The sequence below is a fragment of the Sander vitreus genome, chromosome 19 (assembly GCF_031162955.1).
Source record: "Sander vitreus isolate 19-12246 chromosome 19, sanVit1, whole genome shotgun sequence".
NCBI lineage: Eukaryota > Metazoa > Chordata > Actinopteri > Perciformes > Percidae > Sander > Sander vitreus.
The window spans coordinates 4475648-4536058 of record NC_135873.1 but is presented as its reverse complement, the minus strand read 5'-3'; the positions used below and the strand labels follow the sequence as shown (position 1 = coordinate 4536058).

The window sequence follows — 60411 nt, the reverse complement described above, 5'->3', positions numbered from 1 at the left end:
AGTAGCAGCTGAGCTGGGAACACTATTGAAATCGCTCAGGTTTTTATTAGGGGTCCAAGCCTGAGGGGGCTGGGGTCCGTGTTTGCAAGGCTACGCAGTATATGCAAAATCACGATATATATGCAAAATCGCGATATATGCAAACCTAGTTTTTCTAACTCCTCCCAGATCAAAAGTCCTATCTGCATGAAGATTTGCATGTAGAATCAATGGACCTTCGTGACAAAACATAATCAAAGGAATGTTGTATGGAAGTTATAGTAAAAAGACTTCCTGTAGGTTGCAGTCAAAACAGTGTTGCATAACTTGTGAATAATTAATCAGATTTCCTGCATCTGCAAAATACATCCTGTCTATGGGCATGCAGATCCGTCTTGCATTATCTCCAAGGTCTGCCGGGGGCAACTTGTGCCAGGGGGCTTGGACCCCGTTCACAACTGCTTGCAGTTCTAGTTATTATTCTTCCTTTAATAAAAGTCATACTACAGCCTACACCGTCCAAGTTACGCAAGTGAAACTTTCAGGGGTGGTACAGACTGACATGTAACTCAGACACCAAATATTACACATCTACCAGCAGAGGGCGCTATAACATTGCATCGCACATTTAAAAACCTTATATCCACGGATCTCCTGATATAGGCCACGGCCATTTCCGCCTAGATTGTTATTACAGTAAAATCGCAATTTATCGTAAACCTCTTTTTTGAACCCCTCCTAGTCCGTGCACCGATCTGCGCGAAACTTGGCGCGTAGCATCTCCAGATGAAGCTGACAAATATATATCAAACTAATTTTTATAGCTATATTTGTAGCTAGCGACCATAACGCAAACTTTTACATATCTCGGCCAAATTAAATGCTATCAACATTCATTTCATTTATTATACAGGAAAATTTAAGAGCAACAATTAAGTTACAATAAACGGGCCTGACTCAGTTTAAAAACTGGTTTACAGCAGGTTCCGGTTCTGCAGCAACATAGAACAATGAACACAATTTCGGCACATTTATACAGGACATTATTATTGACTAAACAGATGCAAACAAATAAAACATTAAATACGGAAAAACAAGACTAAAAACAATACATGAACAATCAGTGTGTGCAAGTATGACTTTCAAAAAGAAGACTTTTTGAAATATGTGATGGATGATAGTGTTCGAATGTGATGGGGAATGTCATTCCAAATTTTTGTGTAAATATAGAAAAGGGATTTCTGACCGTAGTTGTTTTTGTATGGGGGAACTGGAATGAGTGCCTTAAGATCCTTATTTGACATGATCCTCAAATGCACTAGTGAACGTGTCCAATTTTTCTGAAATTTAGAGAGTGAGAGAGAGAGAGAGATACAGGGCTTTGTGACCGGAGCGTGGATATACGCGTCTGGTTTAAATGGCCAGGTGCGATCAGGCACGTATCTATGCTTTGCGGGCTATACGCTCTGTTACGCGCCCGGTGTGTTTTTGCTGTAATAGCTCTTAGAGGCAGTGATGGAAGATAACACCATGTAGTTACTTGCATCACTATATCGTCTTCAGGATACTCTATATTGACGACGTTTCATGCCGCCGGATGTTCCGTCAATGTCCCTCATTTTTGGCTGGATGTCCTTCACTTTCCACTTTCATTGTGTTGGCATTCTAAACTGGTCGATTTCTGAGGACTATGGTTAACCACTCCTCAGATCTTTGCAGGGTAAATCAAGACAGCTAGCTAGAATCGGTCCAATCTGAGTTTTCTGTTGCACGACTAAAACAACTTTTGAACGAACATGTTCCACCAAAACAAGTTCCTTCCCGAGGCTATTTTGCAGCGGCTCCGTTATTGCATCAGGTGCTTAGCAATTGTGATTGGTTTAAATAAATGCCAATAAACCAGAGCACATTTTCTCCTATCCCAGAGTCCTGTGTGGACAATGCTGTGGAGGAAGGTCTGGCAATGTGAGACTATCTTCTAATTTTAGTCAGCGCCCCTGGCCAAAGGCTGCCGGTAAAAGCAAAGACGCTACCCAGCCGGAGCATAACCTGGAACAAAAAATTATACAAGACGCACCAAGACCCAAACACTATTTTATGGGCGGACGCCTTATATTGGTGGAGAGTGATCCTGATTAATCAGAACAACATCTGGGAAGATGCCTTATATTACTGCAGAGAGCACCACCATGACCTGGTCTCCATCACCAACCTCAACCAGCAGAGATGGGTCCACGAGAGAGCCAAGAAGGCCGACAGTCCCTACGTCTAGCTAGGACTGCGCTACACCTGCACTCTGCAGTTCTGGTTCTGCGACAGTGACGAGTTGATCTGCTATAAGAACTGGGACTTGCATAAGACAGATAATGATTGTGACGTTCAAAAAGATTGACAATGAGGAGTTTAATTTGATCTGTTCTAAGTAAAAACCCTCTACTCACTGGTAGCTGGCATTTTAATTATTTTTCTCATTTTGTTTGCAGTGGTGTGACGTTGACACTAGTGAATGGCATTCTGGCAAATGTAGGACAACCTAAGGGGGAGAGATATGAAATTACTAACAGACTTTCTAACAGCAGATTTTAAATTGAGGGAAGATTACTGAGGATGTGATCCTGTAACAGGTTTTTCCATCTCCTGATTTGCCTAAATGATCACTAATTGTTATTTTCTGAGGTTGTTATATTTTTTCCATATGATTGAAAACTGGTAGTTTTCACCTATATTTATGGCAGGAAAAGGAATAAATGCACCAATCTACAGTATAGAGGTTTGATTTTGCTTTCCCATATTTAACATGGAACATTTTATTCTTATTTTTAACACGTTTCGGTGAATATCTGGTGATGTTGAGATTATGTAAAATTTGTGTATGCCATTTTAAAAGTTTAATGTAAACAAATAATTGCTGAATAAACTGTTAAACTACAAATTGGTTTTACTTAAGTGCTTATTTTAACCCAAATCCTACTTTCCCTACACCTAACCAAGGATTAACCATAGAGTTGTCTCATCATGAAACTGAGTTGTAGGGTACGGACCAGAGATGGGGACTTGAGACTGAGACTCGGACTCGAGTCGCACTTAAGTCACACAAACAGTGACTTTAGACTTGACTTGCGACTCGACCCAAAAGACTTCAGACTTTTATTGGCGCATAAACGTTGGGGAAACATATTGTGACGTAACACACGATTTTGAACAGCTCACCCAGAGACTGAAGGCAGGACACATTCAGAAACCGTATCTCACTCAAAATGGATTTTTTTCAAAGTTTGTATGCGTGTGGAAGCACCAGAGACACAAAAGAACACCCCAAATCCCAGAAAAAGAGATTTTTTCATAATATGGGCACTTTAAATGTTTAAATGTTTTCAGAAACACGTTTACCATAAAGTTATCCTACAACTGATTTTGATACTGTACTGTATTGATGGTAGCTACAGGACATGCTTTGAATTCATAAGATTTAACAATATAGTGTTAGGTACAGATCAGATGGCCAGAGACGAGACTTGACTTGGACTCGTTGCAAAAGACTTGAGACTTGACTTGAACTTGCCCCTCAAAGACTTGAGCCTGTTTTTATTTTTATTTTACAAGGTAAGGCCGAGCAGACACTGGATGTTCAGATTAGCAATTTGAAATGCTTTTAAATGCATGTGCAAGAAAATTAAGTATATGTAATGTATTCATTCATTTTATTTACTATCCACCTTTGTAGACTTAGATGAGTGGCTTCACTTGCTGTACTGCATTATTCCAGCAGAGAGTCCACACATTTGACCTCTGACACGACGACCAAACATTTTCATTGGTCTTTTAAAGTTTTTCTGCTCATGGAAAGTTTTCTGTTCCTGTATATAACAGAGAGTGCATGATCAGTGCACTTTAATATTCTGTTGTGTTCTGTAGAAACGGATGTATTGAGACTTAAACTGTTGATGTTTTAGGATTATTATTTTTCCTATTAGAAAGAAAAGCTTTGCATTCACTTTTCAGTCACAGAATACACTACAAGCTAAGTTTTCTAAACAGTTTGTGGCAAGAGTCTTCTGTTTAGCTCAAATTGACAAATGTCACAGCTATCACATTGGGATGTGATTATTGTCTGTAGTTCTCAGTTTTTCTACCCAGTTTGCAGAGTATCAGGGATTTGAACTTTACAGCTTTTGAGTTGTAACCATTTTGTCACAACAAGAAAAATGTTTTCCTTGTCTAAGGGTGAGTACAGGTTCGCTTCAATTATTGTTTTTACATTTATAGGAGGTTTTACTGGTTTATCTGCCAAAGCATGTGAGGCAACAAGAAAAGTGTCAACAATTGTCTTTTACTTTACTTACTTAATAAAAAAATAAAAAAAGATAAAGAATGAAAATATTGTCCTGGAAAATATTTGCTTTTATTGTATTTTCTAATTACAAATTGAGAAATAGAAGTCTTTGTACACTTAGGCTACTTAAAAACACTTTTCCTTTGGTGGCCTAGATAATATTTCTGACATGTTAGTGTGAATATTGGCGGTGGAGATGGACCTTTTTCACAGCCATTTTGACTTGTCATAGGAAAAGTTTCAGTGAGTCAGCATGCACAATACCAGGGTCTCTCCTAAGTGGAATCCAGCCATCATTAATGGTTTTGAATAGACCTGTGCTTTTCCTACTATGACATGTCAACATGTCTGCCATGAAAAAGGTCTATTAACAGCAGAGTTTGCATTTAACACAGCCACTCTGTGACCTGAGAGTGGTCTTGATGTTGCTCTGTGGACTTTTATAGATGCCTCTTTATGAAGGAAATATACTGCCCTCAAGTGGAAAGAACAGAGATTGGAGAGCATGGACAGGGTTTTTCTATGGAAATTAACTTAGACTAAGTGCTACGCTCACTTCTTTCCTCAATCTACCTTTAATGAAGAAAACAGATTCCTGTTGTGTGGGGCAAGAAACACAAGCATTTGTACAATCATTCAGACCTCACAAATTTGTTCGGTGAGTGCATTCTAAGTGATAGACATGACAAATGACAATAATAAGTTGTAATAAACAAATTATCATTTTATATTGCAGTGGGAGAGATATTACTCTCTTAAATGGAGAGCACACATGTTGCTAATTATTGATGATCAACGATCTAGTCTAATGTCCCAGTAAGCCCTGACAGTATGACAGTGAGCCAGTTTGCACAATACCAGGACCCTGAAAGGACATAAATGGAATTCATCATTAATTTTATTACAGTACCGTATTTATGTTCCTATGTGACATGTCAAAATGTCTTCTGTGAAAAAGCAACACCAGTGTCTTTATATAGCACTGCTGTAACTTAATCCTGTTCTCCTCATGTTGTCTTTGCTAGTTAGTGTACAGGCCTCTCTATCAGTATCAGAAACTTTCCCTTTGTGGTGTGAAAACATTCTGCAAATAACCTTTTTCCATGTCTGGCGTTACGTTAGTGACACAGCCTGTGTTGTAAAAATGAAAGTTCTCGTTTCCTGGAAAAACCGAAACTCCTCAAAACCCAAAAGCGCCTGGAAACCCTGGGCCGCTAGGAACATTTGGCACGCCTGCCTCGATCATCGTGTGCTCAAACCCACTTAGCAGGAGGAGGAAGAGCCTTCCTCTCAGTCACCATCGCTTAATTCGCTTGGTAGTTGGGGGAGTTGGCCTGCACCTTGAATCATCGACCCATTCTGCTCTCTTGTCCAGAGATTTGATTAGTACAAATTAACTCACCTGAGATTTGACACCCGTACATGAAACTTTCCCAAGGTTCATGTACAGGTTCTGGCATTTATCATACTATGATATCATATACTCAGCAGGGGCGCAACTACCCAGTGTCAGAGGGGTATGCAGCAACAATTTTGGCGCATGCTACCTTATATTTACCAGTTGTTATTTGACCTTAATAAAATTGAGATATGTCATGCATGGGATTGGTACCATAGGGTTTAACCAAAATCTAAATGTAGCTATCAGCAACATTGGTTTGGATTAAGTTAGCAAACACTAGCCAGTCTGTTAACATGGATATTTGCAAGCCTCCAAGTTTAGTAGCAAATCTATGAATGATTCCATGGTAAACCAGAGTTATTGCATTAGTTATGTTTTCCAGATTCTTGTCATTTATTGTACATGCTACCTTAGCAAACGCCAGCTAGTCTGTTAACATGAATATTTGCAAGCCTCCAAGCACAGACGTCACACTTTAAATCCTACCTGTTGCCTTTCACCATCCACTTATTGAACTGTTGTCACATCCCTTAACATGTCATCTCCTTTTCCCTCTTTCTTTTTTCTATTTTTACAGAACATTTTTACAGAACAGCTGCTTTGTTCTTTTTCTTTTCCCATACTACTCTACTTCACTACTCGTAATAATAATAATTAAAAAAATTTTTTTTTAAATAGTCCTATTTGTGGAAAAAAATATGTAATATTTGAGTTACATAAAAGCTTTTATTTGTTTTCTTCCTAATTGTCCTTGAAATAGTGGTCAAGAACCCCCCACCCCCAACACAAAAATGGTTTGGCCACTGATCAAAATTTGATGTTGTCATTTGTTTTGAAGTTCAGTACACTTAAAAAGTCTGGTCAGCACAAGTCCGGTGCTCAGAAAAGGAAAGAAAAGAGAAGAAGAGAATAATAAAATAGAGGCCTTAGAGATTTTCTAAACAAATATTTAAAAAAAGGTGGTGACGGTAAAGCTGGAACTAGTAAAGTCAACGTAGAGCAACGTAAAAAACTGCGCAGCCAACGTTTACGAGCCTTGTAACGTAACCTAACAGGCCAGCTCTAATGTTAACATCCATTAGCTTGTATAAAAGCCGAAGCTACCCCAAAATGTTCCTAAGCTACCCCAAATAATAATATAATTTTTTATTTATATTTAACAAACTGTCAGCTGGAAAAGGCAGAGACAGAGGCTCAACAAGCGCCGGCGTGCATACCTAACGATTGTGGACAAGCGAGGTAGAGAGTGACTGAAGAGAGAGAGCGCCTGGCGGCATTAAAACGAAGCAGTAAATCAAAGAAATAGCAGATTTCTCACTCGAAACGCAACTCTAGCAAGCATCTCACTATCCTTCACGTTATCCACATTCATATTTAGAAACAACACAAAAGTCGAAAGTTAGCTAAGTACAAAGAGTCGATGAATATGAAGATGATACACCGTCTTGTCTCGTCTCATTGGTGGGGGGGGCATCTAAGATTATCTCGTCCCGGGCCCAGGCAAGACTGTCAACTGGCCTGCTCGTACCTGCTTGCTCTGCGCTCACAGCGCCCACCCGCACCCCCCCCCCTTCCTCTTCTATGCCAACATTCTATGATGGAAACTTATGAGACAGGGCGCCTACTCTAGCCTGTTAGTCCTCTAAAATGTTATGTAATAACATTGAGGAAATGCAGAAATGATTTAGAAACGCACAACAGCAGCTACATATAGAAAATAACCAATGCTTTTACCATCCCCCCATGGTGCTACGCCCCTATGCGCCGCATATAGCGCATACCCACTTTTTGCGCCACTGCTCATCAGTCCATAACAGAGTACCTTTATGCCATGTTAATGGGGGGCTTGGCCCAGTGGACATACTGTAGGCCTCCCCATTAAGACTTTGTCCTGTAGTTGCATTAATTGCACTTTGAATAGAATACAGAACATTAGGCTATGCGTCAACCTATTTCGGGCCTGTTGTCATCATGGTTTCGTTCAACCTCTAGTAAACTTCACTCCTTCAACCTGACCTATAGGGACATGCAGCTTGCAAACTCCTATCCTTTGTTCAGCTGACAAGTGATTTTACAAAATATGTACAGTATATCGCTAACTGCAGGCATAGGCACAATAGTTTATGTGCATATAGTGGTGGTGTTTTACTGCTTCTCTACTAATTTTTTTGTAAGCATACAGTGTATCTATTTACTGCAGAGACTGGGTTGCTATTTAAAATGTCAGTGGCACATTTGGTATCTATTGACTTGTCTGCTCATTGGCTAAAAATGTAGATGGGTCTTATAGCATTTAAATCTAACTGGTCCGAGCAAATGTCGCTCGAGTACACGTGGGCTCACATCGTGTCAGAGGAGTCTTCAGCTTTCCATTGGTGTATCACAGGCAAACCTTTACCGATTGGCTTATACCAGGTATCCATTGGAAACCTTAGATCTCAGAGAATGACACATGACAATGACACCCACATCAAGTTGCTAGGAGCCTCAGGAGAGAAGCGAGCAGCGATACAATTACAGAAATGAAAAACTGTTTAGCGATTTTCCGTTGTGATTCAGCCAGAAACGTCAAGATTGTGAGGCGAACAGCTCGTTTTGGATATAATGACTTGGCTATTCCATTACCTTGGACTCTTGGGGATTTAAGAAAAAAAAGTTTTGGGCAAAAAATCCCTGCAGTGGCTAAAGGGACAAGGAAAAAGGTATGGATGCACTAGACACGGGCTGCGCTGTTTACGTTGTATTGTTTTATTTTCTATAACTTTGTAGCAGTTGTGTAACTGCTATAAATCATCTTATGCTTTGTGTGTGGGCTTAATGGAATCCTGAGAGTCTAAGCTTTCAATTGGTGTGTCGCATGGCTGTATATTTTGAAGATTACCTACCTATATTAACCTACTAGCTAGCTAGCTAGCTAGTAGGTTAGCCTGCAGTTTGGTGAACAGAGCTTCTCTTAATACATCCATGGCTTTAGCTCTCATCCATGCTACAGGCTTTACAGCATACAGCCCTCGGATGTATCGTAAGATAAGTGTTAAACCCTAAACCCACATCGGCTTTTAGGGATATATAAGATATTACGTTAACATTAGCTACCTAACTAGCTCCATTATTTAGCTTGACCTGCATTCTGCTTTTTTAGCTTTTGCAATAAACCACTAAACCAGGTCGAGTGATAGTGACACTGTATTTAAGTTACAAAAAACATGTTCCTTATTTTAAAACTAATTATCTTAATTTAAGATTAATACTGAAACTTTCACTCATTGTTTTGTTAAATTGCAATAACTTTTCTCTCTTTTTTTCACAGACAACTCCAACCTTGGGAGTGCAGTTATCATCTATTCATCCATCACCTATCTTCCAGCTGCATGACATCTATGAAAATATTTTATCTGGGATTCTTGTGTGCAATATACAATAACCTATACCTCAAAATGAGTTAAAATCCATGCATGTATTAAAAACCTTCTGTTGAAATTGTATGCATAATGTGTAATAACAATTTCAACTGCAACACAAAGTGATACTGATTGCTGTCTGATATTTCTTACCATTGTTGTGCATTAAATGTTTTAGGCCTGAAACCTAAGCACTGATTTTGTAGCTTATTTGTCTGATTTGGTGCCTGTTATAGAAACATGTTGTATCATTCATGATCAAATGTACCTCCAGTGTGTTAGAATCATTACTGACCCTACGGTCTCTTTCCAAATGTCCAGTTCTTCCAACACCTGTCTGTCTCTTATTTCTGGGTGTGTGTATATGTGTGTTCTCTGTGGATCCTGAGCTTTTGTGAGGAAAGGAGGATCTCTCCTTTTTGCATAATACACACTGCTTTTCATCAGCATGTCTGACCTGTGACTTCGTTGATTTAAAAATGTTGCTACATAAGGGATTAGGCAAATTCGTTAGGGTTGTACCAATAGTCAGTGGTGGAAGATATGGATGATGTATTTATTCATAATTAAAATTGAAAGTCCAAAGAGAAAGATTTTAACTAAAAATATTATTATTTTACTACGTTACTGGGAATAATCAGGCCATAATTTAACTTAAAATAGAAAAAGGAAACTGAAAAAGCAAAGTTGAAATGTAAAATGATAATTTAAAAAATGTAAAGTGACAATGTAAAAAGTAAAATGCAAAGCTTAAATATAAATGCTCAAACTGAAATCTTAGATTGAAAGATGACATTGAAAATCACAATGGAAATAAGAAAAGAGAAACATCAAAACTTGACAATGTGAAATAGAAAAGCTTAAATAGAAATACTTCAATTAAAATCTCAAATAGAAAAAGAAATAATTATTTTATTTTAGCCTTTGCAACTTATAAATTTCAATTTGAAATTTTATCTTTTTAATTTTACCTTTGACATTTTAAGATTCACCTTTTCCATTTCGATTTAACATTTGGCATTTAAAAAGTGTACAGTGTTTAACTGAGGAGGCGTGGCCCAGGGTTAGGGTTAGGCTGGTGGGAGGGTTTGAAACGGAAAGGGTGCAGAGGCACCTTATGGACAGCAGGGGGAGCTAAATGCTGGGGAGCACACTGTCTGCAACCTGAAAACGGTGACAACAGAGCAGGCTGAGGGAGAAGGGTTGTAGGGAGAAGTTATTATGGATCCCACGTAAGGTTAGGATAGCCGATTGGTCTGGAGATAGGACCTGAACAAATCGGGTTATGTTACCTTGTGTAAGTGTGGACGCCTAGTAGTGTGTGAATGCTATTGAAGGGCGGGTCTTGCCCAGAAGTTGCGTGGGTTCCATAATAATGCTGTAGGGAGGACTGTTATTTATAAGGCAATGGCTTCAACTTGGTTAAAGTTTTCTTACATGTCTGTCCATGTGGCCCACACACAAAATCACCAGAACTAAAAAGAAGCTTAAACAACTCCACTGCAGTTCCCTATCCCAACATTTCCTGATATCACATTAAAAGCATTTAAACAACAAAATAATGTGAATTTTGTGAAGAATTTAATGAAAATGAGTTTTCAGCCACTGCTTTAAAATTCAGAAATGGTATCACCGCCATGCTGCTCTCAACACAGAGGTTAAGCATGAAGTATAATCAGAAAAAGCTGAGTGTCTCTGATTTCCACAACTTCCACAGCTTATTTTACTGTGTGGATCTGTAATTTTCATTTTATAACAAAATACTGTTGGACTGGACTCCAACCTGCTGCTGACCTACCACTCGTCCATCGAGAGCCTGCTGACGTACTGTATCACAGTATGGTACGGCAGCTGCACCGTGGCAGACAGGGAGAGGCTTCAGAGAGTAGTAAAGGCAGCACAGAAGATCCATGGCTACCCTCCCTCATGGACATTTACATCTCCCGCTGCCTCAGCAGAGCAAAAAACATCCCCAAGGACAGCTCCCACCCTGGCTTTGATCTGTTTAACCTGTTGCCCTCAGGGAGGGCTCCAGGTGCATCAGAACAAGGACTAACAGATTCAAAAACAGTTTTTTTCCAAAGCCATAACCACTTTGAACCCACACATGCACTGACTTCACAGTCTAAACCCCCAACCACCGGACTTTCTTCTACCCACCTACTGTGCAATATTTAATATGTAATGCAATTGATAATATTGATTTAATACTGTGCAATTCCATGTGCAATATCTGTATACTGTGCAATATCATTACTCTCATTGTCCAATATCTATTACTCATTGAATATGATCACCACTATTAGGCAATATTCAAATAATGTGCAATAACCCACACTGCATATCACACTGTATATAAAACCATATTTTTTTTTATACTTATATAGCATCTCAGAACTGTGCACCTTACCCACCTTTTTTGCACTACTTATTTTATTCCATGTTATATTTATTTTACGTACATGTTGGCACTGGAAAAGAAGTTGCTTTTAATCTCATTGTACATGTGTACAGTATAGTGACAATAAAAGGCATTATATTCTATTCTGTTACATGCCCCATATAATACTGTGTTTCTCAAAAAAGTCACGTGATTGTCATGTGAAATAAAAGTTCCCAGTTCAGGACTCGTAGCGAGGGGACATCACTAAAGATCTGTGTGTTATGATGGAGCTGAGGCATGGTTTGGTTGAGTGATGAGCAAAGACGACCGTTGTCTGGGAGACCAGATTTTAAGAGGTGTGAACCTTTCATTGCCACAATAGTTTATTTAAGAACACTTATTTTAACATTTTGTCATAATTTGAAGCGTAATGAAAAAAACTGAACAGTATTGTTATGCCATATGTAATACAAATCATTTTTGATGCCTCAACAAATTCAGATTTTTCCACAGAAAAAAATAATTAACTACATAATCATAACTGAATTATACTAGTTACTGTTGGCAGCCAAAAAAGATAATATTGGACTGTATTGCTCCCCTATAGGATAAATTCAGGTGTCAAAGCAACAATTACAGATATGTTCAGTAGTAGGCAATATAAATATATAACAAGCAAAATAAAAAAGGTACAGAAATGAGATCATATAAAAATAACAATATGTACAAGCTAAAATAAAATACAAGACTTTAATGAAGTGGTGATGTGTTAGAGAGAGAGAGAAAGTCCTGAGTCTAGTGGTGTCCGTTGATCCAGTGGTTACAGAATCAGCTGTTTATCCAGCTTGTGATGTGACCCAGTGAGCACTTGTGGAAACTCTGCAGCAGGCCACTGATCCAAAGCTGTGACACCAAGAGCTCCTTAATGGTGACGTTCAGGTGAAACATCTTTCTGCAGAAAGGACAACTCAGTGCAACAGAAACACAGTCAACTTGTCTTAACGCTAGAGTGCGTAGTTTCTGTTGCCCTCATGAGGAATTCTAAGTAATGACAACAACACTGTCCGCGCACCCCCGCCCCTCCTCCATGCAGTTGCTAGTAGCCAAGGAGGACACAAAAACATGATGGAATCTTCAGAAGGGGTAATTATCTTCACTCGAGCTTCAGCGCGGAAAAGTCACCGGACGACACAATCATCTGAACACAGCCATCCTGAGAAATACAGAGAGAGTTGTGTGGAGCTGATAGCCTTAGTTAGCTTTGTAGCAACTCATTTGGCAATGGCTTGAATGTAACGGTGTTCATTAATATCAAAAAGTTACACACTAAAGTTTTAACCTCATACACTGCATTGCTTCAACAGTCTCACCCTGTATTATATCAGACCTATTACATTTTTAGACTTAAGTGTTTTGGGTAATGTCTGGGTGTTAAACAGATACACTGTTCAATCAGAGCAGCTATAATGCTAGCATCAAGCAAACACTAATGATGGAAGCTAAAAAGGTAATCTTAAAGTGCTCATATTATGCTCATTTTCGGGTTCATAATTGTATTTAGAGGTTGTACCAGAATAGGTTTATGTGGTTTAATTTTCAAAAAACACCATATATTTGTTGTACTGAACATTGCTGCAGCTCCTCTTTTCACCCTGTGTGTTGAGCTCTCTGTTTTAGCTACAGAGTTCTGTACCATCTTTGTTGGGAGTCGCACATGCGCAATAGGTACTGCTAGCTTGTCAGTTGCAGAGTATGAGGGCGTGCCATGCTAGCAGCTAGGCGAGCAATATAACGTGTGTTACAAAGTGACGCACGTTCATCACGGAAGTAAAGGCTGGACTACAATAGAGCTGTTTGGAGCAGTTGGTGAACAGTGTTTTCTGTTGGAGATGGTAAGTCCCTTTGGGGTGGACATTGGGCTTTTTCACTTTGTAAACCTATAACATGCACAAAAACATATATAACACAATAAAGGAAAGGGGAAAAGCCAAAAAGCACAATATGAGCACTTTAACACACTGCCATAAGTCACGACACAGAACTGAATCAGATGCAAGTTGAGTTACGTTAGCCGAATCAGCTGATCCGAACTTCTGCTTCTTACTTTTTGCATCTTTTCTAGCTCTTCTCTAGTCTGTCTAGCCCTTCCTGGCTTCCGCTATTGGCTTGAAATGAGATTTGGTGTTAAGGACACTGCAAGCTTGTGTCTGTGTCCCTGTTTGCTTGCTGCTATGAGATTTGCCTTTATGTTCTTCTTCTGTTGTGGACTGATGATTACCCACTTTACAGCATGCACATTAAAACATTAAAGCATGCACATTAAAACATTAAACACAGACATGCACATCCAAAAAAACACTGCTGTTTCATCAAAAGTCTCTTTTTCGGCATTTTGCATTTCTTAAAAATTTGTATTTCAGTGGTGGTGATTTGGAATTTAGGCTCACATTCCCAAAGGGCACAACAGCTTCCGTAGAGTCTTGACTTATATCAAAATGGCAATTTTTCAGCTACTTTAAAACGTCTTCTTTAAAGATATAATCTCACTACTGGCTCTTTGTGCCGACTCCAAGCTCAACCCTTAGTTGGCCCAGATAAACAATCAGCTCTCTCTCCGCTGTCTTTTCAAAGCACAACTGACCATACAAACAAGGACATCAAAAGTCATGTCACTTTTAACCATTACAAGGTAAGGCTCTGCTGCTCTTTTTCTCACCTATTGCTATTCATTTAGGTCAGACTTTTCTCGGGCCTTAGATGTTTTATAACCAAATTACAGTTTATACAGTTTCTTTTTGATTCTGTCAAAACTCAGACATAGGCAAAATAAAATGGGATTTACCAGTTCTGCAGTTTATTTTGGAATCCTTTTCGTTGACGCCAGTTGTTAAGGAAAAACTCAGGAACAGCACAACTCATTTTACATATTTACGATTTTGGAGATGTTGATGACTTACACAGGAGTATTTAATGACCACTCAATTGAGAAGAGAATTAAGCAGGCAGTTCAGTTTAACCACAATGTGTTTTTGTGCAGTGCCATCCCAACTCTCTGAAGTTCCTGTCTTCCTGAAGGTGTATTTAAACTCATGCTGAAGGGCGACACGTTTAACTGAACCTTTAAGGTAAACAACAATATTACAGGCACCGTAAACACTGATGTTAAAGCCTGTTCAGTCTCTCTCTCTCTCTCTCTCTCTCTCTCTCTCTCTCTCTCTCTCTCTCTCTCTCTCTCTCTCTCTCTCTCTCTCTCTCTCTCTCTCTCTCTCTCTCTCTCTGGAAAGTATGCACAGGTGTGGCAGGCCCACCGACTTTCAAAAGGAGACAATCCTGAGACAAAACATTCCCTTATCATGCAGCTCTCTACACTCCTTGAATCTATAGAGAGACAACCATAATTATAAATGAACAGGTTTAGTTATTAATGACCTGGCCGAATATTCTCGTGCCCCGGACCTGTGACCTACATGAATGACCTGATGTTATCTAAGCTTTCTCTTAGTCTCATCAAGGTATTTCTGGAAATTCCACCACAGAAATGTCCACAGGGATGCACATTGCACACAAACATGTAAACACTGGAAATATAGAAAAGAGAACAGCTCTTTGTTCTGAGAATCAGTAGAAGACAAGACAGCAAAGCACAGTGTTCTTTGTAGTGAAAGATGCAAATACAGCATTATCAAAAAGTATCGTAAAGAAAACTAAAAACGATTCATGATCAGTGCATAGACAATACAATTGTTTCCATTTTATTATACTACCATACCAATTTCATCCAATTTCTTCAGAACACTTAAATAAATAATTAGTTGTGTGAAACATGGTGAAAAGATGCTAAATGAGAACATAAAATGACAAAATAAGTTGATTGTCATGTCATGGCCTTTGGAAATGTACACTGTAAATCTTTGATGTAAATGTACAGCTAAAATCTCACAGTATCTTACTGTTTTCATGTTATACAGTATCATACTTTAAATGGCAATGCATTCTGGGAGAAAATAATAATATTACAGCACTATCTGTGAATGTTAAATATTACAGGTATTTACTGTTAATACCAATGCATCTTGGGAAAATAAAGGAAACACTACAACCAGTATTTTACTGTACATTGTCTATTTACAGGACATTTCTTAAACTTTAAAAGCAGTATGCATACTGTAAATAAACAGTAGTTTACTGGTGAAGCTGCTGCCAGTACTATGTTACTGTAAATGTAAGGTTAAAAATTTTACATTGTAAGGTGAGGGCAAAGTTTAAAAACAACTATGGGGTTAGGGTCTATATTTTCTCTTGTTGCTCTGTATGTACAGTATGTATGCACAGTATTTATCTGTCTACTACTTACATGGACTTCCTCTTGTCATTCCAGAGTGAGTTTTAAGTAATAAAAATTGTTTTCATATTCAAATGCTGACATTAAGGTGGCTGTTAGTAGAGCATATAATATGTCAATGAACGCAGTCTTCATCAGCACACCAAGGAGAGAAGAAATTACCAGATGTAAGTTGTGTCATTTCAGATTTTATGGTTGTCTGCATTTGTACTACTTTATTGAGTACAGCTATACAATAGTATTTACAATAAAACATTCAGTATTTTACAAGAAAGGGCACAGTAATAGGAGCAATCACATCTGGAATAAATTTGACCTGTGTGAAGCGTGCTCGTTTTTTGTTGACATGGATTCAAAAAGTGCCTTTTCAATTCATTATAATATTCAGGTTTGATTACATGACCATCTCTTTTATGTAACAGGATCTCTTCTTACATTTGTTTTTATTTTCACATAGTTTTTTGTTTGTTAGTTTAGTAGACATATGCCTGGATTACCCTGTAAGTTGCTTCTGTTGTTTTTGCCACCTGTAAATACAGAGTAGTAATATTACAAAGAGTATGACTATACTTTTTTTAGTTCTGGTATGATTATCAATTGCATATTTGCCATTATCCTTTATTGCTTGTCCTTATTAGACCGCTGTGGAAACTTTTGAGTTTTTTTTAACTGGGCATATGTTTTTGTGTATTTCATTAAAGTGAGAATCACTGTGTTTAAATTTGTTTTCATTCACCAAAATATTATAGTACAGGTTAAAACTTTGACCTGCTGGTGGCGCTTTCAGATTACCAAAGTCATTGGGGACCAGGAATGTCTGTACAAATGTCAATGTTTATCCATCCAGTTGTTATGTGATATTTCAGTCTGGGTCAATGTGGTGGACCAACAGACATTGTCGTCCATAGAGCCATGTCTAAAAATACGTGCTCAAAGGACATACGTGTACAGTATAAAATGATGCAAGTGTGTCTGTTTATTCCACAGAGAGCGATCAATCCAACAAATTCAATTTGAGAAGATAGTGGTGGTTGTAAAGAAAGAAGAATTGGCAAGATTCTCAAAACTACTGGGACCAACACACAGTTAGAAGATGAAGAACTGAGGAGAAAGATGAAGTCTGTACCGACCTGATATGATATGAAAACGATCTTTTTATATGTGGATGGAGGGATAAGTGTCCATCTTCTATTTTGTTATGTCCCCTTTATGTTGGAGATCCTGTGTTGGGCTACAGGGACGGGACGGAGAAATAAAAGTCGTCTTTGCATTTTACATTTAACCCGGCCAGAGACACACCACAACACTTAACATGAATTATGCTGTAAATCAAGATTTTATATCTTAAATAGCAATACGGTAAATAGAAATACAAATATGAAACATGTACAAAGTGATACAATATTATAACAATTCTTATAAAACATTTATTCTTATGTTATAACTGTTATTTACACTGTCCTGTGTTTGTGGCATCCCTGCCAAAGGCTGCTGGTGAAAGCAAAGAGAGCACCCCGCTGACGCTACCCGTTCAGATCCATAACCTAGAATAAAAAGTGATAAAAGACGCAGCCAAACCCAAACACTTTCATGTGTTTGTCTCCACTGAAACTCCATAATGTTATCCTGATCAATCGGAACCCAGAAGATCTGGGAGTACACCTTATATTACTGCAGAGAGCACTACCGTGACCTGGTCTCCATCACCAACCTCGACCAGCAGAGATGGGTCCAAGAGAGAACCAAGAAGGCCGACAGTCCCTACGTCTGGCTGGGACTACGTTACACCTGCACTCTGGATTTCTGGTTCTGGGTCAGTGACGAGTTGATCTGCTATAAGAACTGGGACTCACATAAGTTGGATAATGACTGTGACATGTCTGGAGCCGTGGACAGAGGAGGACAACATAAGTGGTTCAAAAAGATTGACAAAGAGGAGTTTAATTTCATCTGTTCTAAGTAAAATCCCTCTACTCACTGGTAGCAGGCGTTTCATTCATTTACTGACTTTGATTGCAGTGGTGTGACGTTGACACTATATATGTCCGCTGGGTTTATTAAATGGCATTCGGGGAAATGTAGGAATCACAACATGAGGGGGAGAGATATGAAATTACTAACAGACTTTCTAACAGCAGATTTTATGTAAGGGAAGATTACTGAGGATGTGATCCTGTAACAGGTTTTTTCCTTGTCCTGATTCAGATTCAGCTGAATGATCACTATTTGTTATTTTCTAAAGTTGTTATATTTTCTTTCTCTTGAAGTGTGGATCTTTTATTTATCCAGTATTGGTAAAACAATGTTGTTTATAGTCAACACTTCTGAAAGAGCTGTTGCCTCAACTCCGGACATTTAAAAATATGCATTATTATTTTTTGGAATAACACTAGTTTTGCAAGCATTTTTTTGAGTGCTAGAATAAGTGGAAATACAATATTTTGAACAGAAATCCCAGAGTCAATGATGCGTAAAACCCCCAACACATTATAAAAATGTTCATTTTTATGTCATCTTAGTGTTGAAGAGCTAAATAGGGAAATATTGGTGGTGGTGTTACTCTTTCATCTTGCTGTTTTTACTTGGGAAGATTTTTGTGCTAAACCATCATTAATGTGACATTTTTGCTGTGCACTTCCAAGAAAATCAAAGACAGGGTTGTACTTTGAGTTTACAGTACATAATACATACCTTTTTACTTTTTAAAATCTGTTCAGCTATGATGGAACCACCCACTTGCTCTTCTGTTTACTGCAAAACACTGCAGTGGAAAGCAAGAACATGCTTCCTGTCATTTATTTTCACAGAGAATACCAGAAACTAGATATGGCAAACAAAAAATATAATAAGTATGTAAATAAATAATAATGGCGTAGATTGGAAACAAATATTGTCAATTGGCACTGTGTTAAAATGTTATGCATTTTCACTCAAATGTAATCTTTATTCTCATATGTGAAAATAATAATGTAAAGATGAGTGTGTGAACCAATTACTTTTAAGACCAAAAGAATCTTTTTTTCAGAATAAATTGAGTTATTGGCTTTATTTCAAATATCTGAATTTTAGGCATACACTAATATCACATCACAAAGAGGCAAAATTATCTTTTATTAATTATTTTACATTCCTTTCAGTGTACACAATAATAAGGTATGTTTCCGCGAGGGTGAGGAAGCTGAGAAAGATGGGCGTGAGTGTCCGCTACCTTTGCGAAGGTATAAATACTAAGGGTGCCAGTGTAAAATGAAAGAGGGAACATATTCATCCATTGACAACAGCTTAATCATCTGGAATAAAAAAGAACCTGTGTGAGTATAGTTATGCCTTGTTTTTTTTTATTCTTCTCTAAATAGCAAAATGGACAATGGACAAATGTTTATATGGGTGGAAAGTATTGACAAGTACTGAAACTGGTGATGCCACAATTTCCCATTGCAGCCCATGTTCAGGGGAGACACTGCATCTGAATGGGGAAAATATTTTACCTAACAGATATCTCCATGAAACTTCCCCAGTTGATTATGTAAATTAGGACAACATTTTTTGTATTACAAGTTTTCTGAACTGTTTAATTATGCAAAAGACACATTATCTTATTAAATATGTGCTATAAATAAAGTTGTTTCTTAACCATACCCTTGCAGCCGGGTTCATGGCTGCTGGTTACAGTTTTCTCACTCAATACTGGACCACAGATTTTAAAAGATTTCAAGATTTTAAAGATCTTTTTCACATTAGTCACTTAGATGCATGTTGAAAATACCCAAACACCTTTATGCCAATTAGCAAACTTTTAATTAGATAATGTCTCTTTTGCTAAATTAAACATAAAAGTTCAGAAAACTTGTAATATCAAAAAATATTGTCTTAATGTAAATAATCAGCTGGGAAAGTTTCATGGTGATATCTGTTAGTTGAAATAGTTTCTATTCACCTAGTGTCTCGCCTCAACATGGGCTGCAATGGGTAATTGGCATCACCAATTTCCGTATTTTTCAATAATTTCCACCACTTGGATCTCTTAGGACTTTTTATGTTATAGAGGAGACTTTTATGAGACTAGATCAGTTGAAAGAGTTTCTGTTGCAATTTGTGTGAGGTCATGTTGCATAATGCCTGTACTACTGGCCGGTGGGGACACTGTTAAGGGTTGAACATATATGCAACCCTTTGTAACGATGTATTTTGGTTGATTAATGTATTGACTGATTGATTAAAATTAATTTAATGTAAAAGAAAACAGAAAAGATCATATAGAAAATAATGATATTACACAAAATAGAAAGCATAGAGATAAAAACAATTTTTTGGACATGTTCGAAAAAGAATAGGAAGAAGTATACACTTATTTAATCCCACGCCTTCTCTATTCATCCGTCATTATTGTTGATTAGTTAACAAGCTTCCTCAGTCATTTTTTTAAAACTCATCCAAATATTTAGCTTTACATACTTAAAAAATACAATTTGTCTCTCATGTATTATTATCAAATAATCACTTAAATGAATCAATCAAATATATTATAATTTCTTGAACATGTATTTAATTTACTCAAAGTATAAACTCATTAATGATCTATTTTAGTATCAAGTTGCCAAGAGCACTTCTGACTTTGGAGTCCATTGACCTACCAGTCTAGTCAGGATTGAACTAAAACCATCTTAGTAGGGTCCAAGTGAGGCTGCATGACTTGGTAACAGTTAGATACACACATTGTCACTGTTAGAGGACAGAAGTGGCATGTTTTAGGACACTTGCCAATCATTTCTGTAAAAACAAGCTTTTTTAAATAAATTGTTTGTCATCTTGTCAGCCCTTTTCCCATACTGCACAGGAGTCAGTAAAACGTGCCGATGGGGCAGTTAAAATCCAAACGGGGTGGGATGGACCCGGGCGTCCCCAACGTCCAATTCTCAACCAATGACGAAGGACCTCCCAGGTACTCTTCACACGGGATTCCTCCAACCATCGTCGTCTCAGACGTTGAGTCAAGGTTTGTGTTGTTAACTTCTAGTGTCCACTTTTACCTTACCAATCAACTGGTGTATCCTTTATTCCATATTGGTGATAGTTTAAGGGTTAACTGTAATTTCAGTAATACCTGGTTGTCTAACAATACAAAGTGATTATTTCATTTTTATTTGAGTCAAAGTAATTAATAACTTTTATATTTCATGATGTCCTGAGAAAGTCAAAGGTGCAATATGTAATACTGACAGCTAGTGTTTAAAATAGTTACTGCAGTACAAATTCAAAATACTGGAGAGAGTCGTCTCCTCCGCCCCCTCCTCCCCAGACTCGAAATTCATGTTGGTTGCCAGGCTGATACCGGAGCATCCACAACAATGTTGCCAACAATGTTAGATGCTGGCTATATTGACAGTCATAAAAGCCCATGCTCACGTGGAGCTCTGTACCCAACTGACAGACACACTTTTTCGGCTTAGAATTACCGTAGAAACTGCTAAAAATCCCACAACTTCGCCATCCTCTCCACACGCCTGACAGACACACTTCCTCGGCTTAGAATTACGATAGGAACCACTAAAAATACCACTACCTTGCCGTCCTTTTCCACCCGACTGAACACACTTTATTGGCTTAGAATTACAGCAACAATGGCTAAACACACTGCAAACTCAAGGTCCTCTCTTTCCGATTCACAGCCCCCCTCTCTTGGCATCAAATAACTCACCGTTGTCGGCTACAGCCGCTGAACAGGCTACACGTTGTAAACAGCGTGGCTGCTTGCCTGGTCATCCGGTAACGTTAGCAGTTAGCAGGGTTAGCATGGCAGCATTAGCCAGGACCAGTCGGGATCAATTCACTGGCTGTGTCTCAATTGTTTTTGCGAGTAACCAACTCAGGTCCATCCATCTTCCATCTTCGTCCGCTTATCCGGTATCGGGTCGCGGGGGTAGCAGCTCCAGCAGGGGACCCCAAACTTCCCTTTCCAGGACCACATCATCTGCAAAAAGCAGCGATGAGATCCCCAGCCCACCGAACTGCAACCCCGACTACGCCTCGATATCCTGTCCATAAATACTACAGACAGGATTGGTGATAAAGCGCAGCCCTGGTGGAGGCCAACTCTCACCTGAAACGAGTCCGACTTACTGCCAAGAACCCGGACACAGCTCTCGCTTTGGTCGTACAGAGATTGGATGGCCCTGAGAAGGGACCCCCTCACCCCATACTCCCGCAGCACCTCCCACAGTATCTCCCGGGGGACCCGGTCATATGCCTTCTCCAGATCCACAAAACACAGTAGACCGGTTGGGCATACTCCCAGGCTCCCTCCAGCATCCTTGGGAGAGTAAACCAACTTGGGTACTCTAGCTATATAATTCAATGTGAGTAGCTACACAAATGTTGAAATGACGTAAAATGCCCGTCCCTAGTAGCTGTGATAAATTAGCCTGAAGCTAATGCTTACCTGTTCAGGAGGAAATTAGCCAACTCTGCGTCCGTATGGGCTCTAAGCTGTCTCCATCTTTCAAATACATCTCCAATATTTACCCAGACAAGTTTGTTACGTCTCTGGTCACACAACTATTACAAACATGCCGTTTTTGTTGTCGGGTAAAATCAATCTCCGTTGATCCTGTTCGTTTGTTTGCTGCTTTTATGGCTGTACTAACCTCACAGCTGTAGCGTGCTGGTTTTACGTTTGTACAGCTATATCTGGCAACCCGGCCTGGCTGACAAACTGGGCAGTTGATAACAACAAACAGGCTAAAACACAAACAGAAATTCCGTCACGGAACGGAAATTTCAAAAGGAGAAAATACTGGCATTAGCATTGTTGTCAGAAAAGATAGTATTTCAACTTAGCATGTTTCCTTAATATCTGATGACGCATTGGGGTCGTTTTTGGATTTATTACAGTAAATATATTACATATTGGACCTTTAACCTAAAATCATATTGTTGCTTAGCCCATTGCTGTGGCATTGTTATGTCTATGTCATGATAGGTAGGCCTAAGTGGACCATTAAAGAAACTGCAGCTCATGACAATTACTAATAACCTTCAGCATTTACTGCAATATTTGCTCTAATTTTTGTTTAAAATAACACCTTTGCTTGGACTTCCTAATTAACAGTGCATCAGAGCGCCGCGGTTCGAGGGTGGAGCTGCGGAGATCTTCCGTCTACAGCACGTTAGACCTAGTGCCACAACTGGGGCATTACACCCGCACTCTGCACCAGCAGAAGGGGAGCCGACCATCTCTTGATGCTCTCCGCAAGGCATTTGAGGTAATTTGTTTTAGCCTTTGAGAAACACATTTCACAGCACCTTGCATCATTTAACTTGTGAATGATTTCTCATTCCCACCATCATTATCATTAAGCTATTTAAAATAGTTTTTCTTTGTAAAAACTGTTTTTTACTTAGGAGAAGGAGGCGGGTATAGAGGTCCCCACCACAGAATCAGGAGATAGCAATCTCCCAGACAGTGGAACTGAACCGTCAAAAGCTCCGCCAAAGAAAGCTCCTGCTAGATTTGGCTGGTTTATTGGAGTCATGGTAAGCAAAACGTCTGTGTATTTGAGTATACATACAGACTTCATATACTAATTATTTCAATTATGTTAACACTTGCAACACAGTCTCACTCCCTACTCGTCAAATGTATGACGCATGGTCAAGGCCCGGCGCCAGGGGGTACCCATTGCGTTATTTTTCGACGAGGGGGTCCGTCAGATAGACATTCATGTTAATCCCTCACCGTCGGATATAGACGAAAGAAAAAACACGCCCCCCCTTAACTCGAAATCTGTGACAGTTTTATTATTGGTATTTTTAGCTTAATACCAGTTGTTTTAATCAACAATATTAACGAGATATTATCATGGTTTATATGTATTTCTTTTAATATTATTTCGGCCTATTTCGGCCAGGGAAGCTGGGTTGCTTTTTTGTTTATTTATATTTTTAAAACTATAACGCTAGATCTATCAACATTTATTTAGATGTTATCATGGTATTCTTTTCTTTATTTTTATAATATTATTTCGGTCGTATTACTGGTGAAATATTACAGTATGCTGTAATACAGAACATTACGATATGATCCGAGCTAGACGCATTCAAAGCTGATATCCCACAATGCAATGCGGCCATTCATTCACAGAATCGGGCAGCGATCAGCGGGTCTTTAACGACAGTATCGCTTCAATATACATATATATATATACTCAGTGGTTTTATCACCAGCAACAACACGTTGCTCAGCTTTGTTACAGTAAGTTATACACCGTAATAAAACGTTTAAAAACATCCGCGGAAGTGACGTAGTAATTACCGCTCCTCGTCTGTGAAAGAATGTTGCACGTGAGAATTTACACAATAAAATACCAATAATGAAAAAAATAGTGTTTTATGCTAAGCACTTTGATTCGCCTTATATATACTATATAAAAAACCTACAGTTGAGTGTTTAGAAATACAGCCTAATGGCTTGTTTGACTAATTTGCATTTGTTTTGACTTTGACTATAAAACAATAAACTATATACAAAGAGAAGCATTTAATTTACATACATAGTTATAATTTTGCAGTTGATGACTATTAATAGCAAAGACTAAAGGGAAAAAAACATGAGCATATTTATGTGTGGGACTTAGTTTGATTTAATATCACACTGCATTATTAGTTGTTTTAAATAAATGACTTTTTTGAAATATCAATTTATGGTAGGCCTAACATATTAATTATTATATTCAGAAGATGATCCTCATATCAATCAATGTGGTTACAGCTTGTGGCCATCCTAACCTGTGTAGCCTTTACTGAGAGACTACCTTTTCAAAATTAAGAAGACTAGTTTTAGGAAGCATTTTTAGGAAATTAAAAAGATAATCAGATTGTTGCCGAGGTTTTTGTTTACAGAGTAAGATGTATATAGCTTTGTATGGGTATGTGTACATATACAACATGTGTTTTGGCATTTTTGGCACACTTCTACCTCAGCCTATATACTGCACACAGACACAACTCACACATCTAATTCAACCATTTCACAAGCTGAGGAAAGGGTCGTGACATGGGTCAGAAGGTATCAGAGGTTATAAATGATGAACCAATCCATCGGCTCTGCTGTGTTCACATGGACAGCACCTTTGACTGGAAGGCCCGTGTTCAAAGTGTGTGTTATCATTTAGCGCAGACACTCACGGTGAATCAGAGAGTTTATGTTATACTAGGCTGCATTACAGAGCATTTTAATATGACTGTCATGAAGGTTGTGGAGAGGAATAAAAACAAGTCTCTCCAGGCAAGCACAGAGAATATGGTCTGATCTATCTTTATTCTCCATGCCAAGTATGAGCTCTTATCCTCTGGCAGAAGATATGGGTAAACTTAACATTTCTAAACTATAGGCCTAATTTGGACCTACCTCAATTAAAACTTTAAATAATGTTGCTTGAGACTGCAGAGGATTGTTGCTGTGTGATGTGCAGTCTGACTACATATCACTTTGTTTACGTTGTTTTTTTATTGTAAGTCATCATCTGTATGATGAAACAATATGTCAAGTGTTATGTGTGAAGCATTTGAACTCAAGGCAGATATCCCTCTGGGGACAATAAAGTATCACCTGCAACATGGTCTCCATGATGTGTAAAAATTAAAATGTTGTTGTAGGACTATAGCAAACACATCGTTGGAAAGGTCTCAACCTGGACAGTAACATATGTCAGTCTGAAGAGGATACATTACTCCTGCTTTGAAATATTGACCTCTGAACCTTGAACCCAGTACATCTTTGAAGGCTTGTCATTTAGCCACAGGAGGTGCTACACACATAGGACCAGCTGTTATAGAACGCTCTGGACCTCAGCTGTCATGTAGATATGGTTTAAGTATAAGTTTACCCACTGTAAGCACTGTCAAATATGGTAATAAGCTATTTTCACTGATGACACCAGTGTGTTCCCCATCCCAAAAGACCCCAGGGTGTATCCAAAATTATACACTACCGACTTCTAATTATGAGAAATATACCAATATATTTAAAAACTACAACTCCCATAAGAGACGCCACAGAAGCTGTTACAGAGCTTGTGTATTTGTAGTTCTTACGGGGTGGGTGGGGGGAAATGTTCGACTCCTATATTTCTGCTGTTGGCCGTGAGTGGGCTCCGTTCCATTTCAGGTTGCCGCCGCCCGCCAGCCGGCCGAGCACACAGTACATGAGACAAATACATGAAACTGTATTTTATTATTATTAATATCTTCATTGTTTACATCCTCAAATACAACGTTAGACAAAAACATAAATATTACGAATATTATGTATTTCTATCTTCTTATTCACTGAGCAGGACGTACTGCGTCACTTCCGGAGTATTCCGCAGATGTTTTTAAACGTTATTACGGTGTATAACTTACTGGAACAAAGCTGAGCAACGTGTTGTTGCTGGTAATAAAACCACTGAGTATATATATGTATATTGAAGCAATACTGTCGTTAAAGACCCGCTGATCGCTGTCTGATTCTGTGAATGATAATAAATGTTAATTGTTAATAAATAAATGTTGATAGCTAGCGTTATAGTTTTAAAAATATAAATAAACAAAAAAGCAACCCAGCTTCCCTGGCCGAAATAGACCGAAATAATAACATTAAAAGAAATACATATAAACCATGATACTATCTCGTGAATAATGTTGATTACAACAGCTGTTATTGGGTTAAAAATACCAATAATAAAACTGTCACAGATTTCGAGTTAAGGGGGGAGTGTTTTTTCTTTCGTCTATATCCGACGGTGAGGGATTAACATGAATGTCTATCTGACGGACCCCCTCGTCAAAAAATAACGCAACGGGTACCTGGCGTTGAAAATTAACGCCAGGGGTCCTTGACCGTGCGTCATACATTTGACGAGTAGGGAGTGAGACTGTGTTGACACTTGATATGAAACAATCTTACAAACATCTTGCTGAGCTGTTTTTATTGAACTTTTGTCACAGATGCGTTGCATGCTGAATATTTGGGGAGTCATCCTGTTTCTGCGCGTAACGGTGATCACTTCTCAGGCAGGCATTGGTGAGTTCATTCATCCCTCCATACCATACATTAGTCCCTTTCATTCCTCTGTTTTGTGGCGTGTAACACTCCATTGCATCACTCTCGCCCTCTGATGTAGGACTTCACATTTGCTTACATTCGATTTACCTTTACATTATTATATTTACATTATGTTGCATGAGAATAGTATGTACAGATGCACATTGCTGACAGCTCTACCTCAGATGCCGGTGCTTTATATACTTGCTGTTTTTGATAACTTCTAGTGCTCCATGTTATACAATATCCAAAGCATGTATGATTAAGAAGAAATATACATCTACGTTGCATCCCTGTGGTCATGTAGAGGCAAATATTTGCAGAAATATACTTTTCTCTCACAAAGATGGAGAGACAGGCCTTGAAACCAAAACATCAATACCAATGTAGTAGTCTATGTCTACTATGTCTGTAGTATCATGAATTTTCATTTAATTTCATTTTTCTCATCAGTATTGATGTGGGTTATTATCGGGTTGTCTGTTATGGTGACCACAATAACTGGCCTCTCCATTTCTGCCATCGCCACCAACGGGAGAGTGATCTCAGGTCAGTCACTTCCTGTGTCTCAAAATGGATGAAAAATCAGGTGTAGCCCACATATACCCAATTTATTTAGGGAAGGGCCTTGAGTTTGTTAATTCAATTCACATAATTAATGTTAAAGTAATGTTATCGTGTTTCCCTTGTACCTTTTTCTTAATATTTTTTTTTTATTTAACCTTTATTTAACCACGTAGGACATTGAGAACAGGTTCTCATTTGCAACGGCGACCTGGCCAAGAAAAGCATAAGCGTGCAAGACAACATACAGTTTCACATTCAATACAATACAAGAATATAGAATACAATAGGCTACATAAAGTGCATATTAAGTAGGCATTACAAAGATGGCGCAAAGCAAAGTGAGGTGTAAGTAAGTCGATGTATATGCAAAAGTGATATGGTAATAACACAATAAACATGAACAGACAGTATATATCACTGCTGAGATGTAGTAAAGAGTCAAAATACAGTTAGTGCAAATTGTGGTCTAGTTAGTGAAGTAGATCAGTTTACAGTATATAGCCTACACTTTTAAACTTCTTGAGTTCCTTTAGTCACTGCTAATCAACAGTAACCACTATTATTAGGCTATGTTTACTTCACCCCTCTTCAATCAATTAATTGTTATCACATTTAAGGAGTCAGCATATTGTAATGAAATAAGTGTATCTCCTATTTAACATTATATAAAAACTTATGCACATTGGCTTGGATACCTCTCAGGGAATAATCAAACATTACACTGGAATCAGTTTAAATGACAATTACCGTCTAATATTTACTTTGGAATGACATAATAAATAAAATGAAAGAAAATTAGCCTCCTTTAAGCTTCGCTTTTTTCTTTCCCTTCAATAACTAGAGTTACAGCAAAACAATAATAATTATCTTCAACTGGAAACAATTACTGCATAATAATGTGTTCCCTTTAACTGGAAACACACACCGACTTAATTCGTTACCTTAAATTCCAGTTCACACTTAACTCAGTGGGCCCACACTCATCAAGCACACACACACAGACACAAACAAGATGGCAGATATTAGAATAACAAACCCCGTTGCAGGCCTGATGCAACACTGGGTTAGGGTTAGGGTTTTTGTCCGCTTCACTCAACAGAGCAATAAAGTAAAGTGTGGTACCTTGGTGAAAAGTTCAAAATCCAATCTTCAGCTTTGACCAGTCTCTTCGTCTCCGAAGAGTAAAGAAGTAAAGAACGAGATGGCAAGCAGATGTCCGAAGACGGCGTCTCTCCCTGATATTCTAATGCGTTTCCTCAGGTTTTCTACGTTTCAAAAACGCTGGAGGCAATAGCGTTAGCTGGGTTAGCTACGGTGGCTAAGAGTGCATTCCTTTTCCTAATGAATGCTAACAAAATACACTCAAAGGAAATATAGATAAATAAATATGTAAATGTATGACTTTATAATTCATTGCTTTGTGCTTAATTTGCCCCTGCTCAAAACTACAGATCTACATTCTATGATAACAACCTTGTCTCTGTTCCCAAACATTTTCAGGGGGAGCATATTTCATGATCTCCCGCTCTCTGGGTTATGAACTTGGTGCCCCAATTGGGTTGGTCTTTTCCTTCGCCAACGCTCTGGCCTGTGCGCTCAACACCGTTGGCTTTTCAATTGTGGTCCGGGATCTAATGCTGGTACTTAATATGCTTCAACTAAGAAAATAAATGCATGATAGTTTTATTTTACTGTTTTATTGCTTGTTTCCTTTTTATTGTTGTTTGTTACTTCGCTCTCTAAAAGGTGCCATATTTAATAAATGTACTATTTCTTCCTTTGTAAGCTGGCAAGAATAATTTCAAAACCTGAAATGAATAAATGAGTATTTATTTAAAGGTATATATCAGTATGAAACTGTTAAGCAAAGGCCCGATTATGTTTACCCAAAATGTACTTGCATATATTTTCGTATTTTGTTGTTTCTTATGTGTGAATATTTTGGTTATATTGATGTAGGGTTATGGTGTTGTCATTGTCGATGCCGTGAATGACGTCAGAATTATTGGCGTGATCACATTAGTTGTTCTTCTGATGATTGTATTTGCTGGAATGGAGTGGGAGTCCAAGGTAAGCACATCCTGACACCTCTAACTTTATTTGATTACTACCTTATACTTCTTATCATATGTTTTTCCTTTTTTTCTTCTTCCCCATGTGCCTCTGTCTTCAGACCCAGATTTTGTTCTTTATAATTCTCTTGGTCTCGTTTGCCGACTACTTGGTGGGCACAATCATCCCGCCCTCTATAGAGAAACAGTCCCAAGGCATCTTTGGATACAACAGTGAGTTCTGGCTTCTCAGGACAAACTGCTGCCTTTTATTACCTCATGTCATCAGTTTTAAAATATATGTTATAAAGTTTTTCAGAGGACAGTAAAGTGTTTTTGTTGTTGCCTGTCACCAGAGGACATCTTCATATCAAACCTGACACCAAATTGGAGAGGGGCTGACGGCAACTTTTTCCGAATGTTTTCTATTTTCTTTCCCGGTGCCACTGGTATCCTGTCTGGAGTCAACATCTGTGGCGATCTCAAAGTATGATGAAGAAGGCAGAGAGATAATTCTTTAAAAAAAAAAAAAAAAGAAAGAAAAAGACTATAAGACTATATACATAAATCTTGACTTCTGTATGATTTCCTTTCTTTTGCAGGACCCTGCTACTGCTATCCCCAAAGGCACCCTAGGGGCCATTTTCTTTACTACACTCTCCTATCTAGTTCTTTCTGTAACTGCTGGTAAGCTCATTATTTAATATGCTTTTATTTAGTATTTTGTTACATCCCCTTTGATGGTACCGGGGACAATAACACTAAAATGAGTGACAGTCAGTGGTGAAGTAAATGAAGTAAAAAAAAGTGTTTATTTTTAATGTAGTTAAAAAGTTTACAAAAGGTGGAGGAATGAAATTGATGTAACAAATCCAAGCCGAACTCCTCTTTAGTTCTTAAAGCAAAACACAAACCAAAAGACCTAGCCTGCTTCTATAACAAAAGTGCTTAATAAAACCTACAGAGGTGGCGCTGACCACTAAACTTGTGTATATAGACAAAGTTAACACTAAATGTAAAACTCACTTACAGTCCTCAACCTCCAACCAAATACAAGTTTAGATGCAAAGTAGCTACATCTCAGCCAGCAGAAAGTTTGGCGAGTTAACTCTCCTCAGGTATGCTCCTTTTATTGACGGCCTCGAATGCTGATTGGCCAACTCAAAACCGGACTCAATGACCTGCATTACCGGCTGCACAGGTGGAAATCAATCATCAATTCCACACCTTGAGAGAAAACCTAGTGGGGAAGTGAAAGAAAAAGAGAAAGGGAGATAAATGCATACAGCAGGCACTTTGCTACTCTGCCTGGCATGTAACGTATGTATTTGCTTCTCATTTGAATTGTTTAATTATCTGAACTAATAGGGATTATTTAAGCGGTTAGGTTGGTTTGGGTGGAGGGACAGGAGGCATGGAGCCTGAGGATTTATCACTCATGTTAAGGGCAGTGTCATGTACTGCATTAGCGTGAGAAGGCTGTTAGGCTCAAAATGGTAGGAAAATATTTACCACTTTATCTTCCCCCAGGTGCGAGTGTGGTGCGGGACGCCTCTGGTAATATGAGTGACTTTGTCGGTGGAAACATCACTAACTGTGTGGGTTTGGGATGTCAGTTCGGCTGGAACTTCACAAAGTGCACCTTGTCACAGACTTGTCCATATGGTCTTGCCAACACTTCGAAGGTACCACTCAATCATTCTGCCTATCATGGAATAACAATATAACCTTTTATTATTCAAAGCTTACTGGGTTTGTAAGGGTCGTGATACACCAACCAGACGGCCGACCCTCGGAAGAAAAGGCAGCTGGACTGATCAGTCTCCCCGAGTTGGTCAAAAAAGCACCTCAGAACACACCAAAGCGACGAGACGTAATACGTCTCCATAACAGCAGGCGGCGCTAATCTGTATTGTCGCCCAAAAATTAAAACCCGGCAGCTGATTGGATGAACGCATCACGTGGGTCTTGTTTCTCCGGAAATTCAAAGCCAGACTGTCATGGCGGCTTGTTCAGAATATGATCTCATATTTCACTACAATAGTTTACCGAAACGTGTTTCTGAAAACATTTTAAGCAAGAAATAGGCCATGCAGTCTTAATTTCAGATCGACAAAGGTCAGTTTAAAAGATTTTTGTCAGATTTTGAGAGACTCTAGTCACGCTCATCCCGCTCCTCGTTTCCGGGTTAGCACTCTACCAATCAGATTGGTCATTTAAGTCCGACACCCGGCAGTGCCCGCCTTCCGATTCCACATGTCAAATCGGCCAAAATGAAGGTCGACAGCCCCTCCGACGGACAGCGGCACGGAACACACTGAACAGACTCGAGTCACTGACCTCGCCAGACTGTCCTACGGCCGATTATCGGCTTTGGTGGATCTCGGGCTTAAAGGAGCCAGTTTTCCTTAAAGTGGCTACGAGGAACTTGTAGTTTGTGTTGATGCTAGCATCCCCTTTGGACAAAAGACTTTTTTTTACCACACCTGCTGTCTTAAAGATCCTTGTAGCACATGCTGACTGGAAAACAGTGTATCCACATTTAAACCTTTATACATGAATATTGTGGATAAATACTATACTAGATTCAAAAACCATTATCCAGGGATAGTAACAACACTAACAAAGACAAAAATAATGTGTCCGATGCGGCAAAAAATATGTAATGTCCACGAGAGGAAACAATGTATTACCCACTGTATTATTGAGTTAGCGTTACCTGGAGGTCATATAGTTGCAAATATTGTTTTCCCTAGGGACCATTCGGTATTTATGGAATGGACCACCGGAGGAAAATAGGGGAGGGTCATGTCTTTTTATTATTTGTTGAGGGGAGGGTCACCCAACATTTTTTAGTCTGGGGGGGGGGGGGCACCCAACTTTTGTATTTATGAAAAGAGCCACATTTCAAAGTGGCTTGTTTGGTGCATATTTTTCCATGTAGCTGTCAGTCTCGGCCCCCTAGCAGATGGGTCTGACCGCATACGCGGAGTTTGGAGTTCACTGCACATAAAATATTTTAAATAACACAAAACAACTAAATGGTAGTAGGTAATACATCAGATTTCATATAGGCCTACTGCTTTAGTAAAAAAAATAATACCTGGCTGACGATGGGAGCAGCAGGAAGCAAAAAACAAAAATTACTTACTTAATCTGGACAGCTTGCCGTGCCAACGTTGCAATAGAGGTTTCCTAAATGCCATGTATATACATGTGATGTCAGTTTACTAATTGATTGCGGGTTTTGTGTAGATTTGGACTTTTATATGTTTATTCCACTTTGTTTAAACGGCAAAGTGAAGAGGCATGAATGTGACACATGTAGGCCTTGCTGGATACACCGTGACCCTTTTTGTGGATCTACTGATCGCTGTGGATTACTTTTTTTTTTTTTTTTTTTCTTCGTGTCATTGGATTACAGCAAAATACGGATCTTTTTTCTTAACGTGTGTTAACGTTTAATGGTGTGATTGCACTTCGTTTCTGCGTTTGGAGAGGCATCTCAACAGACTGTAGGTCGAACACTGATTGTTCACTGTTACATTTTAGTAGAATTATTCCGCCACAGTCTGTCTATCTCTATCTCCAAGACAGCCGTGCCGCGATTGGCGATTGATTATTAGTGTGCTTTGCAGAATGGTGTCAATGTTGTATTGTTTTATTTCATGTGAATACTAGTTTACTAGAGGAGTAACTTAGTATATGAAGGAATGCAGTAATGCAGGAAGTGTGCATTTAGTTTCCATGCTTATTCTGTTTCCACAACAATGTTAGTGAGTAAATCTACTGAAATGGCCACCACACCATAACAGTGGGGTGTGAAGTGTAAGATGAGAAAGCAGAGGTTAAGGCAAATATCTCATTGTTGTATAAAAAAACACTGGGCTTCTGTATGTTAGCCATGTGCAAACCAGTACAGAAGCCATCAATAAAATGTTAGGGAGGGTCATGCCTCTTTTCATTTATTTTGGGGGTCATAGAAAATGTATTGCTAGCGAAGGGAGGGTAAAGTCTATTTTGATGAAAGATCCCAAAACTCCTCCGGTTGCCTCTTCAATAAATAACGAACAGTCCCTTAGACAGAAAATCATTAATTTACACTAATAGAATAGAATACGTTGCACGATGCATTGTTGCATATTCAAATGTTGCAAACGGTAATTTAGCCTTCTTTGGATGTATCGTGAGCTAAACCAGGTGTCACTGTGCCAAAGCATTAGCAGGAGTTTGATGTGAACATAATGATCATCATATATATATTTTTCTAACCTTTATTTGACTTGACTGCATTTCACTGTCATTGCACAATGGCAATAAAGTTGAATCTAATGTAATTTATCCAGAAGTCACAACTTCTCATTTGCAACGACAATCCTGTTACATTCACACAGTTACACATTCATACCTGGAAGCTGCTGAGTACAACCACACCATCACACGTCACGTCTGATCTGCTGGCCACTGAGCAGCTGCGGTCGGGGTTAAGGGCCTTGCTCAAGGGCACCTCAGTGGTGGTAATGAGGGAGGGACTTTCACTTTCCCCACCCAGATTTTATCCTGCCTGGGTCTGGGGATTGAAATGGTGACCTCCCGGTCCCAAGCTCGCATCCTTAAGGCCACCCCTAGGTCACCACTAACCCTGATATGTAAAATGAAACAGTTTCAGAAACATTTAAAAGGTCCTTGTAGCTACTTAGGGGTTATATCAGATATGATAACAATATTAATTCTTAATGACTATTCCAAACAGGTAATGGGCCTACTATCAGGTTCGTACTACCTCATCACTGCTGGTGTCTTTGCAGCCACCTTGTCGTCTGCTCTTGGTTTCCTTGTCTCCGCTCCTAAAATCTTTCAGGTGAGAAACCACAGCCAAACCCTGATGTTGGATGTTAATCTGCCTGTTACATCTATTTTAGTCTGGCTCATGGGATGTACATTGCTGGAATAAAGTTCTGTGTTGAACAAGGATGTATTAAATTGTTGAACTGCCAGACCATTGCCACAATAACAGAAAAGACGAGAGTCAAATCTGGTACATACATTAACTTGTAAATGCTGTTAGTATTATTATTATTATTATTATTATTATTATTATTATTATTATTATTATTATTATAGCTTTTTATGATACTGTGAAAGTTATCTCTCAAAAGGGCAACATCATAATGAAACAAGCTTTTAAATGCTTCATATCTATACTAGCATAACAAATGTATAAATGTAGTCAAATCTAACATGATGCACATATTAAATAGCATTTTACTTTCTGCTTTATCTGCCAGTGTCTGTGCAAAGACAATATATACCCATACATTGGAGTCTTTGCAAAGGGCTATGGAAAAAATAATGAGCCACTCCGTGCCTATGTACTCTGCTTCTTCATTGCTGTGGGCCTCGTTCTTATTGGTGGGTGTGATCTAATACTGTAGCTGTTTTGTTATCGGAAGTATTGATTCCATATTTGTTTTTGTATGCTAAAAATGTGTTTTTGTTCTAGCTATGATTTTAAATATTTCAATAAAGAGAAAAATAACTTTGTAATTATCTTTATAGCTTTTATAATTGTAATGTGTATTTATTGATTGATTGATTGATTGATTATTCTCTCCTGTATCGTAACAGGTGACCTGAACACCATCGCAGCCTTAAACTCTAACTTATTCATGTGTTCCTACGCCCTCATCAACTTTAGCTGCTTTCACGCTTCACTCACAAACGCTCCAGGTGAGTTACCTGTTTTTCTTTGCCTTCTAAAATGACTCATTTGAGCTTTTCTGTCCGGCCACTGCTATGGCTATTGTTTAGGGTTATGGAAACAGTATAATGTTACGTTAAGTTAACGTATGTCTCCCGTTTACATCCCAGTTTATAGATTCTAAGATATTAAATATAGTATATAGGAGCCAGACTGTGACCAATGCAAAGTCATTACATGACTAGAAACAGACATTTGCCCCTCTGACTGCATATTGGACAGATGTGTAGTTATGTGAGATTAGGTTGTGATATTTCATCTGAAAGTCATTTATTTCTCGATTTCGCCCCCCTTTTAGGTTGGAGGCCAATGTTTCGTTACTACAATAAATGGGTAGCTTTATTTGCAGCAGGAGTCGCTGTGTTGCTGATGTTCTTGTTTACCTGGTGGGCTGCTCTCTTCGTCCTTAGCTGCATGGCTTTCCTGTTTATATACGTCAGCTACAACAAGCCGAGTAAGTCCAAAACAGATATGTTGTAATGCAACTATGTTCTGATGAGAATAGCCTGGCTTATATTAAAGAGTGAACAAGTCAGTGTGATATTACCTGACTTATGTGTGTTTTGATATCCACAGAGGTGAACTGGGGTTCATCAGTCCAGGCAGGTAAATACAACATGGCTTTGTCATACTCTGTCGCTCTAACTGGTGTCAACGATCATGTCAAAAATTTTAGGTGAGTGACCTAAAGCCTCAGTTATATCATGTAATATTCCTAGACTTCTTTCTATAGTATTTGTCTAATCCAATTTTACTCAAATTTGATCTCATGTTTCTCAGTGAGTAGAAAAGTAGTGTATTTACACTCATGTGTTCCTTCAGACCGCAATGTCTGGTCCTAACTGGGCCACCAACCCAGCGACCAGCCCTGGTGGACTTTGTTGATTCCTTTACCAAACATGCAAGCCTCATGATCTGTGGAGACATACTCATGGTCAGTCATTTAATCTCAACAGTTTTGTTAGTGAAAGGAAAATAAGAGAAATTATTTATATCATTGTATTGAAGAAAATACCCAATCCTCCTTACAGTAGCTTTTAATTAGACATGTTTTACTGGTTGTGTTCAATCTCTTCTTTTATTGAATCTCCTTGTCCTTTAAGGATCATGACAGACAGACTCGGCCACAGGATGACACAGATCGGTTGGTAAAGTGGATGAACAAGAGGAAGGTGCGCTCCTTTTATTCTCCTTTCACTGCTGACAGCCTCAGAGTTGGAGCTCGACACTTGCTACAGGTAAAACATCTGCATGTGTTTATCTGTGGGAAATAACTACAGCTTCAATTGTATTAAGAACATTTGCTGGGGATTAATCTGACTCCTGTTTTAAGATGACAACATGTCATCCTCGTAATTTTGTTCTCTTATTACAGTAGGACACGTCATCTATTGGGTGCTAAATATAACTTTCAATAGAACATTTAAACTTCCTCTTACTCACATAGTATTGCTACGTATTTTTGTCTATGTTTTTATTTGTATTTTATGAAACGTTAAATATAATTTATCTTCTCATTTGACATTTTCTCAAGGCTTCTGGTCTTGGCAAGCTGAAGCCCAACATTCTGGTCCTGGGCTTCAAGTCAAACTGGAGGGACAGTTCTCCTGAAAGCATTGAAGATTATATCAACACCATATAGTAAGTGTAGTTAAAGAAATGATTAAAAAACAATGTTGACTTTTCAGTTTTACTGTCATTGAAAGATTAGACAGCTCTTTATATTGAATTTAAAAGTCATTGTTGTCACTATAGGTGCCTAAAGGTGCAGTAAGAATAACATAATTTCTACTTTAAAACTTCCATTTTAACTTCCTTTTCTTCTCTTTTCTCTAGCGATACCTTCGACACTAACTACTCTTTATGTATCTTGAGGATGGTGGAAGGACTGGATGTCTCTGACCAGTTTAATTTTGAAGGTTAGATATCCAGACTTTATAATCCTTTTGTCTTTATTTCATCTGCATGCTTTCCTACAACATGACATACTGACATACAATACTGAAAACAAAATGGTTAAGGGTGCAATGTCTGTTTTCCAGTGAACCCAGTGTTTGAGCCAGATGAATCTGTTGAAAACGACCAGCAATGTCCCCAGAAGAAACCCGGTGAGCACACAAATACATTAAAATACAATATTTTGAGGACATTGTATTGACTTGCATCCACTCCTGAAGAATGATCTGTACCATGAAATCCAAACCAATCCAAATCTAACTCTGACTTGAAAACCATGAAAGGGGTCCCTCGTAGTGATGAACCTACAGAGAATTATCACCAGAATTTGTTGGCGCCCCGCGGTTTGCAGCGCTTTATAGAGCTTTAGCTCATGGTTTAGCTGTCTGGCTATAACTTTACTGGGTTCACTCTCAAGGCTCTCATAGTGTCTTTTTTGTTTTAAGTGAAAAAAATCCACTGTACACCTGAGCAGACACACACAGCAACTATATGGTGAACATTGTGAAGCATTTAGTAGCTAAGGAGCCAGATATTTCCCTGAGGAGTTGGTAGAGACGAAAAGCGGAGCTAACAACGCCACCACTTTGTAAATATACTGTATTACAGTATTTTTACTATATTAGGACACCTCAGAGTGCATTATTTCTTCGTAATACTACTCAGAGTAATTATTAATATTGCCGTTGCAACTCACTCTTTCTCCTTTTGCTGTTCCAGCTGACATCCCCGATGAAGACAAAAGTGATCAGATCACGACATTGTTTCAGATTGACCAAGGGAAGAAGACCATCGACATTTACTGGATAGCAGATGATGGAGGTTAGATCTGACAAAACAAGCACAATACATGACCTGTTGGTAATCTGTGATAATCAATATAATTATAATATATTATTATATGGGTGAACTGGGAACATCTCACAACTCACACCTCTGGCAGAGCTTTTCTGGCATCCCTGTGGAGGTTGGGCACATTGATCGTCATCAGTTTTACTGGTGGAAGACACTGAGGTAGTCAAACAACTCCACACTGACAAAGCCCCAGGGATTGATGAGATCCATCCAGAAAAAGCTTTGGGTGTGGAGGGGCTGTCTTGGATGACACGCCTTCTCAACATTGCCTGGAAGTCTTTGCCTAAGGAGTGACAGACCGGGGTGATGGTTCCCATGTTCAAAAAGGGGGGCCACAGAGTGTCTGCCAATTACAGGGGTATTATCACACTTCTCAGCCTCCCTGGTAAGGTCTACTCCACGGTGCTGAAAAGGAAAGTTTGGCCGATAGTCAAACGTCAGATTAAAGAGGAACGATTCTATCCTGATCGTGAAACAATGAAAGAACTGTGCTTTGTCATCAATCCTGTTTGCAATATTCATGGACAGGGTATCGAGGCTTGGTCGTAGTGGGGATGAAATGTGGTTCGTTAGGCTGGGGATCTCATTGCTGCTTTATTCTGAAGATGTAGTCCTGATGGCATGATCGGTCTGTGAGAGGGCTCTCACTAGAATCAGAGAATTGCGGATAGTATTACATTCCCTTTACCACACCATTGAAAAGATGAAAAGAGAGCTGGGCCAAAAATCAAAGCTCTCGATCTACCGGTCAATTTTCGTTCCTACCCTCTATTGTCCTGAAGGCTGGGTCATGACGGAAAGAGCGAGATCCCGGGTACAAGTGGCCACAATGGGTTTTCTCAGGAGAGTGGCTGGTGTTTCCCTTAGAGATAAAGTAGAAGAAGTTCAATCATCCGTGAGGAACTAGAGCTGCTGCTCTTTTGAGTCAAAAGAAGTCAGTTGAGGTAAGGAGGCACTTGGTGCCTCCCTAGGGAGGTGTTCCAGGCACGTCCAGCTGGGAGGAGGCCTCGGGGAGACCCAGGACTAGGTGGAGGGATTATATTTCCTCCCTTGCCTGGGAACGCTTTGGGATCCCTCAGTCAGAGCTGGTTAATGTGGCCCGGGAAAGGGTTTTGTTTGGGGTCGCCTGTGGGAGTTGCTGCCCCCATGACCCGACCATGGATAAGACAATGGATGGATGGATATAATATAATATTATATATATATATATATATATATATATATATATATATATATATTTATTTTCTTCTTTTTTTTTAAATTATTTTTATTTATTTATTTATTTTTTACAGCGTAGTTTTGGTACAATAATGGTCAGTGGACACAAGGAGGAGCTAACTCTGTCTGACACTGTGGGCTTGATACAGAGGCATGCAAAAAATCTAATTTTTTCATAGATCATCTTTCTTAGCTGCAGTACTTCTCTTTCTTCTCTTTTAAGGTCTGACTCTGCTGGTGCCTTACCTCCTCACCAGGAGAAAACGCTGGCAAAACAGTAAGGTGAGGGTCTTCATCGTAGGAGACGAACAAAACATGGAGGAAAGCCGCACTGAGTATGTATTCTTTGTTTTACCTTCTGGGATAAGTGAATAATAATAATTAATAATAATAATAATGTAACCCTATAAAAGCCCATCCTGGTGCACACCAAGAACAGTAAAATAAAAAAGGTCTTGGTCCTGCCCCTCTACTTTTTCACTTTTTCTGAGCTACAGAATAGCTACATAATGCACCTATTTGAAATTAAATATCAATACTCAATATTAGCTTTTCCAACATTAACAAGTAATGTTGGAAAAGTAAGAAGGAAATTGGTACGCATGCAACAACGCAAGTAATAATGACTAAAATTAACTATTTTCCTCCTACAAAACTCCATATATGTACATATATGTGTGTACAGTATTGAAAATGGTGGAATACATTCCTTGATAATCTGCAGTCCAGCGGAAAATTTGATTTGGACTTGTAATGATCTGCATTTATACAGTTGTATCTATTTTTGAACCACAGTTTTATATTAAATCACATTTTTTATTTAGGCAAATTTGATTATTCATGCAGGTTGATTGGATTGTAAACTGGTAGATTTCTGCAGTATGTTTTGCAATACATTTACATTTCATTACATTTGTTTCTTTTAGGATGCTTCGTCTTCTGGATCGGTTTCGTTTTGGTTTTAAGGACGTTACAGTCATGACGGACAGCGAGAAGCATCCACAGGCCAAGAAGTACGTACGGGAAACCTCTGGATTCACTGTCACAACACACTAAAATTGGAACAGTTGTACTGAAACAGGAAGGGATCAGTCTATAATAACAGGCTGTCATGTTCACTGTTTTCGGTATACCTTTTTTTGTGAACAAACAAATTACAAAACATTAAAGCCACTATGTGCTGTACTTCTACACTCTGGCGCCCTGAGTGGAAGCAAGTGAGCTAAAACACTTAAGCAATGCATCTGGTTCGTCCAATGTTACTGTGATGTCCATGTCAAATAAAATGTAATCTAATCTACTTTCCAGGGTTGACATCCCCATGGATTTTTCCACACACAAACACATATGATCACATAAAGATGTTTGTTTAAAATAAGACAAATAAACCTCAATGGGCTTTTAATGCTCTTGAAATTTTTCACTCTATGGTATTAAAAATAATCATTTATCATTAATAAAATAAATTTCACCTAAACTTGTCCATCATGAATGGCCGACAGACACTTAGTGTTATACAAATGTTAAGAGGTCTTTGAACCTTCAACGACCAATACCTTATTATCTCTGTCTTTCATCACACACTGACTTCTGTCCTTTTTTCTTCTTCTTGCTGCTTTTAAGCCTTGAAAGGTTTGAGGAAAGTGTCGCCCCCTTCAGGCTATATGATGAACAGCAGGCTGGTGTCTCAGCTCAGGAACTGAGAGAAAACGCTCCATGGAAAATATCAGACAAAGAGTTTGAGGCCTTCAGACAAAAGGTGTGTGTGTGTGTGTGTGTGTGTGTGTGTGTGTGTGTGTGTGTGTGTGTGTGTGTGTGTGTGTGGCAACAACATGCTTTTAATGTCAAGCACTGTCAACAAACTCGGTCAGATGTCTGAAATTAATTTCCTTCTTTCCCAGTCTGAAACCAAAGTGAGGCTGAATGAAATCATCCGGAGGAATTCAATATACGCTGGTCTCGTAGTTGTGTGAGTACACAGTTTACATTATCACTTCAGGTTAATGAAAATATTATATCAAGGCATTTTTGCTGTGACATCCTGCACCTCTGACTTATGGGGAGAAGGTGTTTTTTTTATATTTTGGTTATGTTCCCCCTCTTTGTTTTGGAGGAAAGTGAAAACAAAAAGTAGATGCATACTGTACATGAGGACATTTTAAGTCTTTATTAATTCATAGCATTTGGTAAAAAAGATCTTCCGTGAAGACATCACGTCTTTTACAGTTTTGTTTTGTCATTCATTAGCCTGTTTTTAACCAGCATCCACTGGGTGCCCCCAGGAGGAGTTATAGTGGTTGAAAAGTAGGTTAATAAATAATTATATGTGCTCTTAACCCTACATTATAGTGAGTTATAAGCCATTTAGTAAATGTTTATATAGTGTGTATAAATGCTGAAGCATTAAGATTTCTCTTGATTGGAACTAAGGGCCATAACCGTGTATATAATACAACATAATAATGATAGTTTAAGTTATTTGGATGTTTTCAACCACAACCATATTTTTGAGCCAGTGTCTGAATAGAACACAGCTATAACTTATAAAACTGTGAGAGATCTTGATCATGTTTTCTTCTAGTTTAGTCTTAGGCTTTGTTATGTTTTTATATATATATATATATATATATATATATATATATATATATATATATATATATATATATATACCATACTGTAGGTGAAACAGGCCTTTCTATCAGCTTTAGGAGATGAAAACACACAGGGATGCAAAATTCAGCACAAAAATCCACCAGACCATGGCTAATTCCACGGCAGTATGATTCAGATAACAGAAAGAGATGGGAGAGGTTGGGTTTCTTTGGGTTCGCTGCAAACCCCAGCGTGCACACATTTGACATATTTGTACATACTTTCCCCATAACTCAAGTCGAAGCAGTCTCTGTTCTTGTCGTGCAGTGTATGCTCATGTAAATATTATGCTTTATCCAGGAGCCTTCCAGTGCCACACAGCGACTGCACTAGTGCTCTGTACATGGCCTGGCTGGATACTCTGACCTGTGGCCTGCACTGCCCTGTGGTGCTGATACGAGGAAACCAGGAGGATGTGCTCACTTTCTACTGCCAGTGAATGAATAAATTGTCTTACAGGGATGGACACTAAATTAAGCCACACTAACCTAAGAAGTTAAAAAATAAAAATGTTTATGCAATAGATGCCAATGGTTAAAAAAAAAAGTGCCCATATTATGCTCATTTTCAGGTTCATAATTGTATTTTGAGGTTGTAACAGAATAGGTTTACATGGTTTAATTTTCAAAGAACACCATATTTTTGTTGTACTGCACATTGCTGCAGCTCCTCTTTTCACCCTGTGTGTTGAGCTCTCTGTTTTAGCTACAGAGTGAGGCATCACACTTCTATCCCATCTTTGTTGGGAGTCGCACATGCACAGTAGCTAGGTAAGGACTACTAGCTAGAAGCTAGCACTGCTAGCGGTTAGCCACCTCAATGGCTAAACACTGCTACAACACACACGAGTTTACCCTAATCTACAAAATAAAATTGTATAGAACTACTTACATGTCCCTGGTCTGCAGGTATTCCCCGCAAAGTTGAAAGTGCGCCCTCATTTAGAAGAAGTCTCCTGGCTAATCCTGCCTTGTACTGTCCGAAGTTGGAGAAACAGATAGCTGATGTGGTATTAGCTAAAGTGGTTAGCACACACCAAATGTTTCGGCCAATGACGTAGACGGCCCTGCCAATTTTGAACAGCTCACCCGGAGACTGAAGGCAGGATACATTCAGAAACCAGTATCTCACTAAAAACAGCATGGATGTTTGTTTTTTTCCAAGTTTGTATTTGTATTTGTAGCACCAGAGACACAAAATAACACCCCAAATCCCAGAAAAAGTGCTTTTTTTTTCATAATATGGGCACTTTAATCATTTTAACTGTAACTAATATTTGAACATAAAGACAATTAGTAGAATTTACAGAGGAAGGGATCTCAGAGGCAGTGATGGAAGATAACGCCAAGCAGTTATTTGCATCACTGTTATCAATATCATCTTCAGGGTGATGTGGATGCCAACGTCAGCTTTGTCAGGCGCCCCTGGCCAAAGGCTGCCGGTGAAAGCAAAGAGAGAGAACCCTGCTGAAGCTTCCCCGCCAGAGCCATAACCTAGAACAAAAAGTGATAAAAGACACACCCAGACCCAAACACTTTCATGTGTTTGTCTCCACTTCTTCCATGACAGATAATGTTATCCTGATCAATCAGTACCTTGGAGTACGCCTTATATTACTGCAGAGAGCACCACCGTGACCTGGTCTCCATCACTAACCTCGACCAGCAGAGATGGGTCCAAGAGAGAGCCAAGAAGGCCGACAGTCCCTACGTCTAGCTGGGACTGCGCTACACCTGCACTCTAGATTTCTGGTTCTGGGTCAGTGACAAGGTGGTCTGCTATAAGAACTGGGACTCACATAAGACGGATGATGACTGTGACATGTTAGGAGTCATGGACAGAGGAGGACAACATAAGATGTTCAAAAAGATTGACAATGAGGAGTTTAATTTAGGCATTTTGTATGGGCCCCTCCCCGCATCATTATAGCATCTTTTTGTGCCCTTCTACCATGAGGGCCCTGGGTACTCAGTCCCTTTTTTCCCCCCAGTCCGATGCCCCTGATTCTAAGTTAAAACCCTCTACTCACTGGTAGCTGGTGTTTCATTCATTTACTCACTTTGTTTGCAGTGGTGTGACGTTGACACAATATACAGTATGCCCTCTGATTTTATTGACTGGCATTCTGGGAAATGTAGAAATCACAACCGAAGGGGAAGACAGATGAAATTACTAACAGACTTTCTAACAGCAGATTTTAAATTGAGGGAAGATTACTGATGATGTGATCTCCCGATTCTAATTCGCCTGATTGATCGCTATTTGTTATTTCCTGAAGTTGTTATATTTTCTTTTTCTTAAAGTGTGGATCCTTTTATTCAACTATTGAGGTTGTATTTAGTTTTCTGTATAATTCAGAACATGTAGTTTTCACCCATATGTATGGCAGGAAAAGGAATAAATACACCAGTATAGAGGTTTGATTTTGCTTTCTGTATTCAATATGGAAAATGTTCTTCTTTTTATCAACTTTTGGTGAATATCTGGTGATTGTTATATCATGTAAAATCTGTGTATCCCATTTTTTTGTTTTTGTTTTATGTAAACAATGACTTGCTTTCTCTGAGGCTGAATAAACTGTTAAACTACAGAGTGGTCCTCTTTTTTCACTTAAGTGTTTATTTTAATCCAAATCCTACTTTCCCTACACCTAACCAAGCTTTACCCATTAAGTTGTCACATCATTGAACTGACTTGTATGGCACAGATAAATGATCAGATCATCAGATCATCCTAAAGGACTAACAAGTGACATATTTAGGGCCTGAGCGGCGACAGCGGCGAAGGCCCTATTGAAACTGAAGGAATTATTATTATTATTACGGCAAATTAATTGGCTTTTTGAGGGGCTTAACATATTTAAAAACTCACCAAAATTGGCGGTCGCATCAAGTCTCGTGAAAATGTACGTATTTTAAGGGTTTCAGGAATAGGCGCACAAAAATGGCTCGCTAGCGCCCCTCTAAAGATAAAAAAATTGAGCCCCTGCAGTGTGTTTAACGTAGACTCACGAAACTTGGTACACATATGTAACATGTCAAGATGTACAAAAAAACGTCATTGGAGCCGTACCCTAAACCCAACAGGAAGTCCGCCATTTTGATTTCAAAGTTCGAAATTAGTGCAATTTTGGCCATTTCCACATGTCGTACTTTAACGAACTCCTCCTAGAGATTTCATCCGATCAACTTCAAATTCGGTCTGTGCCATCTTAAGACGTTAAAGATGAAAAGTTATTTCATGACTTTTCGTCATAGGGCGTGGCCATGGCAGGGCATCCATTTTGTGCGTTTCGCCATCAAAACTGGAAGTGGGTGTGACTTGAGTGTACATTGTCCAATTGGCTCAAAACATTTCAGGATTCATAAGAGTCCAACCCTGAGGACAATTAAAGGCCAATATTTACTTAAAGTCATAGCGCCCCCTAGTGGCAACAGGAAGTAGGCCTAAAAGTCAAGGTGCTATACTTTAACGAACTCCTCCTAGAGATTTCATCCGGCGGACTTCAAATTTGGTCTGTACCACCTCAACACCTGAAAGATGAAAAGTTATTAAAAGAAAAACTTTTCGTCAAACGGTGTGGCCGTGGCGTGGTGGCCATTTTGAGTGTTTAGTGATGAACAAATAAATTGATGCAACCTGAGTGTACATTGTCGTATCTGCCCAACATTTCTCACGATTGACAAGGGTCCAGCGGCCTGTTGCACAAAACCAGGATAAGGGAATAAGCCGGGATATTCAAGTTATCCTGGATGAATTTAGCTTTGATTTGGTTGCACAAAAGCAGGTTGAATTAAACCCAGCCAAGTAACCATGGAGTTTATTCTTTGCAGCTAGCCTGCTCCAGAGCAGGCTAACAGCCAGGCTAAGATTAATCCTGGAGTCTCATGTGTTAAATCAGCTGCTGCTCTGATCCGAAATAAACGTGTTTAACAGTTATTCCGTTGTCTTCTGAATATGTTCTGCTTTATTTGTATTAACATGCATTACTTGTCACTATTGCCATCACAAGTTTGATTTAAATCCTACTATTGCAGTTGTTTGGATGGTAAGAAATGGTTGCACATGCACCAGAGATAAAGTGGGATGATGCGGAAGAAAGAGGCTTTTCCTCCGCTGCTCTCCCCGTGAATATGCCCCGTGCAACATGGAGAGGCAGGGGGGAGGCAGGGGGATCCTCCCACACCGTGCAGCGGACTCTAAAGGAGACTTTAATAATAATAGGCTATATTGTTTAACAGATATGCTTACAGTGTGTATTGAAGTCACTTACTTCTTTTTCTAGTTTTTGTCCAGTCATGTTTGTTCTGTATGAACATTAATTGTAGAAAGATATTTAGAATTATAGCTTATATAGATTTGTGGATATGGTTGTAAAACATATTCTCTCATTATGAATAAGGGTTTGAAATTAAGCCTAGTCCTTAGGGTAAATTGCCCGAGGAACATGAATTCCCTTCTCACTTTTAAGGCAAAGTAGGCTAAATAATAAAACATTTTATTTAGGCTATATAGTGCTTTACAGGCTACTCAAAGACACTTTACAGTACAACCAGCACATTTAGGACATAAAAACAGATACAGCAATAAAACCAACACAAAACAAGCATATTAAAAGCAATTAAAACTTTGTAAAAATGTGGAGTGACTAGTAGGCCCTAAGTAGATCTTTTTAAATCCTTACGCATTGTTTTGTCTGTTGGACTTTTTCTCTCTGTCTGATAACAACAGCCGTATTTCCCTTTTTGCATATTATGTTTCACCTCCTTGTAATTTTCCATTAACAGCTGCTGCTCAGCGGGTTAAACATGTGCCGTACGCGTCTTCTCCATTTCTGCATCAGTAAATCTGTGATCGATACCGTGGTCTATTTAAGAAAGCCGTGGAGGTGCACTTATTCCAGCTATCTACACCTGGCTTGACATAGCTTCACCTTCTCATCCTGGCTCGGCAAACGTGCAACCGATTAAGCCGCGATGAGCAGACCACACTAAGTCAAGCTGCGCTTTTTCAGTTATCCTGGATTTCTTCATTCTACTTTTGTGCAACAGGCCCCTGAAAAGTAACTCGTAAACTCAGCTGTCTCTGCAGTTTAGTGAAGGACAAGGAGCCTTGAAGTAGCAGAAAATGGAAATACTCAAGTAATACATTAAAAATTGTACTTATAAGAACAGTAGGCCTATTTAAGTTAATGTAATTGCAACAAAAAATAGCCGGTGCAACACGTCTTTTTACTTGATAGTTGTATTACTTAAGGTGCATAACAGTGACTAACGTTTCGATGTAGAGTTACATCTTCATCAGAGTCCTTAGTGGGCAATGAAGCTCTTAAGTATCAAGTAAGAAGACATCTGCGTTGCACCGGCTATTTTTTGTTACTTTTGTTAGCGCAGAGAACTCTCCTTTTTATCTTAATGTAATTGCACTTTCCACCACTGATAAGTGGTTCTGCCAGATTCCTTATTGAGACGTCTTTCATAAATACTCAATACAAGTCCAGAGGGCGCACCTGAGCCCGGCACTTGACACAAGACGACACACCAGCAGGTCGGGGTTCCACCGGTGCTTATTCACTCTTGCGTTATCAGGCCTACAGTTGCCTATATATTTCAGTATTAAGTCTATCAAGTGTTTACGCTATGGAGGATCCTTACAAGCATCCTGTTTTCTTCGAGTGTCCCAGTCTGGACGAAGAGCAACGGAAGAGAATAGAAAACTACTTCCATATTCGCCGCAAATCAGGAGGTGGAGACTGCGGCTCTATAACAAACATACATGATAAAGTGTACAGCATCGCCTTTAAAGAGCGAGAAGGTAAGATAGGCTCTGTGATTTTTAAACGTTTAACTGTTTAATTGGAGTAGGCCTCTGTCGTGTTGTGCTGGTGAAAGTGAAAGTATGCATGCACTGGAAACATGTTGATTCGATTATTTGTTTTTATATAGGCTATATAGGTATAAGAACCAAAGTGTAGTATACTGCTTGCAGAGCCACATCCAAACATTTTGACTGTCGATGTTACTTTTTTTTACAAAGCCTACTCAATTCACTGTTTAAGTTTCAAACATAGGCTATTCTAGTTTCACTTTCACATTGAGTTTAGACTGCTCCTCAAATAGAACAAGATCATTCTTAGACTCCGCATATTTTATATTTGTGTCAACTTTATAATTCCCGATGTTGTGAGGAAGTTCATAAAACAAAAGGAATCAACAACAAATGAAAAAAAATGTTTCATTCCAATCACTGCAGCACATGATTGCCCTGAGAAGTTCAGCTCCACTGGAGAGGGTGTGGCAGTCATATTGTAACAGCTGTTGTAAACATTGATTAGTTGAAATGGAAAAACTGCCACAGGTAGGCTAGATTATGACACACAGGGCTCCTGGCCATATACATGTAAAATGCCCCCTACCCTTCCTATTGAGCAAAACACCCCTACAAAACAGCTACATTGTTTACCATCGTTTTTGCCTTTTTGTAGTTATTTAGCATTTCTGTGTGGTAGTTTGTGTCATTTTTCTTCTTTTTAGTGGTTATTATGGATGTCTTTGCAGTGATTTTGCAACTCCGATGCCATTTTCCATCAGTTTGTAGCTATTTTGCATCTCTTTCTAATTGTTTTTGCATTGCTTTGTTGTCATTTTGTGTCTCTGATCAATTTGTAGTTGTTTTTTGTCTCTTTGTAGTCGTGTTGTGTCTTTGTGTAGACATTTTGCATCTCTTTGTGGTCCTTTTGCATCTCTGAGGCCATTTTGCATCACTTTGTCGATTAACGGCTTTTTGTAGTTGTTACGTTTATCTCTGTGGTACGTTTAATCTAAATACAGCACACTATACTGTACAGAACATGGTTCCCAGGGGCCCCCTGACCCTTTGGGTCCCTGGGCCTATTCCTGATAGGACCATTCAGTAATCTATACATTCATCCTATCCATTGAAGAAACAGCAGGGTAAAGTACAACCACAGTAAAGTCATTAATAAGTCAGTTCTTCATGCACACTGTCAGGAAAGAATTCATGATTCACACTATTCACACATTTATCACACTCTATTTATTTAAATTAGTACAGAAGGGAGAGAGGGTGGCAGATGGAAGGGCAACACAACTGAAAAGTAGTTCTAGTAGGCCTAATAAGAAATGTCTCTGATTCTGTCTCAGCTCAGCGAAGAGTCCTGCAGAGATCTGAACATGTGTTGGAGTTTGCAGGTGGTCCTCTGGTGCTGACTGTGCGAGGCAGCCCAGAACCTTCCCCCTGCTCTCCCATCACTACCTTGACTACAAGCAAGTCAGTTAGCCCAAATCTGGACTCAACTTCATCACAGGTCAGTTTCTTCCAAAGTTGTGTCACAAAGTGAATGCTGCACACTACACTTCACAGAAAAAAAAAGAATGTTATTTCAATTGGTTATAGAAAAAAACTACACTTGTAATCACTATTATTCCAAAGCATCACAAGGCACTTTCTGAGTTCACTTTGAAACAATTGAATATGATTTTGTATTAAAATGCTTCAGGGTTAGTTAAGCAATAGCAATCTCAGCACTTAAAGTGTAGATGTGATTTGAGCAGCAATACATCTTTAAAACTGTTGTCATGTACTAAAAACGTGATATAATGTATATCTTTCAGCAGAGACAACAGTCCAGTCTTACTTCAAGCCTGTTAAGCGGTGAAGAATATGAAGTACAAGTTGATGCTTACCTTCTGCGTTACTTTAAGGAATGTCCCAAGGCTGGGGAGAAACTAGAAAAAGAATTTGCCTCTGTGGCCTGCTCTGCTCAGCTTTACCCAGAGGAGGAGAGGGTTTCAGTTAGGCGTTTAGCTCAACCTGGTGCTGCAGGTGATGATAGAAACTGGAAAACAGAGGTGGACAAATTATTTGATGGCTACGTGTACCACTATGAGGCAGACCCTCACAAAGTTAAAGCTTTGCTTCAGTCCTGTAGCACTCATCAGAGCACAGATGAGGTGAAGGTGTACAGCGAAGATGGGATGGCTGTTGTTGTCGGGGAACGTTCCCAGGTGAACGCCAGGTTGATGAATGTAGAGGTCTTTTATGTTAAACGATTGTCACATGTAAGTGAGAAGCAAACCAGCATTCGTCGACTGGGCGAGGCCAAGCTCCGCCTCCTCTGGAAAGAGATCGAGCACAGTTTGGGACGAGATTGTCCAGGAGTGAAGGTAACGCAGGGAGCTGCCGGTCAGTTAGTTTTGGAAGGTTCTGCGGAGGAGATTCTTAAGGCTGGCGAATGGATCTCCGACCAAGAGAAATGGGTGTTGGAAAAGACGGTTTCTGACATGAGCCCACATTTTTTGGTCTTCTTGAGAAGGGCTTACGGAGGTCCAGGGGTGCTAGGTCACTTTTTAGGTGTTGGTGACAAAGTGGAAGTAGAGTTACGAGACACAGAAATACGTTTTTTCTCACTCTCTGCTGATGAATTGAATAACTCAGACAAAAAACTGCATGAAAAATTCAAAGAACTTAAGATGGATGTTCCTAACTGCTCCGCTGTGCCGTCTGAGCTTCAGGAAAAGCTTAAGTCCAAGACAAATGAGATGAACCAAGGGCAATACAGGGCTCAGGTCGTGTTTGGCTCAGACAGCTCGGTGTGCTTACTGGGCCACACCAAAGAGGTTGAAGAGATGAGTGAAGCTGTCACACAGTTTATTTTGGACCAGTCAAGCATAGAAGGACAAGTCATTCTTCCTTACCCAGAGTTAGCACAAGAGTTACCAGGATTGCTGCAGCTGCATGGGTTTGACTATGCAGGGGTAATCTTCCATCCTTTAACATTTTCTTCTGAGCCCATGTTGGTGCTGGAAGGTCCATCCAGCAAAGTGACTGAGGTCAGGAACAGGCTGAGTCCATTTCTAGACTCCCTGGTTCAGGATAAAGTCACCATTGACCTGCCAGGGGCAGTAAGATATTTCGAAAGTCCCTCCGGAAGAGAGAACATTTTACGTGTTGCTCGTTCTCAGAAGTGTATCATACAACCTCAAGAACAACATCATGCTACTAGACAGATTTTAGCATCTGGAGACACAACAGTTGCCCGCTACAGCCTCCGTGATGGGTTTCAGGTGCTGGTGTGTCAGGGTGACATCACCAAACAGGATGCTGATGCCCTGGTGAATGCTGCCAATGAAGATCTGGACCATGGTGGAGGGGTTGCTGCTGCACTAAGTAAAGTAGGTGGCCCTCAGGTGCAGAAGGAGAGCAGAGCTATAGTAAAGCAGACTGGAAAAGTTCCCACAGGTGACGTGGTAGTGACCACAGGGGGGAACTTAAAGTGCAAGAAACTGCTACATGCTGTTGGGCCTGTAGGTGGAAAATCAGGTGGCAGAGAGGGGGTGTTACTGGAAAAAACTGTCCAGAAGGCTCTGAATTTAGCAGAGCTGATGGAATTCAGGTCCATAGCCATTCCCTGTATCAGCTCAGGTGTGTTTGGTGTTCCTGTTACTGTGTGCTCTGAGGCTATTGTTACTGCTGTTAATAAGTTTGGCAGTCAGGGGGGCAGAAGTCTGAGCAGAGTTATCCTGATTGATAACAGAGGAGAGGTGGTTAGGGCAATGCAGGAAGCATGTGACCGGCTTCTCCAAGGGATAAGTACTGGAAACAGTGCACCAAGAGATCTGGGCTTCCAGGTGGATGCTTCTGCCCAAGACACAGCAGGAGGAGCCACTGCTGGAGCTCCTGGAGGTGGTGTCCATGTAGAGATCATTCAGGGAACCATCGAGACGCAGCAGGTAAGACACGTTTCTGATATAAATTGTGCAGCTTGATACCAGATGTTTTCACAAGCTATCTCTGACCTCCTCCATCCATACACCCCACCCTGAAAACCTTCGGTCCTCAGACGCTGGCCTGCTCTCCATTCCCCACACCAGACTTTGTACCTTCGGAGACAGAGCCTTTAGTGTTGCAGCCCCATCCCTCTGGAACACCCTCCCTGCAGATATTCAAAATGCTACATCCCTGGACATTTATATAAAAACAGCCTACAACCTCCTTTAGCTAAGCCACAATAATTCTGTAAAGTGTCCTTGGGTTTCTTGAAAGGTGCTATATAAATAAAAGTTATTATTTGCTGTAGTTGCTGGGTACTGGTGTCTGTTTGCATACAGAGCAGGATAAACATGATGGTTATGATCAGTGTTAACTTGGATACAATTAGATTTTTGTATTTTCCTAGGTGGATGGCCTGGTATCCCCTATGTTTGGCCATGATCCCCTCTCTACTCGTGTTGGAAACATTTTGTCCAACATTGTTGGACCGCAGCTGACTGCAAAGTTTCATAAGGAAGCAGGAGGAGCAACACTGCCTGGTGGAATAGTCCTGGTGGATGGCCTGCCTGCACTCCAATCTAAAGGAGTGTTCTTCCTCAACCTGCTTCCCTGGGATAATAACCAACAAGGAACTGCAGTCCAGGTGAAGTTATATGTTAAGTGAATATGTCTTACTAGACTGTACAACTAGGTTTGTCTTTAATGTGTCTGTGTTTTGTTCCTGCTTCTTAATCATTGAATCTTCCAGGTTCTGAGACAGGGCATCAGAAAAATGTTGGCTTCCTGTCAGATCAGAGGCTTTAGTTCAGTTGCTCTCCCTGTGCTTGGGACCGGTGTGGTCCTGCGTTTTCCTCACAGCGTGGCATCCAGGGTTATACTGGAGGAGATCCGTGAATTTGAACAGAACCGAGTCACCAGAACATCTTTCCTGGTCCGTGTTGTCATCCACCGCAATGACAAAGAATCTAGCAAGGTAAAGAAAATACTGTAGCAGTGCCTTGTAGCAAAAAAAGGAGTACACTAGTTGTTTTGTTTTGCATGTGGAACTGGAATTAAACCCTTCACTTTGTTACCACAGGCCTTCCAGTCTGCCCAGGAAACTTTGCATCTCAGAGGATTCACGAACGATGCCATCCCAGACCAAGGTTAGTGTGATTATTGTCTTTTCAATTTCAAGTTGAGCAAGACTTTGGTAAAGTGCTTATTCACTAATTCTCTTAAGCTGCAATAATCATTGTCAGGCCACAACAGGGCTGAAAAACATCAGAGGCCCCCAACCACGGCCACCACCATATTAGACACTGTTAAAGTTATGGCTAACATGTTAGAAAACTACTAGCTGCTTATAAATACGGACAACATTGGTATTCATTTAGAGTTTGTTTTTTTATTTAGTATCCTTCTAACTATGTACTTTCTTTTATATTGGCATGACTTTAGCTTCGTTTTACCGCCATGTCTCCATAACCAATGATGAGGTCACTGCCATGTTGGGGGGAGTCAAGCTTCAGATGGTTTGCGGTGACATCATCCAGGAGAGCACTGATGCCATTATCAACACAACCAACTTTTCCAACAACCAATCAGGTATGATTTGATTTTCTACATGTTTTTGATATTTAAATCTACGTGTACACTGGTGTTAGCTTTGAGAGTTTTGTGTACATTATATTAACTTAAATCCTACAGTAACTGTTTGCATAAACTCCACAGATGTGTCCCAAGCCATTCTGACTGCAGCAGGGTCCAATGTCCAAGCAGAGTTAGCACAAGGTAAGCCTGAAGAGGAAAGAAACTGTAAAAATACTTTGAAAAAGTTTTGAGTGTGCTCAATACTATCTTTGCTATATGAATACTAACAACACAGGTAAACCCTGACCTGGACCTTGACCTGTTTATTGCACATTTTTTATTTGTCCATAAAAAACTGAATCAAAGCACCAGAAAAAAGAAAAGAAAAAATTTAAATAATCCAAAACAGTTTTTGTGCTTAGCTGTAAATGTTAGTGTAAACAATGTTATATCAATTAAAAGAAACTACAACTAGGTGCATTAGTTTTGCAACAATTTTACCATCCCAACATCTTGTAAACAAATCCAACATAATGTTTTTGTTGTCCTATTTGCTTTTATGGTTTTGGCAGTGGGTGTTCCAGCAGACTTCATGTGCACAACAGGACCCGGGTTGCTTGGCTGCAGGGAAATCATTCATGCTAGTTTTAAGTGTGACCCTCAGATGATTCGGAAGAAATACAAAAAGATACTGAAGCAGTGTGAGAGCAAAGGCTTCAGATCGGTGGCCTTCCCAGATATCAATGCTGGTTTGTACTGTGTGCATGTGTGTTTATGTGGACTTGTGCATTATGGTCAACACCAAATTTGTCTTAAACTAAATAATAACACATGAAGTACAGTAAAACAACTTAGTCAGGTAGAAGTTAGTAGATCCATAAATCTATATATGCATTTCTGTTGGCCTTTAGTATCAGGATAATATGTTAATTTAATGATAGTATGGGATCTAAATGAAAAATCTGAAAATACACTAATACAAATTTGACACATTACAAAATAAAGGTTACTACCAGTCACTGCAGCAATGGTCGTTGTTGGCATCTCCATGTGGATTCACAATCATTGTATTTTTTACCACATCAGGTCTGGGTGGTGTGGACTCTGACAAAGCTTGTAAAGCCATGCTGGATGGCATGACCTCGGCTATTACGGACCTGAAACTAAATTCCCTCACACTCATCCGCATTGTCATTCTCCATCAACCCGTCTTCCAGGCTTTCAGGTCAGATATAAAGCTCACTCATATAATGGAAGACATAGTAAGCGTTTTGGCAAGGGCTGCATTGTTTGACAAGTCCGGATAGATTGTTTTAAACTTCCTGTCTTGTGATATGTTTTGCAGATCAGAGCTGGAGAACCGCTTTGGACAAACGGCTGCTCGCCACCTCAGCCTGAAAGGTTTGTTTTTCGTTTACAGTATAAGACTTATACCTAATTATTATCAACTAATAGTTACCAGGTTCATGATCTTAGTTTAGCCTGTCAGCATGCTGACATTGGCTAATTAGCACATGTCAAAACCCAGAGTATTTGACCTAATGCATAAAGAAATTGGCCTGAAGAATGGCATTGTATTAAATGTAAAGGATTGACCAAAGGTTTTGGAACGTATCCTCTCGGGACCTTGAATATCTGTTGTCACTTCAACCAATCTTCATTTCATTGCCAATCCATCCAATAGTTTTCCAGTTGTTTCTCAACTGAAGAGTAACAGATATCGACCTCATGTAAGTTGTGGCAACATAACTGTAATTTCCCATGATGTTGACACTCAGCAAAAGATTTAACACAAGTGATCTTTAGAGGATTTCACAAATACAAGTCTCCATTGGACAGGTCTTTATGAATTCCAGAGGTAAACAAAAATACAAAGCAAGTTGTGTTGGGGGAGAATATAACTATAAAACCTTAAAGGAATAGTTCACTCAAACACTATGAATTGAATATAGTAATCATCTCCCTAGACTCTCTGCGCTAAACTATTGCTAAACAAAGCATTGTGTGCAAATTGATTCAAAACAAAACAAATTCCTTCACAGGAAATGCAAAAAGAAATGAATCCAAAAATACTTTGTGTAGCAATAGTTTAGCGACTTAGCAACATATTGATATCTTTTGGTAAATGGTAAGATTGGCAGATGAAAAGATCGATATAAACAATATTATCAGTTAAGTGAATATTGTGGATATCACAGACTCAATCTTATCTTGGCTCATTGAAGTAATGATGTGTCTCTTTTTGCTCGATCTTTTTTTAGAAAAAGCTAAACAAAAGCTTAAGAAGTGGCAGGACAGGTGTTCAAGAGCCTCCTCAACTTCAGCACCTCAAGTCGAAACCTTCACCTCCTCAAAGCCACCGCCAGCTGTGATAAGTGTGATTGGTTGTGGTGCAGACACCATCAGGATCATCAAAAGAGATCTGGAGGGTATCCTGCAGAAGCAGCTGGTAGAGAGAGAGGTGGATGTACATGAGTTTTCTAGGCTTGATGCAATGGAGCTGGAGGCAGTACAGGCAAAAGTCAAAGTCTACGGAATAAGCCTGGAGCACAAGAGACGTCAAAGTGCTGAAGACGTCAACGGCAACAGAGCAGGAAACATAGCTAGAGATCGATCAGGGTCAGGTAGAGAGGTCTATGTGCTGAAAGGCCTTAAAGAGGACGTGTTGAGCGTCATTGAGCTTGTAAACCAAGTAATCCAAAAAGCACTTTGCGAAGTTCTCCAAGGTAAAGAAGAAGCGATGTTGGCTCTTAATGTCCAGTGGTCGATTCAGGATATAAATAAAGCCTGGCACGAGCTGAGCCTGCATGACAACTATGTGCTGGAGGAGGCTCACATGAAAAAACAAGTGTCTGTAGATATGATGGCACCAGACGGCAAGGTGACAGTAAACCTGATGGCCCAAGAAGCCACAAATTGGCTTACAGGCATCACGTACAAAGTGAAAAGGAGCGAGTCTGAAACAAGTATGTAACATTTTGTAGTTTTACTTAAGATATATTTTGCTGATTTAAATCTAGCTCTGTGTCATGGCAGTTTGTGCAGATTAACGGAGTTTGGTTTCCCTCTGTGGCCGCAGTTAATGTCTGCCCAGATCTGCTGAATAATGCGAAACGCGAGTCAGTCAAAATCCACTGGATGCGTTTTACTTCAGCCGGCGGATCTCAGCAGACCTAGGCTGCTCCGAGCTCTGTGCACTGGCGCCATGGAGGGAAGCCACGTACCGTTCATATAAACACACTTCCCACACAAAGATGACACAGAGCTGGATTCAAATCAAAGTATTTCTTTAACATTCAGCGACTTGTGTTAAAAACATACCATTAATTTGTGTGACTTTGACTTTAGCCTTAGAGTTGCCAACACAATGGGAACCTATGAACCGAGAAGTCTTTAAAAAGGTTGAGCTGCATCCTGACTCACTCGAGTACCAGGTCGTAGCCAAGGGTTTCCTCAAAACGGCTAAATACAACATTTTCAAAGTGAGTTTGCTAACACACATTTTCCATAGCATTAAAAAACCTACTGTACAGAATAAGCAATGGATTGATTTGTTTCTCTTCTCAGATTGAACGTGTGCAAAACCTCTACCTGTGGCATGCCTATTCAGTGTGTAGGCAGCGTATATTTGCCAAAAATGGTCCAGCAGACCTTGGGGAGAAGTCTCTTTACCATGGGACATCCGCAGAGTCATGCAGCTGCATTGAAAGGGACAGATTTGACAGGAACTACGCAGGAGCACATGGTGAGGAATGTTGTTAAATGGCAAGCTAAGCTAACTGGCTTTTGGCTGTAGCTTCATGAGAGTGGTGTCAATCTTCTCTTCTACCTCTAAGCAACAAGGTGAATAGTGTGTTGAACTACAATTTTAATTTGACACGTGTCTTTTCTCATCTAATTCTATCACAGCTGCAGCGTATGGAAAGGGAGTTTACTTTGCTGTCAATGCAGATTATTCGGCCAGTAGCTTTTCCCCAAAAGACACGTCTGGTCTGAAGCGGCTGTATGTGGCTCGTGTCCTGACCGGCCGTTACACTGTTGGTAATTCTTCCATGAAAGCCCCCCCTCCTCGAGGCTCAGACCCCACTGACTGCTTCGACAGTTTGGTGAACAACCAGCAGAAACCCACCATGTTTGTGATTTTCCACGATGACCAGGCCTACCCAGAATACCTCATCACCTTCAGCTGAGTAAAACTGAAAAAGTCATGGTTCAACACTGTAAAATGGCGTCACAGTGATCATGGTTAAATAGTACAAAAATAGTGATAGCTTAGAATGTGCAATGATTTGAGCCTTTTCTGCATCAAGTTATGTTGCAAATGTCTTTATTTAGGTGAAGGAAATTATAATAACCCCCATCCCCCTGTAAATCACGCCTATAACTGTATAACAAAAACAACCAGATGTGGCAACAAATAGACAAGATGTCTTCTCAGCTGAACAAGCAGTTGCAACAATGGCATGTAGTGAACTTTAACATTAACCATGTGAATTTAACAGTCTTGTATTGAAGTATTTTTCTTTGTATTAATTTAAATACATGTTTCTAGTTTTTGCACATTATTCATCCAGTGAACTTAGTTTGAAATGGAAACGGAATAATATTATGTAAAATATTACATACAGCTGAGAAATTTTACCCATTGCGTTATTTTTTGACGAAAAAAGACGAAAGAAAAACCACATCCCCCTTAACTCGAAATCTGTGGCATTTTTATTATTGGTATTTTTAACCCAATAACAGCTGTTTTAATCAACATTTATTCACGAGATATTATCATGGTTTATATGCATTTCTCTTAATGTTATTATTTCGGTCTATTTGGGCCAGGGAAGCTGGGTTGCTTTTTGTTTATTTATATTTTTAAAACTATAACGCTACATCTATCAACATTTATTTAGATGTTATCATGGTATTCATTTCTTTATTTTAATAATATTATTTTGGTCTTATTACCGGTGAAAATTTACACAATAAAATACCAATAATGAAAAAATTGTTTTATGCTAAGCACTTTGATTTGCCTTATATACTATGTTAAAAAACCTACAGTTGAGTGTTTAGAAATACAGCCTAAGTTGGACTCATTTGCATTTGTTTTAACTTGTACTTGTAAAAAATAAACTATATACAAAGAAACATTTTTTATTTATTTTATTTTCCATGCATAGTTATTTAAAAACGCAATTTTCTAATTTTGCAGTTGATGAATATTAATAGCAAATACTAAAGGGAAAAAACATAAGACTTAGTTTGATTTAAAATCACACTGCATTATTAGTTGTTTTAAATAAATGACTTTTTTGAAATATCAATTTATGGTAGGCCTAACATATTAATTATTATATTCAGAAGATCAATCACCGTGGTTACAGATTCTAACCATCCTAACCTTTGTAGCCTTTTTCAAAATTAAGAAGGGACTAGTTTTAGGAAACATTTTCAAGAAATTAAAAGGATAAGCAGATTGTTGCCGAGGTTTTTGTTCACAGAGTAAGATGTACTGTACATAGCTTTGTATATACAACATGTGTTTTGGCATTTTTGGCACACTTCTACCTCAGCCTATATACTGCACACAGACACAACTCACACATCTAATTCAACCATTTCACAAGCTGAGGAAAGGGTCGTGACATGGGTCAGAAGGTATCAGAGGTTATAAATTATGAACCAATCCATCGGCTCTGCTCCTAAAGGCACCTTGGTGTTCACATGGACAACACCTTTGGCTGGAAGGCCCGTGTTCAAAGTGTGTGTTATCATTTAGAGCAGACACTCAAATCAGAAGGTTTATGTTATACAAGGCTGCATTACAGAGCATTTTAATATGACTGTCATGAAGGTTGTGGAGAGGAATAGAAACCAGTCTCTCCAGGCAAGCACAGAGAATATGGTCTGATCTATCTTTATTCTCCATGCCAAGTATGAGCTCTTATCCCCTGGCAGAAGATATGGTTACCCCAGTCTAAACTTAACATTTCTAAACTATAGGCCTATTCGGACCTACCTCAATTAAAACTTTAAATAATGTTGCTTGAGGCTGCAGGGGTTGTGGAATAGCTTCATGATATAATGCAAATGGTTGTGTGTTGCTCTTGTCACTGTTTGTGAAAGATGAGCAGTAGATTGTGGCTGTGTGATGTGCTTCAGTCTGACTACATATCACTTTGTAGGTTTTTTAGTGTAAGTATATATCAGATGTATGATAAAACAATATGTCAAGTGCAAACACATAGCAAACACATCGTAGGAAAGGTCTCAACCTCGACAGTAACATGCAGTATCTCACAAAAGTGAGTACACCCCTTACATTTTAGTAAATATTTCATTATATCTTTTAATGGGACAACACTGAAGAAATTACACTTTGCTACAATGTAAAATATTAAGTGTACAGCTTGTATAACAGTGTAAATGTGCTGTCCCCTCAAAATAACTCAACACAGCCATTAATGTCTAAACTGCTGGTAACAAAAGTGAGTACAAAACCATGCCAATCTCTCTGCCCTTCACCATACCTAGAGATTGGCATGGTTTTATGTCGGTTAGCCTAATAGCTGGTTTGATTTGCATTAAGAGGTGATTTTATGGAAAGTCCCCATGCCAATCTCTAGGTATGGTGAAGGGTATGTGATGATGTGGGACTATTTTAATTCCAAAGACCAAGGGAACTTTATCAGGATGCATAGTATCCTGGATCCATGAAATAACTGGCCTTTAAAAATAAAAATCTGCCTGCCTCTATGGGAATTTAACATAGGGGTGTACTCACTTTTGTTGCCTGCTGTATAGACATTAATGGCTGTGTTGAGTTATTTTGAGGGGACAAACATTGTTATACAAGCTGTACACTTAATACTTTACATTGTAGCAAAGTGTCATTTCTTCAGTGTTGTCCCATTAAAAGATATAATGAAATATTTACTAAAATGTGAGGGGTGTACTCACTTTTGTGAGATACTGTTGTCAAGAATCCTGCTTCCTAAGTTCACTTTCTGCCTCAGTTTCTGTTTTCACCTGTGAGTCTGTGTTTTTCTGAGTTCCCGAACGCATCCTGT

The 60411-nt window shown here is 39.2% G+C and overlaps 2 protein-coding genes across 4 annotated transcripts; both read left to right on the top strand.

The window, feature by feature from the left end:
* Positions 1 to 19042: 19042 nt before the first annotated feature.
* LOC144534157 (solute carrier family 12 member 3-like) lies at positions 19043 to 43218 on the top strand. Its single transcript, XM_078275906.1, has 28 exons — positions 19043 to 19151; positions 20657 to 20836; positions 22949 to 23102; positions 23242 to 23373; positions 26827 to 26902; positions 27377 to 27472; positions 28991 to 29130; positions 29450 to 29560; positions 29664 to 29775; positions 29898 to 30028; positions 30144 to 30228; positions 31072 to 31226; positions 34295 to 34402; positions 34830 to 34953; positions 35170 to 35271; positions 35601 to 35756; positions 35879 to 35978; positions 36125 to 36236; positions 36406 to 36540; positions 36837 to 36943; positions 37139 to 37221; positions 37345 to 37410; positions 37979 to 38080; positions 39555 to 39666; positions 40258 to 40344; positions 40955 to 41090; positions 41233 to 41300; positions 42284 to 43218. Exons 2-28 carry the CDS (start codon positions 20697 to 20699, stop codon positions 42420 to 42422), a joined length of 3069 nt encoding a protein of 1022 aa, XP_078132032.1. The 5' UTR covers positions 19043 to 19151; positions 20657 to 20696; the 3' UTR covers positions 42423 to 43218.
* Positions 43219 to 47476: 4258 nt separating this feature from the next.
* LOC144533963 (protein mono-ADP-ribosyltransferase PARP14-like) lies at positions 47477 to 58489 on the top strand. 3 transcript variants are annotated; one of them, XM_078275526.1, is made up of 15 exons: positions 47477 to 47797; positions 49147 to 49310; positions 49621 to 51735; positions 52182 to 52418; positions 52524 to 52748; positions 52854 to 52920; positions 53216 to 53362; positions 53489 to 53548; positions 53920 to 54096; positions 54434 to 54572; positions 54693 to 54748; positions 55609 to 56313; positions 56696 to 56829; positions 56915 to 57092; positions 57257 to 58489. In XM_078275526.1, exons 1-15 carry the CDS (start codon positions 47623 to 47625, stop codon positions 57535 to 57537), a joined length of 4860 nt encoding a protein of 1619 aa, XP_078131652.1. In that variant the 5' UTR covers positions 47477 to 47622; the 3' UTR covers positions 57538 to 58489. The 3 variants fall into 3 exon arrangements, with proteins under 3 accessions (XP_078131652.1, XP_078131651.1, XP_078131653.1); XM_078275525.1 differs by having other exon boundaries at positions 49618 to 51735; XM_078275527.1 differs by lacking the exons at positions 53216 to 53362; positions 53489 to 53548; positions 53920 to 54096; positions 54434 to 54572; positions 54693 to 54748 and having other exon boundaries at positions 49618 to 51735.
* The last annotated feature ends 1922 nt before the right edge of the window (positions 58490 to 60411 follow it).

What these genes read in the sequence shown, in the direction of transcription:
- LOC144533963 (XM_078275525.1), top strand. Translation starts at nt 47,623, where the DNA reads ATGGAGGATCCTTACAAGCATCCTGTTTTCTTCGAGTGTCCCAGTCTG. An exon ending in CTTCCCAGATATCAATGCTG is followed by an intron (nt 54,097 to 54,433) that starts GTTTGTACTGTG and finishes TTACCACATCAG; the next exon opens with GTCTGGGTGGTGTGGACTCT. An exon ending in AAGGAGCGAGTCTGAAACAA is followed by an intron (nt 56,314 to 56,695) that starts GTATGTAACATT and finishes CTTTGACTTTAG; the next exon opens with CCTTAGAGTTGCCAACACAA.
- LOC144534157 (XM_078275906.1), top strand. Translation starts at nt 20,697, where the DNA reads ATGGGGCAGTTAAAATCCAAACGGGGTGGGATGGACCCGGGCGTCCCC. An exon ending in GAATGGAGTGGGAGTCCAAG is followed by an intron (nt 29,561 to 29,663) that starts GTAAGCACATCC and finishes CTCTGTCTTCAG; the next exon opens with ACCCAGATTTTGTTCTTTAT. An exon ending in CTGGATAGCAGATGATGGAG is followed by an intron (nt 38,081 to 39,554) that starts GTTAGATCTGAC and finishes TTCTCTTTTAAG; the next exon opens with GTCTGACTCTGCTGGTGCCT.